This window comes from Sturnira hondurensis, unplaced genomic scaffold (genome assembly GCF_014824575.4).
Source record: "Sturnira hondurensis isolate 20B ecotype Veracruz unplaced genomic scaffold, ASM1482457v3 Scaffold0008640, whole genome shotgun sequence".
Taxonomy (NCBI): Eukaryota; Metazoa; Chordata; class Mammalia; order Chiroptera; family Phyllostomidae; genus Sturnira; species Sturnira hondurensis.
In genome coordinates, this window is record NW_028081271.1 from 17,057,689 (window position 1) to 17,129,777 (window position 72,089).

The following is a 72,089-nucleotide window of genomic DNA, read 5'->3' on the forward strand; positions in this document are numbered from 1 at the left end:
TCAGCCCTCGCCCCCTGGGGCCTGTGTGGTCCGTCTCACTGTGCGTGAATGTGCGACCTTGGTCAGTCTGCCCCACACCCTGGCTGGGGCTGGGCCACTTGCGCGCCCAGGTCTGGGGATCTGCCCTGCCCGACCCTGCTCTGCTGCTGGCTCCGCCCCTCTTACCATCCCGGTTGAATGGTTAGTTGTTGTGGGACTTCTGTATAATTCAATTTTCTGTTCTTTGGCTGTGTCTTTGTTCTCCAAACCTTTGTTGTATTCAAACTTGGTTGTGGAAGAAGGCACAGTGTTTCCACCTATGCCTCCATCTTGGCGGAAGTCACCGGAAAGTATACCTTTACGACTTATTACTTGCCTAAAAAAATAGTACACATAAAATGAATAATCATTCTTAACTTCAGTCCTGACTAATGGGACTGTGAGTACCTTTTGGGCACTGAGTGGCTGCTTAAACCTTGGAATCAGATTACATATTACCACCCTCATTTCCTGTCGCACATCAATTTTCACACCACGTTTGCTTTTTATCACCACTGCCAAAATGAAAGTTATATGATATATGACCCAGAGAGAAAAGGAGCATGATTTGCTGTTGAAATTGTGAACTGCCTGTAGCTGGTCATTAACACAGTGTCCAACAAATGCCAACCATAATTGTGTTTACCTCAAAAGTTTTAAATATCCCATAGTGCCTCTGTGAGTGCACTGTGGTGTCTGCGGAGGACCTCAGGATGAGGTTTTGCTTAGGAGCAAATTGACAATGAAAAATAAAGAAAACAAGCACATCACCATGAATATATTTCTGAAAAGAGTGTGATGTCTCCTCAAAAGGAGCTTCAGGTACGTCCTTGAAGAGAGAGTCTACAAGAACACACTGTTATCCCAGAAGATAATAGCTCCAAGTATGGTGTTGCCCCTGAAGGCCTCCCTGTGGGACAGGATGTGGAGTTGACCACAGTGATGTTAATGAACTTGACACTGCACAGGCCCAGGTGGAAGTGTCTGTGTGTCTTAGCTTTTAACAAAAAAGTTTAAAAGGTAAAACAAATAAAATAATGTAAAAGCTTATAGAATAAGAATATAGAGATAAAATATTTTCATACAGCTGTAAAATGTGTCTCTTAAGCTAAGTGTTATTACAAAGGAGTAATAAATTTAAAAACATGAAAAATTTATACAGTGGAAAAGTTACAATAAGCTAAGTTTAATTTATTACTAAAGAAAATACTTTTTTATTGGTTTAGTGTGGCCTAAGTATACAGGCCACACTGTATATTTAGTGATTTTATAAATTACTGTTTATAAAATCTACAGTAGTGCACACTGATGTGTCAGGTGTGCCATTCACTCACCACACAACTCACTGACTCATGGGAACTTCCAGGCCTTCCAGCTCCATTCACAGTAAGGTCCCCACATAAGTGTAGCATTTTTTAAAAATTTTATTTATCTATCTATCTATCTACATTTATTTATTTAATCTATTTCTTTATTTTAGAGAGAGGGGAAGGGAGGGAGAAACATCCATGTGAAAAAAAACAGCAATCGGTCATCTTTCACACACACTTACTGGGGACGGATCCTGCAGCTCAGGCATGTGCCCTGACCAGGAATCAAAGTGATGATCTTTGGCTTTACAGGATGACACTCGACCAGCTGGGCCAACTGGTCGTGTCAAGTGTAGCATTTTTTATCTTTTATTCCACATTTTTACCGTATCCTTTCTATGTTTAGATATGCTCAGACACCCAAATACGTATGTTGTGTTACAGCTGCCTCCAGCATCCAGTACAGGACCAGGATGCTACACAGGTGTGCAGCCTGGGAGCACTGGGCCCTGGCATATGGCCTACGTGTGCATGGGCTTCACCATCTGTGTCTGTGCAAGTGCACTCTGTGTATGATATTTGCACAAGGACAAACGTAACAAAGCAGTTCTCAGAACATACCTGTCACTAAGTAACACACGACTGTATTCTTATAATAAAATGGTGTGAGGAAGAGAAGGCACCACATGAACTCACATTTTTAGTTAATCAACATAAAAGGGCTTTCAAAGTTATTTTCTGAAGAAAAAGATAAAAGAGACATAGACCTTCAGCTTGGCATGGATTACACAACGATAATAAATGAAAGCTCTAAAGATAAATTCATCCATCCTTCCTTGACTTTCAAAGGAAAAGAGCTTCAAGCTACATAAATAAACAAATAAATAAATAGATGGAAAGATGGAGGATTGATACATTAAATATATATGCGATTTAGAACAAACATTAATGAGACAAAATTGGAGTAAATTTTTAAAAAGAAGTAAAAGGCTTATAAAAGAATAACCAGCATTCTAAAGGAGCTTCGAGTACTAAAATCCCTAAAATATGATCAGGAAACTTTAAGGATCATGAAGATTGGAAAAGGATGTGTCAGCGATTTTCAAGAAGTGCAAGAAGGTAAATTTGTATAAATTAACAAAAGTGAGTTTGAAACAGATTCTGGTCCACAGTTTAGAACAAGTTAAAGGCTGCCCTGTGGGCTTTTAGAAAGAAAACGAGAGGATCTAGGTGGTATAATATTGTATCTTCAAAAGGAAACTGTCTGGGGAAAGTGGGAGAGAGCTGTTCATTTAGGGGGCAGCAATTTCTTCAGAGTGATAACACAGATGCCATTCAAAATAAAGGATTGGAGCAGTGGGCAGGGACAAAGCAACATGTATGAGAAGAAATAGTGGATTAAGTTACAGAAGTGGTGCCGTGTTCAAGATTGTTATTTTTAAAAACACATTTCTGTATAACTTAAATACTTTTATTTTTAATAGATTCAAGTAATTCCTATGTAATTTAACTCACCTGGAAAAAGCATGGTAGTAAATATTTCCAAATGATATATCCAATAAAAGGTTTATCAAGTATATATATAGACAATCTGATTAAAATGGGCATAGTATCTGAAGAGACATTTTCAAGGACATATATTATATTTTATAATATGGCTGTTGAGAAAAGATGCTCAACATCACTAATTATAAGGAAATGCAAATAAAAACCATAGTGAGATATTACTTCAAACCTGTTAGTAGATAAATTGTATCTCCCCTCATCCTGTAAAGTTTTGCTTTATATATTTTGATGCTTTGTTATTAGGTGCACACATATTTATATAATTGTTCTATGTTTCTGATAAATTGTTTTATTATTATAAATTTTATCATTATAAATACCTCTGCTTTATCTCTAGTTACTTCCTTGTTTTAAAGCCTATTTTGTTTCAGATTAGTATAACCACTTCCTCTTTCTGTGGTCACAGTTTGCATATAACTTTTCTATTCTTTTATATTTACTCTACTTTTATCTTTGAGTGTAAAGTATGATCCTGCAGACAGCATCTGAATCTTGGATCTCGCTTTTTATTTTTTAACCCAGACTGACACACTGTGACTTTTGAATGGATTTTGTTTAATCCACTCGTGCTTTGTGTTATTTTTATATAGTTGGATCTGTAGTTGCCATTTCACTTTTTTGTGTCTGTGTGTCATGTCCATTTTGTTCTTCTCTTCTTCCGTATGTTTTCTTTTATATTAAGCAAATGTTTTGTAGTAAAATTTTAAATTTCTTGAATGACAGAATTTTCTTCTTTTTCGTTTAGTTTTGTAGTGGTGACTCTACAGCTTACATCTTAACCAATCATCATCAGCCTTGGTGTTACATACCATAATTCTGGTAAGATATGTAAACATTACTCCTATGTAGTTTTGTTTTCCCCTTTCTGTGGTATAATTATTACACACATTGTGTCCACTAATGTTACAAATCCAAAAATACATTGTTATAATTATTACCATACATTATTGTTTGTCTTTTGAAGGAGCTCAGAGAAAAAAGGAGAGTAAATATATGGCTATAGTTTTTGATATGTTAACCACATTTTTTAACATCTCTGAAGACCCTGGCTGGTGTGGCTCGGTGCATTGAACACTGACCTGGAAACCAAAGGGTCGCTGTTTCCATCCCTGGTCAGGGCATGTACCTGGGTTGCAGGGGAGGTCCCCAAAAAGGGAAACATGAGAGGCAACTGCACATTGATGTTTCTCTCCTCCTCTTTCTAACCTCCTTTCCCCTCTCTAAAATATATAAATAAAACCTTATTTAAACAAATCTCTGATGGATTCACGTTACTATATGAAGTCATTACCTTCGCCCAATCAGTTACAGCTTGGCTTTCACCTACCATACCCTCCTTTACTTCTTTGTTTATGGTTGCCCTTAGTTCTTTAAAGATTTATAGCAGCTAATTTGAAGCCTTTATCTTTTAAACCCAACATATGGTCACTTTACCAGGCAGTTTTGGTTCTTTGTATATGGGTAATACTTTTCTGTTTATTTGTGAATGTCATCATTTTGTTTTTGTTGGAAACCAAACATTTTAGACCAAACCATGCTGGGTATTAGTCCCTTCTCCATGGTGTGTTGTTGTTACTTGTTTGTTTATTTATTTAGTTCCTGCTTAGATGGCATTAGCAACTTAAGCTTCTCTCTTTCAGTGTTAGGTTTCTGATAATGCTGCTCAGGGGAGCACAGCATGGATATGTCCTAGGGCCCCCAGATAAAAGCACATCTTACCCAGCGCTTGCTTGCAGCCTTGTAAGATCCTAAGCTACAAACTCAGCCAAGCCCACTCAGAATTCTCACCTACATACAGAACTAGGAGTTAATAAATAAGTTTTGTTTAAGCCACTACATTTGTGGTAATTTTATGCATTAATAAAAACTAATACAATGTATTACATACATTGTAATGTATTACAATGATGGAATGTATTACATTCTCTCTCTAATGTACTCTCCAGAGAAGTCTTTCTAAATGAGAAATCAGACTGTAAATCTTACTTGATATCCAGGAACTTTCAAAGAAAATTTAACTGGCATAATGTCCAAGGCCTCACCCAAATACATTCAGAAAATCAAATGGTGCATTTGCACTATTGTAATAAGTGAAGTTCTCATTCACCTTTGTGTACTGCATGAAACATTTTACTCTATCCATGCTTTGTTTATTTATTTATTTATTTATTTATTTGTTGTTGTTCAATCACAGTTACCCACATTTCCCCCTATTACTCTCCCCTGCCCTCACTACCCTCTGTCTCCCACAATCAATTCTCTCCCTTTTTATTTTTTGCATGTAGTTGTTCAGATTTCCCAACACCATTTGTTGAAGAGGCCATTTTTATTCCACTTTATGCTTCTGCCCCCTTTGTTGAATATTAATTGACATAGAGACATGGGTTTATTTCTGGGCTCTCTATTCTGTTACATTGGTCTATGTGTCTGTTCTTATGCCAGTACCAGGCTGTTTTGATTACAGTAGCCTTGTAATACAGTTTGGTATCAGGTATTGTGATCCCTCCTACTTTGTTCTCCTTTCTCAAAATTGCTGAGGCTGTTCAGGGTTGTTTATGGTTCCATACACATTTTTGAAATATTTGTTCTATATCTGTGAAATATGTCATCAGTATTTTTAAAGGAAAAGGCTCTTTTAAAAATTTTTTTAGAATGTTTTATTTATCTTTGAAGGGGAAGGGAAGGAGAGAGGGAGAGAAATATCAATGTACGGTTGCCTCTCGTGTGTCCCCTGCTGGGAACTGGCCAGCAACCCAGGCATGTGCCTTGACTGGGAATCAAACCGCAACCCTCTTTTTGCAGGCCCATGCTCAGCCTGCTGAGCTATACCAGCCAGGGCTGTCATTGGTATTTTAATAGGTATTACATTGAGTCTATAAATTGCTTTGGGTAGTATGGATATTTTGATGATGTTAATTCTTCTAATCCATGGACACAGTATATGTTTCCATTTATTTGCATCTTCTTTGATTTCTTCCTTTATTGTTGTGTAGTTTCTGAGTACAGATCTTTTACCTCCTTGGTTAGGTTTATTTTTCTTGTTGCTATAGTAAATAAGAGTTTTTTTCTAATTTCTGTTTCTGGTATTTCATTATCGGTATACAAAAATGCCTTTGATTTCTGAATATTGACTTTTGTATCCCACTGTTTTGCCAAACTTACATACTAGGTCAAGCTATTCTAAAAAATCCAAGAAAAGAGAAGACTCTCAAACTCTTTTGCCATTTATGATAAAGACATTCAGCAAAGTGGGAGTAGAAGGAGCATACCTCAATATAATAAAGGCCATTACAAGAAACCTACAGCCAACATAATACTCAACAGGCAAAAACTAAAAACTTTCCTACTAAGATCAGGAAAAAGATGAGTGTCCACTTTCACCACTTTTATACAACATGGCATTGGAAGTTCTAGCCATAGTGATCAGACAAGAAAAAATAAATAAAAGGCATACAAATTGGAAAGGAGGAAGTAAAACTGTCATTGTTGGCAAATGACATGATGGTGTACATAGAAAACCCAATAGACTGCACCAAAAAAAAACTGCTCAATCTAACAAGTGAATGTGTCCCTGATACATTTAAAATGAAATCTGAACTCTTTACTCTTATCTATTAGCACTTACACAATCTGCTCCTCTCTTGATTTCCTTGAATTTGTTTAGTATCATTTTCCTCTTGCTTAATAATCTCCAAGCAAACATTTGTTTTTCATTTGGTCTTCAGACTTCTTCCCTCTGCCTGAAACGCTCCTTTCCAGGTCAGTGCTTGGCTGGATAATTCTTACTCAGATCTTAGCTTTAATGGTGCCTCTTCATAAATGCCCTACCTCACCGCTTGGTCTAAGAGAGCCCTCAAGTCACTCTCACATTACCCCTTTTATTTTAGTCACACCAAAAAGCTACATCAACCCATCGTGAAAACAGAATGATCATAAACATGTGTGCCCCTAATAACAAAGTATCAAAATACATGAAGTGAAGTCTTATAGAAATGAAGAAAGAAATGGACAATTTAGTATCTTAACAGGAGTGAGGTAATCCCTCATCATAATGTATTTTCTTGCTTAATCATTTACATCTACCCACCATCACACACTAAAGTACTGGTTCTATAACAGACACCTAGGTTGTCTTGTTTAACTACATTCTTATTTTTTAGTAAATAAACACATAATGGGCACTCAATGTTATAATGAAATAATTATCATCAGCAGTGTGGTGCAAGGTCTCTAACTACAGCTGCTCAGTGCCCAGCCTGTTCACTGCAGTCACACAGGAGCTGCCTCTGAGGGGTAAAACATACACACAAAGACAGCTCGTTTTATGACCATGATTTCATCTTCATAAGAGATTTGTAGAGCTATAGGGGTGAGGGGGGAGTTTTATTTAAACCAACTTCCCCCAGTGCTAAAGATTACATGATGTTTTACCTTGGCAAAAGACTTGATTATTCTAATATCAGAACACTAGCAAATATTATGTCTGCAGAAAATCAGGCAGGGGGTAGTGGTTGAATTTTGCAGTGGAATAATATAATTATCCTAATTACTGCTTTATAACAAATCTGTAGCAATCAAATTCTGTAATGAAGGTGTCCTTTGGCTTGGACACTAGAGGGCTGAAATTCATGCACAGTCTATAATATAACCTGGAGAGTCTATTTTCCTAAAAGCTTAACTGCTGGTGATGGCATAGCATTCTTCATTAAAGCCAGTATGAGTCACTGGAATCATGCAATATTAACTCTAAAACAAACAAAATTCCAATAGTCAAAGATACTGATTACCAAGAAAATCCATATTCAGAAAAGGACATATTTAGTAGATTATGAGTTTGAGACTATAGTATAGGAACAAAAAGTTTCTGTGGAAAATATTTTGAATATACATGTCAGGAAAAATGTAACCAGTAACATTTAGTAACATACCTTAGTAACATTTTCCAGAGGAAGGCATCTCTGAATCTGGTATTAAACAATCAATCGCTGCTTGCATGGTTTTACACAAGTTGATTAAATTTCACAACCCTTTATTTTTCCTCCTGTAATGCAGTGACAGAATAACAATAACTTCATCACTGAGCCTTGCATTCACATATGACAGTATGGGGTTCAAAATTTTTTTAAAAAACTATATGATATAATATTGTAAGCTACAATGAAGGTTAAAAGTAAGCTAAGTGGTTTTTGTAATAATGATACACAGATTTTCCCAGCATTGAGTACCCCAAAACACAGTGACCCACTTATTTTTTGTTTTCACAGCACAAATCACTATGAAAATCCAATAAAAATTAAATAGGTGAAGAGATACATTGATAATATGTTTAACCTGCTGACTTCCTCCTTTTACACCCCAGGGTCCCTGAGTCCCTGGGATCAAAGGCCAGTGTGAATTTCTGGAGAGAGGTTATCATGGCAAATCTCAAGGTTATAAACCTTCACACCCCCAATTTTAGATTTCAAGAGTATGTAGAACTTCAGAACTCATCTCTGTTCCTGAATGGGTCTCTAGCCGTCAGCTCTACCTGTCCTGTGGCCTTGTGCTTTTTTTTCTTCGCCTCTCTCTCTCATGTGGCATTTCTGTCACTGCATCTAAGTCCTTAAAGGCCTAAGTATCAGCAGTCACAGCTGGTAGGAGTGATTCCATCAAGCATTTTAGGGTGAAAGATGCTTCATCCACCTACAATGCTATCATTATCAGTCATCTCAGCGAAATCAGAGTTGAGCCTCCTGCCAGTGGGAGAGCAGCTGCAAGCCGCTGATAGCATCTTGGTATGGATTTGCTGATTGTTAACCTAGAACAAAATGTATATTGCTTTGATAAAAAAAAAGCATGTGGAAAAGCTTCTTATTTGAAGGATTAAAAGTTAAATCTGTTTTTGTTCTAATTTCCTTCTGTTCTATTTGAACAGCAAAAGTACAGACTTATTTTTACTATCCTTCTGCTCTGGGCGATGAGATTTTGATATTAAACAAAAGGAAGGATTTACTTCAAATATCCAGGCCTAGGCCAAAGAACTAAGGCTGCAAGTCAGTGACATCAAAATCGGACTTTGTTACATGAGATGCAATTCTATATATTTTTTTCCTTAATTGACTCAGCAAATGCAGAAAAGTTCATTTACTATAATCAATATTACTTTACACTGTGCCTCAATCAAAAACTACTTTCCATGGTCAATAGCAATTAGATAGATGGACAGATGTGGCGGCACCTATGGTGATGAAATTCAAGGTTTATTCTTGCCATTCTCCTAAAAAATAAATAAAAGGCATGCCAGGGAGACAGCTAATCACATGACATTGAATTTGCAACCTTTCCCTCTAGGTCTAGGGAAGACCTAGAATGTGTGTTGGAAAAGTCATAAAGTAAAGTACCACAGGCCAGGAAGTTGAGGTGAGTATCTCTCTGAGCCTTTACCTCTGATATCTTTGTAAGTTAATCAAGAGGAAAAACAGAGAAGAATCACAAAGGATAAGAGTGAGATATAGGTTGATATCTTTTAACAATTTTAAAAGAAATAAAATAACATCACTGGGGAAGGAATTTATGAACAGTTGTCTTTGATGTTCATAAAGAAATGTGTTTGATGAACACTGAAAAAATAACAAAGATGAAAGGAAATCACAGCAGGAAGCATACTAAACAGAAGTGGTGAGAGATGAGTGAGCACCTGTAAGAACTGAATAGTTTTCCTAAATAGATATAGCAAGAAAGTATTTACCTTCTCCTGGGGCATGCCAACCCAACTACACTCATGCATACAGCACCTCAAACACCTGCTGCTTTGTGATTGGTTTTCTAAGTTTTCTTTTAGCTCCATTTCCTAACCCTATATTGGGTGATTTGGACCAATATTTCCGGAAAGACAGAACTGTAGTGATACTGAGGGAAAGGTCACTGATTGTTGTTAGAATCAAGATGGGGTGAGCTAAGTCAAGCTAGGGATGGGACTGGCCAGAGCGGCAGTGGTAGTGGTGCCTGGTGTCTGAGAAAGAAGCCTCATTAGCTCAACGAAAGTAGCCACATTTGGTCAAAGCAAAGGTGAAAAATGAAATTGTGATCAAATTTAACATGTGCATAGAGTGGTTAATAAAGTAGCCAAATCCCAGAATTGGAAATCTACACAAAGACTGCTGAATAGGATCCTTAGAACCCAGGCATCCACGGGACACCAAGACTTGGGGACTATACGAGAGACATCCTTGTGTCAACATAAGATATGTCCAAACCTGTAAGAATTTTTTATGAGTTTATTTGAGCCAAACTGACAACAATTGCTGAGAAGCAAAACCTCAACAGATTGAGAAAGTGCTCCAGAGAATGGTAGGTCTGCATGCTGCTTTATCCATTGCAATCCAAAGAGAGGACATAAAGGGGTTACATGAATCCACTGGAGACAGATTAGAGAGGTGGGAGAAAGCAAAGCGGGGACATTTCTGGGGCTGGATAAGAAGTAAAATGATAGACATAACACATCTATCACATAGCTGGGCACAGGATAGTTTACAGTCAACAATTAACTCAGTAACAATGAGGGGATCTGTGGTCTCCCTCTATTGTGTATTGAGGGTTCAGAAAAAGGAAATGACTTTGACATTCCAAAGGTATGTAATTGATGATGCAAAAAGACAATAGACAGGCTTTATTAAGGTCAAGATTGACTTTTTTCAGGGAAGATTCTAGCCTGGAATATGACTACCAGCCATAGACTGCTTTTAGCTAAGAAGTTTTAATTCAGACCATCATTTGTGGTCACTGTAGGTTTCTGAGTTAGTAAGGCTGCCACACAGGCCTCCCCTGTGTTTGTCAGGTTTAGCATGCGGCCCCCTTTTTTATCACAACGATCACAGCTTGCTGCTTTTTCTGGAGATTCTTTCTTCCAAAAATAGCAGTTTCTACAGAAAAAAAAGTAAGAACACCTGAAAACACCAATCTTGTATTTTTGCTTTCTGGTTTGGAGAAGTTATTGGACTGTGTCACAAATGCTCCCAAATACTAATGAACACAATCTCCTTTCGTCTTATTCAAGCAAGCCTCAACTTTCTTTGACCATCTACCTTCTTGCTGCTATCCTTGTCATCTTTCTACAGCATCCTCCTGACAGAAGAATATTTTGAAAATTAGTGAATTGAGGAATATCATTCTCCCACTTAAAGCCTCCCAATGACTTTACATTATGCCCTGAATACCTTCAAACATCTTCTAGTGGACTGAAGAACCTGACAGATATACTCACCCTGGTATATAGTCTTAATTCATGCTACCCCTCCCACCTTATAGTTTTCAATACTCCAGTACTTCTTCACCTGAGAAACTTAATACCTATATTTTTCTTTCTCTTCTATCGAGAATTTTCCCTAGGGCCTCAGAGATGATAAGACTGTTTTTTTTCCTATCAAATAATTTATGGGTGTTTGTCCTGGAGAAGAATAGAACTAGCCAGAGGCCCTGATGATTCTTCACAATATTTCCTTTATTATATGCAAATAGTTGTTTATGGTCATTCCACCTTCATTCTTAATGGTGTGAACTCACCAGTGAGCATGTGATGGGACTTTAGAAAGCTAGTTATAAAATTAGCATAAAGGTCAGGATCCCATTGATCCAAAATCTGTAGGTACAAATTTCTATTCTTACCATGTTCATCACTATCTGGCCATGTGCATTTAGACAAGTTATTTTTTATTTACCTACATTAGTACTACAATGCCATTTTTATTTATTGTTCTTCAGTTACAGTTCTCCCTCCTTTTTCCCCATTGATCCCCTTTGCCCCATCCTCCCCCACTCCCACAGTCAATCCCCCGCCCATTGTCCATGCTCATGAGTCCTCTATTTCTGTTCCTTGGCTTGCCCCTTCCTTTGCTTTCCCCTAATATCCCCTTCCACCCTCCCCTTTAGTCATTGTCAGTTTGTTCTTTATTTCCAAGTCTCTGGTTCTGTTTTGCTTGTTTGTTCATTTCGTTGATCAGGTTCCACTTATAGGTGAGATCATATGGTATTTGTCTTTTACCACCTGGTTTATTTCACTTAGCATAATGTCCTCCAGTTCTATCCATGCTTTCATGAAGGGTAGAAGTTCCTTCTTTCTTTCTGCTACATAGTATTCCATTGTGTAAACGTAGTATAGTTTTTTGATCCACTTATTTACTGATGGGTACTTAGGTTGCTTCGAGCACTTGGCTATTATAAATAATGCTGCCATGAGCATTGGGGTGCATAGGTTTTTTTGAATTGGTGATTCCATATTCTTATAGTATATTCCCAGCAGTGGGAACACTGTATCAAAGCACAGCTCCATCTTTTGTTTTATGAAGAAATGCCATATTGTTTTCTGCAGTGGCTGCACTAGTCTGCATTCCTACCAACAATACACTAGGGTTCCATTTTCTCCACAATCTCACCAGCACTTGTTGATTTCTGAAATCAATAAACAATGCCAATTTTTAGGTATTATTTTGGATTCATTTTCATTATTGTTCAAGTACAGTTTTCTGTCTTTTACTCCCAACCCAGCTCACCCCCACAGTGCTCTCCATCTCCCTCCCATTTTCATCTCCTTTAGTTTTTGTCCATGTGTTCTTTATACCTGTTCCTGTAAACCCTTCTTCCCTTTCCCCCCTGAAATTCCCTCCTCTCTCTTCTTTGGTCCCTGTCAGCCTATTCTCTATTTCAATGTCTTTTGTGTGCTTGTTTGTTTTGTTGTTTAGGTTTCTGTTAAAGGTGAGATCATATGGTATTTGCCTTTCACAGCCTGGCTTATTTCACTCAGCATAATGCTTTCCAGTTCCATTCATCCTGTTGTAAAGGGTAGGAGCTCCTTCTTTCTTTCTGCTGCATAGAATTCCATTGTGTAAATATACCATAGTTTTTGGATCCATTCATTTACTGATGGGAACCTAGGTTGCTTCCAGCACTTGGCTATGAGAAGATTCTCAATATCACTAGCTATCAGAGAGATGCAAATTAAAACCACAATGAGATACCACTTTACACTGGTCAGAATGGCCATCATAAACAAAGCAACAAATGACAAGTGTTGGAGAGGTTGTGGAGAAAAGGGGACCCTAGTTCACTGTTGGTGGGATTATAGACTGGTACAACTACTATGGAAAACAGTATGTAATTTTCTAAGAAAACTAAAAATGAATTTGCCTTTTGACCCAGCAATTCTATATTGCTAGAATCATACCCTAAGAACCCTAAAACAGCAATCCAAAAGAACCTATGCACCCCAATGTTCATAGCAGCACAATTTACAATGCCAATTTCTAAAGAGCAAATGAAATGCTTTATTTACAGGTTTCTGGTATATAGCAGTTATTCAGAAATTTTAGTAAACACAGAATTAGTACAAGTTTTTTCACTCCCCTTTCTTAACTGGTATATAAAATAAGAAAACAACTAGCATGAATTAAAGACCCAAAAATGCACCAGGCTCTTTAAGAAACTGTTTACATTTTATGTCATTAATTAAAATGTTGTAAAAAAAGAAAAAATGGCTGCCAATTTTTACTCCCCCAAATCAATCTTCAGATAACTAATACCCATGTGGTATATACACACATTTACGCCATTCACGCACAGACACCTGTATGTGTATGTTTAGTAACACATCCTTATTATATGATATCATATGTAATTGGAAGTGGAATGACAATGTTATTCCTTTTTAGAAAGTATATTTATATCTTAATTTTGTTCTAAGTGTGTTATTTCTTTCTTATCTACAACCCATTTTCCATATATGTCTTTAAATGTCATTGTTGTACTCCCAGTTAGCTTCTTCCCTTTCTATTTTCTACCAGCTTTCTAAAATCCCCCCACTTGCCTCCCACAGATGCAGCACCATGAAGAATTGAGGAGGATGCTCATCCAAGTGAATTCAGAGAACGACACCCAGCATAGAAGGCAGAGCCTATGCATCCCATGCCAGGCCACAGACCCACAGACATCAGTGCTCCTTTCTGTGGGAACATTTGGAGGGAACTCACAGATTGCCATTTGCATAAAGAAGCAAAAATATCTTGGCTTTGATATCTGTTCTTCCTTCTATCACAACCCTTCCTGAAAACAATAACAACAACAGCAACAACAAAACCCTAGGTGCCATGGAGGGAATGGATAAACCCATTTGGTTATACAACAGATCTATAGACTCACTCCTCAACAAAGTAATGATGACCAGTAAAAGAATCAACTGCTATAATTATTTTGGAGGTAATTATTCAGTCTTGGGTAATAACTGCAAAGCTGAAAACAAAAACAAAACACTGTCGCTAGTTCGAGGTTGAGTTAGAGACGGAGCAGACGCTGAGAAGTGTCACTGGAGCTCCATGCTCTAGAGCAGCACTGTGCGATCTAAACAAAATTGCATCCTCCCAAAATCCGTATGTCGAAGCCCTAAGTCCAAAGTGATGTTATTGGAAGATGAGGCCTTTGGAAGGCTATTGGGTTTAGATGAGTTCATAACGGTGGGGCCCTCAGTTATAACAGAAGTATAATTGGGCACCGAGGGAGGGGTTGGATACCAGGCTGCTCCTACCAGGGCTCTGATACCAAGGTGGCCCCTCAGACATGCCCTCCCTTGAAATAAGGGGGCTGGGCCTCATGTCTTCTGGTGTTCGCCCATTATACTGACTGAGGTTTAGCCTCAGGGAGGTCCAAGAACTGGCAAAGAAGTTATTTTCCTCCAAGGCCACTTCCTAAAAGGTGACTCAAGTGACCATTGTCATCTGCCAACATTCCCAGCGGTTAGGGGAAATATCTCTCAGCTGGAGAAGGGCCAGCTGGGCTTCACAGCATGGCATCGCCCACACTTGACTTAAATTCTATTACTTATCTCCATGAACAAGCTCTTTCCTGTCAGGTCATGTGCCCGGTTTCCCACTCATAAGATGTAAGAGCCAACCTAAGAGCACCAGGTGTACACTGCTACACAGGGTTACCTCCACAGCAAGCAGCCTGAGAAACACACTACAAAAAAGAAAGAGACCACTTTCTTTTTCAGATGAATTGATTTTAAACTATCAAAGGATAAAAGGGATGATCTTCTTGGAAAGTTTTGCTAAGGGGCTCAGAGTACCAGATTTTAGAATCCCGTGCATTCGTTCTATTCATTAAATGTTGAAAGGGACCAGAATGAATAAAGCATAGTAAGCCTTTCACTTTAAAAATTAGGAAATTAAAGCCTGGGTATATATAGGGAAGCATTCAATTTTTTTTTCATTCATGTAACTTGTTCCATTTGTCATTTATTGAGTTTCAACTATGTGCCAAAGTGCTAACTACCAGTGTACAAAATTAGTAAGACACAAGACTTATTGTACATTTGAGGAGCTCTAGTCTAACAGAAAGATAAAACAACAACTGAATTATAATAAAATACGCTAACTACCCAGCAGTGGATTGAACTGTATGCTTCTCCAGAAAGTAAGAAAGTAACAAAAAAATGCAGCCCTTCAAAGGTACGTCTACTCTGATCCTTAGAATGTGACTTTGTTTGGAATGAAGGTTTATGCAGAAATATTTAAATGTGTGATCTCTATATTAGATCATCTTGAATTCGAGTGCACTCTAAATTCAGTAATGAGTGTCTTTATGAAAGGCAGAAAAAGGGGAGGCACGAAGATGCAGGGGAGAAGTCTGTGTGAAGGCAGAGGCAGAGGCTGACGCTGTGCTGTGTAAACCAAGAAATGCCAGGAGCCTCTGGGGGACCGTGAAGCATCCTTCCCTGCAGACTTCAGGGGTCTGCATCCCTGCCAACACTTTCATGTTGGGCTTCAGGCCTCCAAAACTATGAGAGAACACATTTTCTGATGTTTCATGTTAACAAGATGTCTTAATTTGTTGTGGCACATAGTGGCTGCCCTGGGAAGCTAATAGATGCTCTAACAGACCTATGAGCAAAATATGCGGAAAAATTGTCAGAGCAAACTGCGTCTGGGGTCAGTGTGGTTTTGCAAAGGGGATGTGGTGAGTTACAGCTCAGAACAATGATGTACCATGTCTCAACACTGGAAAAACACGCACACACAAAAATTGGCACTTCTATCCATTATTTTAACAGCTTGAGTGATATAATTGTTTTTTTTCCCCATCAGAAAACCAAAGCATCAACCAGAACACTTTCCACAAAATGGCTCTGTAATAAAGATTAAGAATAGAGCAAAGCTATTTTGCTTTAGGTAAAAGACAAGCCCACATATTTATTGTTGCCACCTCCCTTCTGCTTTACTTCTTGCCTTTAATTAAGGTGCAACTGTAAGTTCCAAGGGTTCCAGTCACATTGCTTTGAAGTCACTTAGGAGAGGGGGAAGATGAAGGGCTGGAAATAGTTGGGGGTGTCCGGATCCCCATGTAAAATAAGCACCAAACAGGAAACAAAGCTTTGTGTCACCTTGGCATTTTCTGTCTCACATTTCAAACAAACAAATACGAATATTCCTAAGCAACGGGGAAAGCAAAACAGGCTGTTGTTTTTTTTTTCTGGGTCCATTTTTCATATCTGAGTGAGTTTCCTAATAGTACCTTTGAAAAGTAACATGCTTTTCCACTTGTGATCAAAATTGCAGAAGAGGCAGCTCTCCTTTCCTTCATTAGCTTGCTCTGTTGATGCTGCCCCAGGAGATTTTTTAATTTTCAAATAATAGCATTGAAGGTGACAACTAAACCGGAGATGTTTTATAATGAAGAATTACACCAAGATCATTTCATTAACCCTTCCCTGCCCTCAAGTCTGATTTAATCTTCCCCCAAAAGAAAGAACATAATTGAAAATATAGGAAATCTATAGCAACAAATGACAAAGCTGGAAGAGACATGCTTGTATATGGTGTGATGGAAAAATGCACCTTGAGGGGCTCTGTTTGACCTTTTCAAGAAATCGGCAGTTGTAGTGATGGACTAGTAGCACAGTGAGTTTCCAAAGAGACCGAAGGAAGAAGAGGCGAGGACAGCAGATCATAGTCAGAGGCATCACCCTCCATTTATGCTGAACATTTTGTGCAGCTCTTAAGAGCAACTCAGGCTACAAGTCTGGATTCAAATTTCTAACTGTGCAAGCTACCTATCTTTGTGATAATGAGGATTATACCAGTTCTCAAGCCATAGAAGACTGTGAAGGTGGAATGTAAAGCTGTATATAAAGCGCTAAGAAGAGGGTCTGGAATATATATATTTCATATATATATTTCTCATATATATATGCACATATATATACACAGCTATATATATATATCTATGTATATGTGTATATGTATATGTATATATAAACATACACACACACAGAGCCCTAAATAGCATTAACTTCACAAGGCAAAGTAGACAAGCCACTTCCTTTGCTCTCAAAACCAACTAAATTGGCAATATAGAGAATAAAGATTGAGATGATAGTACAGTTTTCTTTAACTTGTGTAGTCAATTTTGATTCTAGGTAAATTTGGAAGCATCTTTTCCTCAATTACTATTCATTTTGTTGCAATATCACGCAACTGTTCCTGGCCTCTGTTGTCCTCTAAAGTAGGACTATGTTTTATTGCTGTCCATTACATGCTGGGCCATGAGGAAAAGCAAAGATGATGCTTATCTCACTCAGTTTTAGAATTCATCAACCATGCAAAGATTTAGCAGTTTGGTTTATTGGGAAAACTTGTTCATAATAGTCAAATAGACTTAGGTCTAATATCTCATTTGTTTTCTCATATTAATGTATGTACTTCTCCATTTGGGTCTTGCTTTCTTTATTAAGTGGGTGTAATAATATTTACACAATAGGACTAAGGCACTGGCCAATGTGGATCTGTTGCTTGGAGCCTCATCCTATAAACTGAAGTGTCGCAGGTTCGATTTTTGTCCGGGGCACGTGCCTGAGTTGCAAATTCAGTCCCTGGTCAAGGAGCATATGAAAGGCAATTGATCGATATTCCTCTCTCATATCCATGTTTCCCCCTCCTTCTTCTCTCTCTAAAATCAATAAACATAAAAAACTGAAAAAAAATAAAAGTATGAGGATTAAGTATAGCCATTCAAGTTTTATTTTGAAATATTAGACTTACTAGAGAGTTGTAAGCGTTCCTTCATGCAGCTTTTTTCCCAATGGTGAGAAATATGGCCCTCATTAATCACAATATATATATTTACTTATTGTTCAATTCTTGTACACAAACAAGGTTTTTTCAGAATTGCTAAACCACACTTCTGTGAAACGAAATTTATGGAACAGAGTACAATATTTGCATATATTTATTTTTGCCTTATAGAATATGTAATCAAAAAGCTGTTTCCCTAAGTTATGTAAATTTGTTATGTTCTTCTACTTATTTCAATGTATTTGTGCCATTTATTTGTAATATTGTTGAATATATTTTATTTTACTTTATCTTTGGTTTCCTTGGCAGTTCAGTTGATTTCATTCTCTCATGTGCTCACTCATTTTTAGGTCTATTCTAAAAATCAGAATAGATAACTAAGCTACATTTAGAGAGGCATGATTACCCCTTTCATCTTTGTATTCCAGAAGTTCCACCACATCACTTCATAGAGGTCTTTCTCATTCTTACTGGAATCTTCACAGTTCTTTATCATGAGGATAAATCATAGTTTATTCCATTCATTTCCCATGCACAAACAATTGGAAAATTTCCAATGTCTTGCATTTACAAAGAATGCTACAATGAAAAACCTTTTGTTAAATATTTTTGTATTATTGAAAATATTATAATATTTTAAATGTTTCTGTACATGAAAAAAGTTAATCATTAACCCTCCTAAGAACTAATTTCTAGGATGTGATTATTATTGGTTGTGGATGTCAGTTGTATAAGGAGAAAAAAGAAAGAAAAGAAGTGTCCCATGTCGAAAAGCTTAGATATCAAGAGACCATCCAGAGCTCTGTATATTGGGGAGAAAGAGGATAACTAAATTTGACATAAGAATTTTCAAAGCCATAGAGCCTCAACATAATAAAGATCATACACAAGAAACCTACAGCCAACAACGTACTCAATGGGCAAAAACTAAAGGCTCTCCTGCTAAGATGAGGAAGAAGACAAGGATGTCTGCTTTCACCACTTCTACTCAATGTAGTATTGGAAGTCCTAGCCACAGCAATCAGATAAGTAAAAGTGATAAAACGCATCCAAATTGGAAAGGAGGAAGTAAAACTGTCACTGTTCATAAGTGATATAATAGTGTATCTAGAAAACACTTTAGACTCCACCAAAATTAGTCAACCTAATCAGTGAATTTGGAAAAATAGCAAGACTCAAAAAGTCAGTATTTAGAAATCAAGGGCATTTTTATATACCAACAATGAAATATCAGAATCAGAAATTAGGAAAAAAATCCCATTTGATACAGAAACAAGAAAAATAAAGTACCTAGGAATAAACCTTACCAAGGAGGTAAAAGACCTGTACTCACAAAAGTACACAACACTAAAGAAAGAAATTAAGGAAGACACAAATAAATGGAAGTATATACCGTGTTCATGGATGGGAAGAATTAACATTATCAAACTGTCCATATTATCCTAAGCAATTTATAGATTCAATGCAATTTCTATTAAAATACCAATGACGTATTTCACAAATATAAAACAAACATTTCAAAAATTTGTATGGAACCATAAATGACCCAAATAGCCACAGCAATTTTGAGAAAGAAGAACAAAGTAGGAGGGATTACAATACCTGATATCAAACTGTATTACAAGGCCACTGTAATCAAAACCATAAGAACAGACACATAGATCAATGGAACAGAATAGAGAGCCCAGAAATAAACTCAAGTCTCTATGGCCAATTAATATTCAACAAAGAAGGCAGAAGCATAAAATGGAGTAAAAATAGCCTCTTCAACAAATGGGGTTGGGAGATCTGGACAACTACATGCAAAAAAATGAAACTTGATCACCAACTTACACCGCACACAAAAATAAATCTGAGGTGGCTAAAAAACTTAAATGTAAGTCATGACACCATAAAAGTTCTTCAGGAGAATATAGGCAGGAAAATCTCAGAAATTCCATGTAGCAATATTTTCACCAATGTGTCCCCTAAAGCAAGGGACATAAAGGAAAGAATAAACAAATGAGAATTCATCAAAATAAAAAGCTTCTGCATGGCTAAAGAAAACATCAGCAAAATGAAAAGGGAACCAACCATATGGGAAAACACATTTGCCAATGATATCTCAGACAAGAGTTTGATCTCCAAAATACATAAAGAACTCACAGGACTCTGCTCCAGGAAGACAAACAATCCAATTAAAAAATGGGCAAAGGATCTGAACAGACAATTCTCCAAGAAGGACACACGGAGAGCCCAGAGACATATGAAAGGATGCCCAGCATCACTAGCCGTCAGAGAGATGCAAATTAAAACCACAATGAGATACCACTTCACACCAGTCAGAATGACCATCATAAACAAAACAATAAAGAAAAAGTGTTGGAGAGGTTCTGGAGAAACGGGAATGCTGGTACAATGTTGGTGGGAATGCAGTCTGCTGCAGCCACATGGAAAAGAGTATGGAATTTCCTCAAAAAACTAAAAAGGGAACTACTTTTTGACTCAGCAATTCCACTGCTGGAATTATACCCTAAGAATACTGAAACATTTATTCAAAAGAACCTATGCGCCCTGATGTCTGTAGCAGCACAATTTACAATAGCCAAATGCTGGAAACAGCCCAGGTGCCTGTCGGTAGAGTAGATCAAAAAGCTGTGGTACATTTACACAATTAAATACTATGCAGCAGAAAGAAACAAGGAATTCTTTCCTCTTGTGACAGCATGGATGGAACTGGAGAGCATTATGCTAAGTGAAGTAAGCCAGGTGGTGAAAGACAAATACCACATGATCTCACCAATAAGTGGAACCTAATCAACAAAACAAACAAGCAAGCAAAATAGAACCAGGGACGTTGCAACAAAGAACAACCTGACAGTAACCAGAGGGGAGGTGGGAGGGTATAATGGGGGAAAATAGGAGAAGAGCCATCAAGGAACATGTATAAAGGCCTCATGGACAAAGTCAAAGGGGGTAGGTTGGAGGGCGGGAGGTGGAGATGGGTGGGCAAGGGTCACGGTGGGGTGAAAATGTAGGCAACTGTACTTGAACAACAATTAATTAATTAATTAATTAATTAAGGAATTGCCAAGTCAGTTATGAATCGAGATGTTTTGAGAGAGAAAAGTCGGAGTCAGTGGAGAGAGTCTAAGGCCACAGTGCATGGAGTCCTTCACAGAGAATGGAGAACAAACTTTTGTCACAAAGTTGTCAAGGGGAGCACATGGCTCTGGGAGCAGAAGGCAAGGCAAGTGTGCCTGTTTTGTGAATTTCTCCAAACCGTTATTGATGGAAATGTAATAGACAGCAGCTACTGTAAGTAAAATAACTTTTCTCAGTCTGACATTTCTTGCATTGCATCTAGGGCTTCCTGACCCATGTTGGTCTATTTGAGAATTCTCCCCTAAGACAATTCTCCAATTTTTACTACTTTGAATTGATACATATTAAAGAGAATAATTTCTGAGTGTGTGACTGTTCCTTTTAACTGTATCTTGGTTTGCCGTAAGTCAAAAGATTTTCAGTGTCCACTCATTTAATGAAGGGTAACAGAACATTGTTGAAATAATCTTTACCGTATGCGAGCATTCTTCCTACTAGGTGAATGAGATGTTTCAGGTACCAATAAATGCAATCAGGTTCTATGCCTAAATCCTAAAATAATTAAGAAAAAACCATACATATCAGAGAGCACAAAACAGTGATTATTGTACCAAAAAAAGCAAAACAAAAAAATCTGGATTGGAGAGTGTGTTTGAATGGGATTTCGTATCTGTGATTCAATGACTTTGTTAAGGCTCCATTTCCTTCATAGGAGAAACAAGAAAATCCAATGCTGTTCTTTGGGGGGTCTCTCTAGCAGAAAATAGAAGCTTCCTGCCAACAGGCGCAGTCCCAAAATGGCAATCAGGAGGAGTGGAACTGAGCACACTCAGATGCACCTTCCAAATCCATCAATCAAATAAGTTGTGCTACTTCTGCTCCCCTGTGCAGGCTGATTAAAGAGGGAGGAAGAGGCTAGGGACCTCTGCATGCATAAATTAATAAGGGAAAACATTCTTCTCTAGTATTTCAAATCCACACCTACTATTGGGAAAATAACTTACCATATACACATTCCCAAGTTGAGGTAGCAGAGCTACTTTCATACTCCAGATGTATTTTTTAAAAATACATTTTTTTGTCTGCTGATGTGGCCTTATGTCAGGAGCTTGGGTTTGTTCTGTGTAAGAATACCTGGTGGATCACTGCCACGTGGAACCCAACTTCACGAGAACCCTGGGCAGCAAAGCTCTTAGCAAGGGTCCTTAGGCTCCTTATCCTCCTCGATAATTGAACACTCCAGACTCCTACTGCTTTTCTTTTTTATTTGGTTGTGGTGTTTTATTCTGATGCTGGGTTTCACATGTGGAATTAATTATTCTTCCAAAGCTCCTTGATTTGCCTGTCTCATGCAGGGAAAGACAGGTATGAAAGTTAATTAAATATCCTCTTGTCCATCAGATGATGAAATCCTCAGCGCCACTGGTTCTGGTGTGTGTATATGTGTGCGTGTGTGTATGTCGTTAACTTATTCTTCCGCAGAGAAACCAAAAGGCAATATTAGCTCCTTACTTATTTTAATGGCTGGGTGGACTTTGCTTTGGTAAAGAACAGACTAGAACAGCTCCGAAGCCAGGTGGCAGCAGGGGTCTAACTGAGTGGTTTATCTGGCAGTGCCCACAGGCAATTAGGGCTGTGTCATCGCCAAACTTTCTCTCTGTGGCTCTGCACTAGACGCTGGGCCTGCGGATCTCCTCCATTGCATCCTTTGTGAAGATGAGGATGGACACGGCCCATTGCCTACAAGGATATAAGAGGCTGTTGGAGAGAATTGTGTTGCTACAAGAAGAAAAAGATTATTACAAGAGGAAATTTCTGGGTGAGGGAAAGGGAGTGAGTGATTGGGATACGGGCAAGACTTAAATGGCATCTGGGAGGAGGGAACACTTTTTTTGTTAACTTTTTATGCAACAAAGAATAATTTCCAGGCCTTTTTTAAATCTATGGTTATAGATATTGTTCCTTTATTTTAGTTAGGGGAGGGGATATATGAGAGAAAAGAGTTCAGATTTAGGATTCTTTGAAATTAACTCTAACACTATTTAAGAAATGATCTCTTGTTCCAGGAAGTTAAATGATGGTTTACCACAGGTAGCCAAAAGATACCTGTTTGTATGTAACCTGTGCACATTTATTCTTATCCAAGGACAAAATAATGACTTAAAATAAGTTATTTAGCTATGGTTTTGAAATCTCCAAGAAAAAGTGCCTCACATTTCTTCATCCGAATAATGAGAAAGATTTTTTCCACATCATGAAAAAAGAGTAAGGAAATCCCTGGAAGGGCCATGGGTGCCTCATCCGGTGTTTTTCTCGGATTCATGACATTGCACTTGGACTCATCATCCATGTGTCTTGCAAAATATCTGCCTATGCTTTGCTCCAAGCAGCATTTTCCTCTAAAGCCACCTCCAGATCTCAGCCCTTTCCCTGATTCACCAAAAGACCTCCTGCATCACAAAGGTTTGCTTATTCATTCTAGCCAGAAGCCAGCTTTCCTCAAACTCCTGTGATCTGTCCTCCATCACACTTACAAAAGTTTTTACATATTGCCTGTAATAGCTTTTGGTGTGTTCCCTATTATCTTTTCTACTTAGAGTTCTTACGAGTAAAGAAAATGCTTAATGTGCACTGTCATCTAAATTCAAAATTCACTCGACTAGCTCCTGATCTCATGGAACTTATTTCTAATTAGAGGTGAGGATGGGAACAATAGAAAAATAAAGTCATAAGTCGTAAATATATTAGTACATATATTAGTCGTAAATATATAGTCGTAAATATATTAGTACATATATTAGTACACAGTAATAAAAATACAAATAATAAAAATACAAATAAACAGAGATATGGAAGACAGTAACCTGAGAAGGAGGTTTATGCCAGGGAAAGTGGGAAGTATGTAGGCTGCGTGATCAGACAGACCACTCTGAGGTTCAAGCCGAGGCCTGAATGAAAGGAAAAGACAGAGGTTGCCAATATCTGGGATCAGGCATTTTTAGGGCGAGAAACTAAAAGAGCAAGTCTCATATAATCATGGGCTTGGAACACCCAACAAAGAAAACACAAATGTGTGTGGCTAGGCATCATTAGAGAATGGGTAGGTAGAGTTGCAGGAAGCAGATCACATAAGCCCTTGTGGGCTGTGAAAAGGAGGATGTTAAGCAGAGAAGCTTAAGGTAACACAGCTTGATTTTTATTATTAAAGTTCATTCGGGATGCTATGTAGAAGAGGTCTGTAAGCTAGCCATAATGACAGGGGGAAGATCAGCTATGAAAGTGAAGCACTAGTCTAGGTTTGAGTCAATGGGACTTGGACTAGGGTAGACTATAGCATTTAGCAATCAGTTTTGTTAAGTAGATGAGTGACTAAACATATGTAATAAAGAGGAGGATTCCTGGATCTGTATCCATTTTGGAAACCTCCTTTAATGAATCAGGAAAACCTGAGGCAACACTAACTCCAACCTTACTCTAACCCTAACACAAAATAAAGGGATTAACAGAGCAAAAGCCTTATTTTTGCTTTGGACCTTTGGATATAGGCTTAATAAGTTGTAAATTTTTATTTTTATTTCTTAGATTATTTATTTACTTATTTTTAGACAAAGGGGAAGAGAGGGAGAGAGGGAGAGAAACGCCAATGTGTGGTTTCCTCTTGAGTGCCCTCTGCTGGGGACCTAGCCTGCAACCCAGGCATGTGTGTTGACTGGGAGTAGAACTGGCGACCCTTTGGTTCACAGGCTGGTGCCACACCAGCCAGGGCCATAAGTTGTAAATTTGTAGAGATGGACCAAAGACTCTGGAATTCATCTGAAGCAGAAAACACAGTCTATTTCTCAACTACCATTCCTCCAAATAAGAGGCCGTCCTCCTTCTTTTGGGCTGAACAGAACTGAACCAGTGAATGGGAGTCTAGGAAGATGCAGTGTTAACCAGGGCAAAAAAGTGTAGGAATGGGGAGATTCTATATCTCATTATCTGATGATGCCCTTCATTGTATCCATTGTAGATCCTTGATAAACACTCCCCAGTACTCCAGTACTAAAGGACCTTGTTCTACCTTAACGTCGTGAACTTCTGCGCCACTTTGAAAAATTATTTTTCTCTTTACTTATAAATTTTTCCTTCAAAAATTGAATAAACTATTCAGAGAAAGTGCAGACTGGGTCCTATAATATCGCTACCCTCTCAGTGCCTACAAGTTCATACATACAACTGGTGTTCAATAGTGACAAAATTGTTCACAATCCCTAAAGCGCCCACTCTGTATCTTGACATAGGAGAAAATTACCTGAAAAAGAAATCCTTATTGGGGAATCCCAAGTGGCACCCAGGAGGGGAGTTTTCTCTGCAGGATGGTGCCAGCTGTTCTCCTGCCCGTGAATTCTCACCCTTGCTTGTTGATCTTATTTACACTGAAATTTTTTTGATAATCCCTTCTCTGCCCAAGGGCAGAGACAGGTCGAGATGCTAATAGCTGGTTCTTTTCTTGTGTCTGCATGACTCCTCATTCCAAAGACGAAAGATGCTATGTCAGTAAAATACACTTTTATTTCTTTCGCAGTATCCAGTAAGAATAGGATGAGCTAAACCACTTAACTGTTTTAAAGTGGTGGCATTTGGTGACCCTGCCTGCTCCTTTAGCCTGAGCTGAATCTGCACAGTGACCTGGGGGCCATAATTTCCATCGGCCCTTCCTAAATGCCTAACCCTTGATTCCCCCAGGATCTTGAATGTTTGCTTTGCAAATAGAAATGTCAAAAGGTCTGTATAGAAATTTATATTTCGTGGTCCAGCAGAAGATTTGGGGCTCAGAACTTATTTATTTGGGGAATGGTTCTAAGCTCTGACTCAGCTGGAGAGGTGCGGATAACAAAAGGATGGCCCTGCTTTCATAAAAAGCACTGCCCTTCACCCTCTGTGTCCCCTCGTCAGACATGCTGCGCCCGGCGTTGAGCCTGGAGGATGGGCAGCCCCCTCTACTCTGCTCTGGGACAGCGTGACAAGAATCAACCTAGGGACAGAGATTTTTAAAGATGTTTTATTAATGTGTCCCTTGACTGTTCATTTGCTAAGGGTTTACAAATGCTTCATCAATTATTAACGGTCTTGATACCTAGCTTTAAAAAATCCTTAACGTTGGGAAGGATATGGACATTGAATAATTCACATGCAGTGCCACTTACACTAAACTAATGCCATTTAACAGATAAAGCCAGAGTAATGTGGATTAAATTTGCTTATCTCTGGGTTTGTTTTCTTTTCACACCTCTAAAAATGGGGGCTATGCCTTGAAAAACAAGGCGTATCATCTTGCTGTTCAAACTGAAAATCAGGAGCCAGGACTTCCATGCTTTCAGGCTATTGTTTCTCCTGACCTTGGTTAATGGGTGGAAAGTCATTTAATAAGCCTCTCTTTTTGACATTTTCAGACTTCTCTGCCTTTATTCTGCTACTCATTTCTGAATGAATTATTGAAGATGAGTTTAGCCAGCCACCCATTAGTTTGCACTTTTCTCCCTCTCCATACATCACTTTTGGCTTGGCTTTTTTTTTTCTTACAGACAGTAAAACCACGACTTCTTCTGCATTCTGACTCTCAGTAGACGCTTTTTCTGATTCCTCACTACTTCACACATCCATTTAGTTGTTTTTAACCAAGTGCAGTTAGAAATCAAAGCCATGTATGTATAGATTTTTCAAGGTCAACAGTCACAGTGCATTCTCAGATAGATCAACTTCAAGATAGAAGGCATTTAGCGCAGAAAAGCACTTGGGATGGGCAGCCTGCAGTAAATCTGGGGAAATCTGTTGGTCAGAGTGCCCTTCTCTGAGTTGTGGGATGTAGACCTGGGAGAACTAACTAATCTGGCTGCAGAAATTGTTCTAGGCAAGCACAGCTGAAAAGTCCAAGACAATGGGTTCATTGCAGGGGACCCAATTTGGATAAAGGGCATAGAACAATAAATCTCAGGGAGAGGGCAAGAACTTCCAATACAGGCATTCTTGCATCTTAGTTTTTAGATACAGGAATATGATCAGACACAACTAGTAGTTGGAGATAAAAAGAATTACGATTCAACATGATAAAGTAGGGACCTAGAAGGAGTTATCATAGTACCTGGTGGGTACTGTGGACTGGTCAGGAATTGGATCCAAAGGTCTAGAAGGAATCTCAAGAAGACAGTTCCACCTATGTCTACTTTCCTATGAACTCCAAGGCATGACAGAAGCGCAGACCTGTGGGCAGACCAGCCAAAAGAGACACCAGGCATTGGGTCTGAGCTTCCTGCACCTGTGTCCCAGTACCAAAGTTGTAGTCTTCTCTGTCCACCTGGTTACATTTCTCTTCTTATGGGTGTCTGGCCAAAAACAAGTTGAAGTTGATCTTTCTGAGTTGGCCTTTAATGATCAGTTTTATCTCCAAAGAACTTTGTCTCTGCTCTCCTTTCTCTGCACTTATACCAGGTTTCTGTTAACTTCCTCTCCTTGCTAATCCTTGCAAAATGTTTCCCAACAGGACCAAATGACTCACAGACTTGGACAGTCCCCACTGACTACCCTTCATGAGGAAACTCCAATCCCAGCATGTTGGAACTGAGACCTCTTATGACAGTTCTGCCCCAGTGGGATTGATTCTAGAAGACAGGATCATTGTCAGTTGAGGTGCAAAACAGAAAACTGGTGGTACACTCAAAAGCATAATTCAAGGAGAATTCATTCTCAAGGGCACTACTTCCAAAGGCATTGAGGCAGAGAAAATCAGGAGGTGGAGTTTAGTAATTCAGGTCTTATCTCACATAGGCCCAAAGATAGGAGGTAAACAAATAGTTTCTGAAATCAAAGAGAAACAAGTTGTGATATTGTTGCCAATCTTGAGATGAATAGTACTCCTGTGGAAGAACACAGCTGCCATGGGGGACTGCAGAGAGACAAGTTAAGGGAGTACGCTGATCTCACCATCCTCTCTTCATTGATCCCTAAATGGGATCCCCATTGGCTAAACCCAGTGGAAAGCCACTTCCGTGGTCCCTATAGCCCCACCCACATCCATTTCTGCGACTATAATGGTGACAACGAAACAAGAGCATAGCGTTGTGGGGAGTGGATCTGGGGAGGCAAAAGGAGTAGAGCCAACAGAAATCCAAAGCCGCTGTTGTGATTCATCAAGTAATCAACCATGGAGAGGAAACACACAACTTACCAAAAAGGGAAGAAAGGCAACGACTGATCTCAGTGTCCGTTTGCTCTGCATCGTATCATCACAAGTACACTCAACACAAAAGATGAAAACTAGAACCATTATTTGTGGAATCCATGTGTCCTTAAAATAGAGCCCAGGGGCAGAACCCATCCTATTTTTGTAAAACAACTTTGGAACACAGCCATGACTATTTGTTTACATACTGTTTTGGCTGCTTTCATGATATGTTCCTAAACGAGTACTTGCAACAGCGACACTGTGACCAACAAAGCAAAATATATGTAATTGCTTGATTTATATGGAAAAAATTGCCGAGTCCCTACTGTAAACAGATTTGCAAAAATAGAAAAGGTAAAGGGTCCTATATTGTGTATAGGGATAATGGTGCTGGAAATGGGGGTAGGTGGTGGTCTTTTATCCCTTCTCCCCTGTGTGCCTTTCTCATATGCGCTTCTATGATCCCTATACAAAATCTTCCCTATTTTCAAATAAATCCATTGACAATGCTGGATTGGTCACGATTGATTCCACCACAGGTCTCTACTTTCCCCAACTGGACATGTATTAAGTAATGAGTAGGTTGGAAGATATACAGTAAAACAATATGGCGTCCTTTAGGAGCCTAGAAAAATAGCAATGAAAATAATAATGACAGTAACAAAGAAAGACAGTTTACCTTTGAACAACTAGTGGGACCTGGGGGCACCAACCTTTCAAGCAGTCTGAAAATCTGCTTATAACTTTTGACTCTCCCAAAACGTAATCATCTGTCAGTATGTGCAGGAGATAGATCCCAGTATCCCCACCAGTGCTCAAATCCCCTATGTGAGGTGTAGATCAAGGCATGCAGTTGGCCCTCCACATCTGAAAACTCCCAACCCTGGATTAAAAATGGTACTGGTTATCTATTGAAAAAATTGCATGTAAGTGATTCTGCCCATTTCAAACTCATGTCGTTCAAGGGTTTAACTGTACCTGCAAAGTTTCCTGTGTATTGGGCTCTATTAACTTGGAATACATTGTTCAAGTGTTAAAACAATTTTATGAATAGGTAATTTGATTACTATCATTGCTGCTTAATAGATGAAGAAATAGAAGTTCAAAGTAATGGTGCTGAGTCAAGAACCAGCATTCAGACCCAGACAGCCTGGCTACGTACAAAGCTTCTGCTCACACCCCCCACACAGTGCTTCTTTAGCTTTTGAACTCTGCAGTATCCAGAAAGGTTGTGAAGCTGTATGTTCTCAAAGTGGACATGTTTTAGGTCATTGGAAATTGGAACCTGCCAAATGAGAATTATCAACTACCTCTATAATGGAATTAAGTGCCCACAATGTACCACGTATCTAAATTAATGACTTAAAAGGTATATCTGGTGTTCATAGCTCTGAATTATAAAAGTCAGTTACTAACAGCAAAAAGTGAAGCTTTGGCTAATAGAAATTTCTAGGACAGAAGATAGAGCTTTAAAATAGAAAACATGGTGAATGTTTTTATCATATTCCCTTAATAAAAACATACGGTAGGGTAGAGAGGAGTATATGCAGACAAATGACTAGGATGATTAGTTACTTTAAAAAGACAAAGAAGTTTCTTCTGGAAATTCACAAGTGTACCCCAGGCCAATGCATTCAACTAGTTCATGACACAGTTCATGCAATATTCTTGCCAGGGCTCTTTTTCTCCTTGTCTTTTTTAGGCTGAAACAAATGAAGTGCATGCATCATTTTCCATGAAGCTCTCCCAAAAATGTCTATCACGAAGCAGTTGCCAAAGTTTTCTTTCCAGTATCTGATTTTAATTGGTTCACCTCTTGTCACTGAGGAATCACTTTGTTTAGCATTGTCACAGTGCCTTTTATTCCCGCTCACACGGATATAATTAATATGTTCCATGCTAAGGCAGCAACATAAAATAGAAAATTTTCTTGACGTTACAAAATTACCAGCTTAGTACTGACAATAAATGATGTACATTTTTTAAATGCCTGCAATTAGAAGGAAAATATTTTCCGGATGAAGTAAATTTTTTATTTATTTTCACTCGTATGATCTTTAACATCCCCCACTTTTATTTCATCATGGAAGTATAGCACAGTGTTAAAAATGGTTCCCTACGTAGTGTTCCAGGCTCTGTCCCTGAATTCCAAAGTCATTTCATGAAAACCATCTCAGAGAGCTCTGGTCCTTCTTTCATTCATTTTGTAAATATTCATTGCATGCTTAGCCTATGCCGCCTGGCCCAGGCGACGCAAAGGTGAGAAGACGATGCCTCTTACTGTGATGAGCTCACATTCTGAAACGGAAGAAAGATACAAAGAAAAAAATACATTATGACGAATACTGTAGATAACCAGGGGAACTCAGAGGACACAGTAGTTTATTTTGCCCCAGGGAGTCAGGAGCAGCTTCTAGAGGGAGATGACATTTAAAGATGTCCAAGTAAGGCCATTTTTAAAATTTATTATTATTTTTTCTTTTTTTTAAAAATATATTTTATTGATTATACCTTTACAGTTGTTCTAGTCCCCGCCTTCAATCCCCTCCACCTGCACACTCCCTCCCCCACCATTCTCCCCCCCCTTAGTTTACAACCACGTGTCTCAAGTTCTTTGGATTCTATATTTCCCCCACTATTCTTGCCCAACCCCTATCTATTTTCTACCTACCATCTATGCTATTTTCTGTGCCTTCTCCCCCCTTCTTCCCCTCCCACCCCCCTGTTTCTAACCCTCCATGTGTTCTTCATTTCTATGGTTCCACTCCTGATCTAGCTGTCCTCTTGGTTTGCTTTTGTTTTAGGTGTGGTTGTTAATAACTGTGTGTTTGCTGTCCTTTCACTGTTCATATTTTTCATCTTCTTTTTCTTATATAAGTCCCTTTAGCATTTCATATAATAAGGGCTTGGTGATGATGAACTCCTTGAACTTGACCTTATCTGAGAAGCACTTTATCTGTCCTTCCATTCTAAATGAAAGTTTTGCTGGATAAAGCAATCTTGGCTGTAGGTCTTTGGATTTCATGACTTGGAATACTTCTTTCCAGCCCCTTCTTGCCTGTAAGGTCTCTTTTGAGAAATCCGCTGACAGTCTGATGGGTACTCCTTTGTAGGTGACTGTCCCCTTATCCCTTGATGCTTCTAGGATTCTCTCCTTCATTTTGGTCTTGGCTAATGTAATTATGATGTGCCTTGGTGTGTTCCTTCTTGGGTCCAACTTCTTTGGCACTCTCTGAGCTTCCTGGATTTCCTGGAAGTCTATTTCCTTTGCCAGACTGGGGAAGTTCTCCTTTATTATTTGTTCAAATACGTTTTCCACTCGTGGCTGTTTCTTTCCCCCTTCTGGTACCCCTATAATTCGGATGTTGGAACGTTTAAAGATGTCCTGGAGGTTCCTAAGCCTCTCCTCATTTTTTTGAATTCTCATTTCTTCATTCCTTTCTGGTGGGATGTTTTGTTCTTCCTTCTGGTCCATTCCATTGATTTGAGTCCCCGTTTCCTTTCCATCACTATTGGTTTCCTGTGCATCTCCCTTCATTTCAATTAGTTTAGCCTTCATATGTTCCTCTAATTTGTGACTTTGTTCCTCTAATTTGTGACTATAATCTACCAGTTCTGTGAGCATCCTGATAAATAGTGTCCTGAATTGTGCTTCTGAGAGGCTGGCAATTTCTCGGTCGCTTAGAGTTATTGGCTCTGGGACTTTGAGTTCTTCTTGTGCCATCTTTCAGGTTGTTCGTGCCTGTTCCATAGCAGGATCAGAGCCCTAAAGTGTTCACTAGAACAGGGCAACTAAGTCGCTGGGTTGTGACGTTGTATGTGGGGGCGGGGTCAAAGAGGGACTATGGCGTCCCGTCTGCCGCCTGCCGCCCCGGCCCTCACCGGTGCTGCAGTTGCTGCCATCACCGGGCCCACGCGTTTTGTCCCACTGCACGCGGGACGGAGTGTGCCACCGCCGTCAGCCCTCGCCCCCTGGTGCCTGCATGGCCTGTCTCACTGTGCGCAAATATGCGCCCTCGGTCTGCCCCGCACCCCAACTGGTTCCCGTCTGCCTGCGCACCTGGGTCGGGGGCCCTGTCCTGCCCGACCCTGCTCGCTGCTGGCTCCGCCCCTCTTACCGTCCCGTTGAACGGTTAGATGTAGTCGGACTTCCGTATAATTCAATTTTCTGTCCTTTGGTTGTGTCTTTGTTTCTCCAAACCTTTGTTGTATTCAAACTTCGTGTGGGAGAAGGCACAGTGTTTACACCTATGCCTCCATCTTGACGGAAGTCTCCATTTTTAAAATTTAAAATGATATACCCATATACCCATATTTTACCATGTATAATGTGTGCTTTTTTGCGCAAATTTTTGAGGGAAAAATAATGATGCACATTATACATGTGTATAAGGATTACATACCACAGGTATAATAATGAGTATAATAATGCACACAAAAATCTGGGTGAGCATTATACACAGCAAAATATGGTACTTGAAATCAAATGATGAAATAGAAAAAATTTCTCTCCATTTTAAAAATTAAAATATTCATTCAGAAGATGGTTAGCTAAAGGAATGCCATGTGCATCTGTAGCATTCACTGGAAAGTAAAATTTGTTATGAAGCAGATTCATTTTGGCTACTGAAACGCTTATAACTTCATTATTTCTATTTGAAATTAGAGTTTGGATGTGGACACTGGAAGATGTGGATTGAACTTCATCCCTCTATCCTATTCTTTTGCCCAGTTGTTTACCCTGGATTCACAACCTTTCTTCATTCCCACAGCATCTGGAGAAGCCCTGACATCTGGAAAGGCCTGAACCGCCCTCCACTTCTTCAGAGCTCTTGGCAATTCATGGCCCTTGCTCTTCCAAATAAATGACGCAATCATATTATCTTGTCCATATGCAGTCCATGAAGGACTTTGAGCAACTATTTGGAACTGGATTGAATACATGGATAAACTTGATTACAATTTACATGTTCATAATATTCTCCTCCCTGAAAAAGTATATATCTTTTTTATTTATATCTCTTTGAATACCAATTAAAACAATTTTATTATTCTCTTTTTCCTACTGCATGCCCTACTCTTCTCTTTTCCACTCTTCTCTTTAAAACTTTGAGAGGAACCTTGAGACACCAGAGACTTTGCAGCCACCTCAACACACCTGGTCTCCTAGAGCCCCACTGTCAGTAAATGCTTCAATCCAGTTTAAGTTCAAGGTCCTATTCTTTTCCTCTGAAGCCTTCTCTGGTACTTATCCTACCCCTACAATCACTTTCTCACACTTTTTCCCTGCGGGGAATATTGTTACTTGACTTCAGTATGCAGTTGTTATGAGGCCCTTTCACTGGTCTTTAGTTGCATGTTCTGTAGGTATTTCTTGCAATGCATTTTGTCTTCCCCTAAGAGCCTGTGACAGCTCCCTACTTAGTATTCTCCTGCTGGGCTTAGTAAAGGGCTTGCCCTGTTAGACTGACATTCAAAATTATTTACTAAAGGAACAAAAGACTTCAAAAAATGCTTCTTTCATCCCAAAAGTTTCTCATTTTTAGAGAAATTTTAGAGAAGTTTCTCACTTCCTGAGGGATGGCTCCTGTCTCAACGTGAGCTCCTCTCCTGGCCTGTCAATGTGGCTTTTTTCACATTAAAGACAAATAATCTATCACTTAGTTTCAAACTATTTGCTTTTCAAATTGAATATATCAGAATAATAAATCATGAAAGAAAGGCCATGAATCAAAGACGTCACCTGAACACGCCCTGTATTTTTTCCTCAGTATAGCCCAAAGTGACTGCTACATTAGAATAAATCTTCTAATAATGAACACAAAAGGCCTCATTTAAGTTCATTGTTCATCGAGAAAGGTTGGCTTTAAGTCCTGACACACTTCAGAACTTTGGTTTATAGAGGTAATAAAAATAGAGATATGTCAAATAAACCCGAGTGTTCCCATCTCTGTACAAATGACAAGATTCCTCCCTAAACTGGCCTCGGCCTCAGAAGGCAGCCTCCTCCTCAGCGCACATCCCCGCAGCAGCTTCCTTTCCCAGCTGGGCCACCATTTAGGGGGGCCACCCCGTGCCTTCATTAAGCAACACTGCTTCCTACTGAGATGGTCTTCCATCCCCTCTGCAAAGGTAAATGATACACTTTTAAAAATGATTCCATCCCCACCTTACCTGAAGAAAGGGAACGCATTCGTTTAGCTTATTACTCATCTAGCAAACATTATTGAACCTTCACTCTCTCTGCAAGTGTGCTTGGTGCTGAGGGAAGACAGCGGTGGCCAAAATCAGATGAAGCACTGAGAGGAAGGGCAACTTTGTGTATGTGGATGATTAAATAAACACAACAGAGCCCTGGCTGGTGTAGCTCAGTGGATTGAGCATGGGCCTGTGAACAAGACGATCGCGGTTCGATTCCCAGTCAGGGCACATGCTTGGGTTGCAGGCCAGTTTCCTGCAGGGGCCAGTTCCCTGCAGGGGATGCACAAGAAGCAACCATACATTGATGTTTCTTTCCTCTCCCCTTCCCCTCTAAAAAGATAAATAAATAAAATATTTTAAAAAAATAAAATAAACACAACAGATATTACAAAACAGCACAGAAGGTTGCTGCCTCCCCTTTTCCTGAACAGGCCCCGGGAACAGTACCCACTCAGAGGGTAACGGGCGCTGTGGAAGCGAGAGAGCAGGGAAGGGCATTGGCTTAGTAGACCAAGGACCCCCACTCCAGTTGTATTTGCACCACAGACTAGCCCTGTGGCAGGGTGACATACTCCTCTCTGCAACCATTTCCTCATCCCTAGAGTGAGAGAAATTTAGGCAATGATTTCTAACTTTACCTTCAGCATTGTCTTTTTGTGGCTCTGAAGCTGCCTCATAAAGTCAGCCACTGCAAAGAAAATGGAACCATCCATGTTGCACTCCTCACCATTAGTTCTACATTAAATAAATTATGGCTACGATGAGCCACCTGGCAAGGGCCAACTCTAAATCTTGGTAATCATTTAAGAAAGTAATATTTTATTTGGAATCCAGGAACTGAAGTTGAAAATGTACAATATTCACAGACTATACAAGCGATCCAAAAATAATGTAAAAGTTATAGACTTGGAAAAAACTTAATTATCCCTATACAAAAGGTTAATTTCAACATGTTTTTAAAATAAAGCAGTTTTCTTTATTCTTTCAATTAGAAGAGATTTGTTCAGAAAAATGAAACTACTGGTTATTTAAAATTTCTTATTGATGTGTGTATATATTTTATCAGTAACTATATATTACTCTAGTCATGAGACAAAACATTTACAATTCAATTTATTTTTAAAATCAGTATTTTTGTGAGGCATTTTTGACAAGCCTAATATCAGTAAACTGATTGTGAGTAATCCAAGTTTCTGGAACTACCAGAATCCAAACCAAGCAACCAGTGAGCCTTCAGTTGCGAATGCACCCTCATTCAGTCTATGGTGCATACGGCCGAGTCTCTGACTTCTGGATCCGTCATCACCCTGCCAGAGTGAAAAGTCCACTGGTCACTGTGCCCGGTGCCCATTCACATCAAGGTGACTGTGAAAATAGCAGGCGCCTTTTCTCCTCCCTGTTTAAATAGAATAACCCCATCAGTCCTCCCCCAACGCTCATCTCCAAATTTCTTTGCAACCTGCAGCAATCCTGACCTCCACCCCCCTAATCTCCCAACCTCTCCCTGTGTAAAGTTGCAGCTTGTTGATGAACAAACTTTTCTCAAACTTTAAACTTCTTTTCTCAGTATCTTAACTGACACCCGCCGATATTTTGAGGATTCTACTTCTGCTCTTCCTCTGAGACGGCGGCAGCTTATTTTCTCACATCTCCTACCTTCAAACTATAGATGGATCTTGAGTCATCTGTGATGTCATTCCTGCTTTCAGATCGTTATTTTACCGATATAATTGTAAAAGCCTATCTCTCTGAGACTCGTGACACTCAGTTATATGATCCTCTCCTTCTCCCTACTGTTATCATTTATCATGCCTCTGATAATTCCTTCTCATTCATCAAAAACTTGGATACCTGGGACAAGCTTCTTCCCCATTCCAAGCACTGTGCTCATTAGTGCTCATTAGCATCTATTTCCCTGACTCATCCCAACTTGCCTCTCTGTTCTCCACCTCATTTCCAAGGACGTTCTTCCCTGTGCCTTGGCGATCTCATTACTCATAACTGCTCCGCCTTCCAAACTTCAATTTAAACAGGTCATTTGAACCATAGCCTTACTCTTTATCCAATTTGCTTCTTTCACAACCTCCACTATCACTCACTTTGAAAATTCTCTTCCTGGTTTGCTTTAACCCTGAGCAGGATTTCTGGGGTTCCCCTCTTCCTCAGTAATAGAACACACAAATATTGTGTTGGTACCTGGTGTCTGAATAAATATCAAATTTCTCAACTTCCCCTTCAGCTGATGAGTGCCTACTCAGTGCAGTTTCAGGGATTGGCTTTAGAGAAAGAGGATGTGGCTTCCTTGTTCTTTTCTCTTTCCAACTTGCTGAAAAGTAGAAATGTGGCTGAAAATGCAAAACCCGTTATGCCTCTTACCATGACTTTGGGAAAGGAAGCCACACACAGTTGATGGATCAGACAGGATCCTGAGGAGCACAGTAACATTCATACATAGACGGGCCCTCAACTTATTGAATGTTGAGAGAAAGAATATTTCTCTCTGTTAAGTTACGACTATTGTTATTCTGGGTTTGCTCTTGTTTTGTTTTGGTTTGGGTTACCCATGGTCGGACCTACATCTGAGCTAATATACCCATTATCCACTCTCTCCAGGACTGTGTCTGGAGAGCTAAGCACTCTTAGGGAGCACTGGCAAAAGGCAAATTTCGTAGAGGATGACTTCCGTTGTCAACGGACGATACAGCATCACGTGACCTGTCAACCCTCCTGAAAAGTCATGCCATTCCCTCTCCTGTCAACTCACTCTGCCACCCTCCAAGACTGTATCACACCTTCCCTACCCTCTTCACCCTGTTCATTTACTTTCATCAGCTACCTCTTTTATTAATAAAATATAATCCTGTAGATAGGAGGTTTCATTTTTTAAGCTATCAGACAAGTAAACTTACCTTATCCATCATTTTTCTATAGAAGGCTAATCCTCCCAATAAACGTCTCAAGAAAAATTGCACTGTCGATATGGCTTCTCTGTTGTACACGCAGCCTCTCAACCTCTAAGAGCGTCTCAGGTGCAGAGTTTTGTTGATATGGGTGCTGTTGCTATTGTCTGAAGCATTTAAGCCTTTCGCCTTTTGAAAAAGAAAGCATGCCCACTCCTGTCCTTGTCAATGTAAGCTGCCACTTTTTCCCCCTTCTTCTCTACCTATCTCTTCCAGTTTGAGGTCAAATTTCTCAAAGGAGCTGTCTGTTCTTTACATTCTCTTGCTGCTCACCTTCCTCTTTCACCTCCGCACGCAAGAAGATGAGATCGAATCCATCATCCCACTGGAGAGCTCCGTCTAATGACGTGGTTGGCTGCCATGCCACTGTGGTCACCTGATATTTTCCAATCCGCATCCTCCTTGACCTCCTAGCAGCACTAGGTATTGATGTTCACGTTGCCCTTCGTGAAACGTGACTTTCCCTTAAAGGCTTTCCTGAGCCGACAGTATCCTGTTTTTCCTTCTACGTTTTTGGCAGCTGGTATTCCCTTATTTTTTTAAATTCCTCTGTGAGTCATTCAACACTGGAGTTTTAGACGACTCTTTCCTAGCATGTCTTCTCTTTTTCTTACTAGAGGATTTGATTCAAAACCATAGCTAAATTCACCACCTAAACGCAAAGAGTTCATTAATTTATATATCTAGCAAAGCCTTCTCTTTAGATCAGAACCATTTGAGTTGGTATATTTCAACTCCTTATAAGTATATTTTCTACACATTAAATGCTATGTAAGTATCAGCAGTCACTTTTGTTGTCTGTCCAAGTGTGTGCTTGATATCTTGTCCAGGATATAACAGAGGCACCTGGAGCCTGGGATGTTCAAAGTAAAACCCATGTACTTCTTGTGCCAGCATACACGCTCTTCTTTCAGTGTTTCTCCTCCAGTAAAACCCACCACCTACTATCCAGTTGTACAAGTCAGAAACATAGTAGTCTTCTTCTATATTTTATGCTTATTAATTTATCCACCAAAAATATCACAAATCTCTTTACTTATCTCCAACTCAATATTTACCCCTTTTAACCCATCACTATTTTTCTCTTACCTAAACTGTTGCAATGGTTTTCTAATAATTACCTGAATTCTCTCCCTTTACTTGTCATTCTGAAGAGGATGTGGTATTTTGAGAATAAACGACAATTGGCGTTACTCTCCTCTATGGCATATATACTTAGCAATGGTTCAATGATCTTAGGATAAGAGCAAATGCCTCCTGTGGCCAGAAAGTCTCTTCATAGGCATTGATTTCTTCAGCTTTATCTTGTTAATCCCTCTTTCTTATGATCAATCTTACTCCTGCCACTTACTTTCTTTCAGTTCCTCATAGTTTTCATGTTCTATCCTATCATAGATCTTTGCACTCGTCATTTCTTCTGCCTAGGAAAATCTTCACTTTCTCACCTAGCTATGCCTCCTTGCTTGAGAAAATTTTCTGGATGCTCCTTTACTAGGACTAAGTTCCCCTGGTAAGTCTCCCAGAGACTGTGTGCCTTTCCTCCATAGCTCTTGTCATTATCTCAGTTTCACACTTGTGCTACAACTTGATTAATGTGTACTTTCCCCAATACACATAAAGGGAAAGAGTTTCTCCATCTTGGTACCTACACTAGAGCAAAGCTCTTTGGCACCTCATTAATGATTAATAAATAGGCACTGAATGGACGAATAAAGTAACTTATCTCCTATGAAGACTGTTCAGAAAGATTTCACCTACTTGCTTTCTTTCTTTTGATTCTTTCCCTCCATGGTATCTCTTACACCACAAAAAAGTTTTCATGATCATTTTACTAATTTTATAGCTGAAATCAAAAATGGATAACACTTTTAAAGGAATAAAGGTATGGAAATAATTGATGATTCATTACTTGAATTAAGTGTGTGTGGAAAGAAGTATCTTCTCTTTTTCTTTGTTCCTTTACCCCCTCTTCCTCCTTAACATCAAAAGCATTTTCCTTGAAGGGAAACGACTCCCGAGAGGAGAGTCTAAGAATGTATGTTTTAGGAGTGTTAGAAAAGTCACAATAATCTTTCATACCTGAGATGGTGGCCAGATAGATACCTGTGGGATTCCATGGATAGAATCTTCATGTGCTTTAAGTGAATAAATGAAGCATTGCAAGAGGTGGAGCCCTGTCTAGTGTCTTAGCCAGGCCCGGTCCTACAAAGCACAGTACTGTATGAAGTCTAGCAAAGGAGAATGGCATTCTTAGTTATCCAGCACAGAATGAGGTAAGAAACAACACTGTTGGAAAGAATAGCAAATAGGGTCTCCTATGCATGGTTAAAAGCTTAGGGAAATCATGTGGTTTGTGGATATAGAGCACTACAGCTGAGCATTGACAAACAGAGCTTTAGTAGGTTGAGAAAATTGGGAAGAAATTCTAGGCAGAAAAAGCAGTGGGAAACAGGTCTGAAAGAATGGTATTTTTAAGAAGCAATGAATAGATAAATCTAACTAGCTGAATTTGAGAATTAATGAGAGAGATCATGGGAGATCCAAAGTTAGGAATTGCCTTATTGACAAAGAGGATTTGCTAAATGTTTGATTATGGATATTTTAAGGATATGAACTTATTCAGAAAAGAAGGAAGCAAAGAACACAGACAGAACAGAAGAAATTCACCATTTATTCCATTAATATGTGCTGAATCAATTGTCAAAGAAGGAAGAAACTAATGTTTACTGAGTGTGTAGTATGTATTATTATAGTATATATTTTACACACAATAAGTCATTTTATTTTTAGAAAACATTTACAATGTATCAATTATTATCACTATTTCAGATGATGGATGTTTAGATTTAAGTTGTAAAAAGATCACCAATGTGGGAAATGGTGAGGTGAAGATTTGAACTTGGTTGTGTAAGATTATAAAACGTTCATTTTTCTACATTTCAGCACATCTTTGGTTATGGAAATACAAAAGGAAAGAAGAAAACTAAAATTTATATTGTAAATGTAACAAAAAATCTTTAGTAAATGTTTGAAAGTTAATCTAAAAGGTAAGTAGAGTTGATAGATAATTGTAAGTGATATTTTGAGCCTTGATAATCGAGAGAAAAAGAGAAATGGGAAAATCTTTTTTTTAATTAGGAAAAGATGAGCTAGGTTTTAAATATATGACATGTGATGTGATGGTAGGACATCTCATTAAGTAAGTGGAAGCCACATAAGAGGACAGATAAAGAAGTGAAGATATTAAATTAGGAGTTATAGCTAATGACAGCCATTATGATGCTACCCCTATGTCCCACCAGTGCCCAAGTTTCTGATAATGCATTAAATCGCCAGCTATTGACCTAGCCCTGCCTTGGACTATAAGTCTCTTAAATAGCCTCCTAACCAAAAATCATGATTAATAGCCCCAAAAGTTTAACATTGAGCTTAATGAACTTTATCTGATTTAGTTCTGATCTGCTGCCTCTGAAATTTTCCTTTGCTTCTTAAAACAAAACTCTGCTCTGCATCCTAGTCCTAGTAACTGGGAATGGTCCCTATGTCATTGCTCCAGTTTGTCACAGGACTCCCATATTTTCCTAGACCAAGGATTTTAACCTTCTTTCCTGTACTTTCAGGATCAGACATTCTGCATTAAATTCAGATAAACAGACTGCAACCTTGACATCCGGGGCCAGCCCTTGCTACCTACCTCACTCAGCAATTTTGTGTTCCTGTGAAGGACCATATATTGGACCATTCCCATCAGCATCTAATATGCGACACTAGCTCCATCTTTAAAAACAAAACATAGTAAAGAAATAAATGGAAAAGCTGCTCTTGACTCCACTCTAGCTTTCACCCTTTTTAGCAAATTGTTTTCATATACAATAAAAACTTAAAATGACACAAATTTCTAGATAAGATTTTTAATCTTCTTTTCTGACCGAGAACTGCAAGAGGGAGTGGACTAAAGTTCTTCACTTTGAAACGAAGACTGGGAAAAGTGTCCAGGGTGGGAAAATCATAGGATCCTAATTATGACAGTGGAGTGCGGACACCAAATCTCCAGTCTTCTCCCAGCACCATTTCAATCAGTCTAAGATGAGAAGACATCACAATCACCACAGATGTCCCGGGAGTCCCAGACAGACATAGGATCCGGAATCTGTCTAGATTGAAACAGGAGCACACAACTGTTATGTGGTGAAAAACTGTAGTCAGGACCTGGATGAATGGGGATCACACAGACGGACACTTGAACTACCAGAATGGCAGTTACACAGGTCATTTCATTAACCTTGAAATAATGGCACTCCACATTTTATACAGTGGAAAATTTTGGACTCTACACATTGGATTACGGTAGTTTTCTGAAAACATGTTCTGTTTCCATTACTCTTTGACCTCATGCGATCTGGTTTTGCTCTCTCCCACTTCACTGAAACTGCTTTTGTCAAGGTCACTGATGATAACCATAGAGTTAAATTGACTGTGCAAATTATTTGCCTTTATTTTACTTGACCTGCATTCAATATACTTGACCACGTTTTTTTTTTTTTTTCTAACACACTTCTGTCTTGGCTTCCATGACAACATCCTCCTTTTTATTTTCCTTATCTCTAGGGCCAGTCTTTCTGAAATCTCTCTGATGCTTTAGCTTCTTCAAACTGACCTCTTCATGCTGGAGTCCCTTAGGGCTCCATTCTGAACACTCTTCTGTGTCTACACGGTCTTATTCACTCCATGGACTTAAACAATATTTATATTGATTTTTCTCAAATTTATATTTCTAGTATAGAATTCCCTTTTGCATGTTAATTGCATACTCAATGGCCATTTGCACTTGATTTCCTCATAAATACCTAAAATTTTATTAAAATAAAATTTGATTGTAATCATTCTCTTTAACCCACTCTTTACACCTGCCCCCAGAAATATCTCCTGATTCTAAGATGCTACACTCAGAAACTAAGGAGTCATCCTTGATTCTTTCTCTCACTTTGCCTTCTATGAAATCTATTCTATTGTTCTGTTGCTGTTGAATTTTGGGGGGTGACACTGGTTCACAAAACCACATAAGGTTCAAGGGCACAACTCAATAAAGCATCATCTGTACACTGTGTCACACACCCATTGCCCCAAGCAAAGCCTTTTTCTGTCCCCATTCTCTCCCCTTTTGCCCACCTCCACCTACCCCACCGGCCTTTCCCTCTGGTTATCACTGCATTGTTGTTTGTGTCTATATTTATGTGTCTACATTGTTGGTTAATCCCTTCGCTTTCTTTCATCCAGTCCCTCAAGCCCCTTCCCTGTGACAGCTGTGTTCTTGTCCTGTTAATTGTGTGTGTGAGTTGTATTTGAGTCATCCACTCCCTTTTTCCCCCCCAAATCATCCCCTTAGACCACTGGTCATCTCTTATCTGAACTATCATAATAGACTGACTGGCCTCTCAGGGACTCTCACTCCCCTGTATCTCTTCTCCACATTTTAGCAAAAGTGATCCTTTTAAGCGGCAAATTAAGTAATGTCACTCTTCTACGCAAAGCCCTCAGTAGCTTCCCTTTCAACTCAGAAAGAAACCCAGTTTCTTTATCCATCCATGTAAAATACTACCTCAGTACCAAACGATTATCCCCATTTCTCATTGAATGCCAGCACCACAGGTCTTTTCTAAGGTACTCTGACATGCAAGGTCTTTGCCATTTCAGAATTTTTGAACTTACTTTCCTTTTTGAGATCATTTCCCTCTGTTTCCCTTTCTTTGGGTCTCAGAACAAATGCCGCCTCTTCAAAGAAGACTTCCTTAATCTTCCTAATTAAAACTGGTCCCTCCAGGGATTATTTTTATCTCAGCCTTGATTATGATTCCTTAGTAGCACTTAGCATCACATGGTAGAATTTGTACTTGTTTATTTACTTGAGCATATGGACTAAAACTGTTGTCCTTCACTATCCTTAATGTTACCATAGCTCCTGGTACACAGTGGACATTCACTAAAGGTCATTTACGTAGACCCTTTCTATGAATGTATCGTCAAAAGGAAGTATCACAGAGGCAAAAAAACTAGGAAGAATACTAGCACAGAGAAAGAAAATGATACTTTTAAGCAAGAAACATTTAATCTATGGTATTTTCTTTAGAGCAATTAAGAATCAGACCTAGGGCCAAATCTTCTGTTTGACTCAAATAAATTCATAAAAATTCTGGGGGAAAAAAGATGATCTAGAATGATAGTAGTAAGCTACAACTATCATCAGAAGTGTCAATTCTGCCTTTTGTACATGATTTAACAAGGGCTGGGATCATGTGGTCTTTCTAGTCTCTATAGGACTTGACTGATAGATACTAAACACTTCCTTATTTCGTTTGCATAGGCAGTACAGTGAAATAGTTACAGAAAAAAAAGTTTTAGGAGTTATATTTCAGTATTTGTGTGACTTCACTCATGTAACATCTTCCACCCTGAAAGTGTTCTCATTTTTCAAGTAGGCATGATAATAACATCTGTCTCATAGCCGTGTTATAAAGAATAAATGAAATAAAACACGTGTAAGTATATCTAAGAGTGTCTGGCATATGTTAAGCACTCAGTAAATGCTGTTAGCCACTGTTACTATATTTTTAATCGAAGCCTCACACATGACTAATGTAGCTCTTCCCCATGTGACAGACCCAGGCCTCGGCCAAGGCCCAGCTTATCTCGTCTCCCATTGCCAACTCCAGCATTCTCAGGCAGCAGCGACAGAATCACATGGGGGTGGTTGAGAGTGCACACTCCTGGGATGTATCCCCAGAGATTCTTTCCCATTAAGTCTGGGGTAAGACCTAGGAATAAGTGCTTAGAATAAACACCACGGGCTATTATTTATGAAGAACGGGATGTTAGGACCTCAGTTGGGTATGGGTCATCATGAGGTCCATCTAGGTCCTCTTTGCAGATGGCTAATGTGCAGTTGAGAAGAATTTTGTTTTTGCCGGGTGAAGTTGAGATCAAATAGGGAAGAGGTTTATGAAAGGGGAACTTTTTAAAAATGTATTAAAGAGGGCTTGTTTGAGAGGGGTCATGAGCTAGCGAAACCCACTGGGCAGAGTCACTGAGCATCAGAGCCTCAGAGCTTTGGCAGAGCAAACTTTCTCCCTTGCTTTCTCCGTCTCTCTCTCTCCCACACACACACATGCACCATCTCCATCTCTGTCTCTCTTTTTCACACAGTTGTTAGCTACCCATTGGTCTTTTTATTTATATTTGTGTGGGTGGAAAATAACTGCATCGGTAGCACCATCACCAAATACAGCAAAAAATCTATCCATGTTTGAAAGACAGCTGAAAGGACCCTTAGCTCTTTTGTTGAGTTTAAATCAGCTACATAGGCTTCTTAGTCCTGGTGTGAGCAGCAGTTAACAAAATCATAACTACATTGCGTGGAAAATTGATCTTGATAACATCCAAGATGCCTATATAATTGTTCTATTGATGCATTATATGCAGTATATTTTCCAAGCTTTCTCTACTCTGTAGGTAACCAGAGCCTAGTAAGTAACAATGGGGAAAAATAAAACTCGTAATAGAGCAAATATTTATGTGCGTTTTTTAAATGTAAAACATTTCTTACCAAAAATACTATATAAGTCATGCCTTTTGTTATAAGAATCAGTGCATTTTCTCAAGGTCGTTTTCTTCTATTTATCCACAGGCATTTTTCTAGATGACATTTTTTTGGATCCACTTTATTTATTTATTTTCTATTGTTAACACTACTACAGATGTTCCCCATTTCCCCGCATGTGCCCCCGCTCCACCCAGCCCCATCCCCCCCAGCCTTCACCACATTGTTGTCTGTGTCCATGAGCTATGCACATAGGCATATATGTTCTTCGGCTGATCGGCTTTATTTTTTAAGAAAAGCTTGGGTTTTGTGAGCACTTATCGGTGTTTCAGTGTCAAAATACTATACACTTAATTTGAAACCATAATGATACAGGCAACTCTCTGCTCTCCACCGCTTTCCTAAGAAAGGAGATGTACATGTTGGTGCTCCTTTGCTACTCATATTGCCTATTATCACCAAGGTGTTTGTGGCTGACATTAGCAGCCCATAATAACATTCCAACCTTCCACTTTCAACATGAATTTCTGCCGTCTCTTTTGAGTTTGATAGTAATGAATGCTTTCATTTAAAGTGCTACAGAATACGCAACCCCAGGAAAGATCAGAGTTTCTTTGTTCTATTTACATCAAATCTTCCCTCAATTGTTGCTATTTAGCTGCCAGTATAATTGCAGATGACACCCTGTGTCTGGATGCCGCGGAATCAAAGCTAGTTTAGCAGAAACAATTGCTAGTTATCCTTACTTACCTTGCAAGAAAGTCACTAATAAATGGAGAAGAGCGCACACAGGTGAAAGTACTTCAAAACAATATACTCTGAGGGGTATCACCTTTATTGCCTGTAGTCGCTACTATAGGAATCAAGCACCTCAACAATTTATCTTCCTGACTTCCTCACTATTTTTTTAAGTATTTTATTTATTTATTTTCAGAGAGAAGGGAAGGGAAGGAGAGAGGGAGAGAAATATCAATGTGTGGCTGCCTCTCGAGTGTCCCCCACTGGGAACTGGCCCGCAACCCAGGCATGTGCCCTGACTGGGCATCGAACCGCGATCCTTTGCTTCACAGGCCCGCGCTCAATCCACTGAGCTACACCAGCCAGGGCTCGACTTCCTCACTATTAACATGTCTATAGACCCTATGACTCAGAGTGGGTCAGCCTAACCTGCCCTAGATGGCACTGAGCCACCGGGTCAGCCGCACTGCAACTAACCAAGGCTAGAATAGTGTCATTGTTCATTTGATGAGTATGTATTTGTTCCATCATGTTCCAAGTATTACGCTAAGCACTGGAGATGCAGGGCTGAATTGAACATCTGCAATCGCTGTTGTGTAGCTTTCAGTCTGGTAGAATTGAGACACAATTAATTGTCATAAATTCAGATAAATGCTGTTCAGTGAGTAGATAAAGAATGGTTAGACAGATTAAAAAGGCAACCTTGAACCAGGAACTAAATTCTTAAGGGCTGAGACAGCAAATGATAACAATGAGGGGTAGCACAGGCGACTGTGTAGGAATCAAAGGAATGGGACTTTCTGAGAGGAGACAGAGAAGCAACCGAACAAGGACTCAGGATTAGAAGGCCCACATGTCTGGTCTTAAAATAGGTGCTGAGTGGAAGAAGGAAAACTTCCTAAGTAGAAGACTTCGAAAAATTCAAAAACCTTAAAGGAGAACCAGGTTTCTTTTGAAGCCAGAAATTCCTGGAAATGTTTTAAAAACATAGGAAATGATGCTAGGAAATGTTTCAACCCCTGAATCCCATTTCCACAGCAGTCGAGCTGGGCTCCCGCGCCTGTCTTCTGCCAGATTCTATGTATAGCGCGCCTGGTGGTTTCCTGCCAGGCAAGGCCACCAAATACGTTGTAAGGGTTCTATGAAGCTCAGAGACTACTCAAAGATGCTCCCCTTTTTGCTTTCACTTGCTTTTCCTGGATACCCTTATTACAGTCACATCACTTGCTCAAGTTGTGTATTTTTCCCTCTCATTTTGTTCTATTCAACAGCTTTTAAACTTTAAGTGTCTCAGAGGCAGGGGTTGTCTAGTATGTACTTTTTCTCTCATTCGGTGTTTGGCAAGTAGAGGTTCTTGATAGATGTTCATTAATTTTTAATTAGTCAATTAACCCTGTCCAGGTGAGGCATCTTGCTCTATTATAAAAGAAATAGTGTTCCCTTTCTGGCAAAATGAATGCCATCTCATATCTATGGGTGACATAAAATATTTTGCTATCAACTTTCCTTAGAATATTTGCTTTTAAAGGGAAGGAATTAATATCTCTCAAAAGATTTTCTGCCAGGATGAAGCAAGGCACAGATCTGAGCTCATGTGTCAACTCTGCTTAGTCGGCTGTCACTGCTTCTAGTACCACTTTGACAAGGATTTTGAGACTTTTCCTAGGCACTGCAGGAATGAGTATCATAATTGATTAGGGGTCCATGTCATCGTTTCAAGATTTGGAAATGATGGCAATTTTGCCACATATTTACACATCCCCAATCTAGAGCTGCTTACCATATCTACAGTTTTAAATGTTATGTTTATATTTGAACTCTCATTGATCTTTCCTCTGGAAATTATAAGAGATCATATGGTTTAAACTGTGCAGTATAGGTTGTCAAGCACTGTTTATCGACCTGAGGTTTTTTTCTTTTTCTAACTATATTATTCTAAGCCAAATGAAAGGAAGAATCTTCCCTGCTCCCCTCCTCCCCCCCCCCACCAATTATTAACTATCTAACTTTGGATAAAGGAATTTGTACCAGTCAGGTCTTGCTGCGTGACAAACCACCCCAAAACTCAATGGCACCGAACAGTAAAAATTTATCACTATGTTCACATTTCTTTGGGTGAACTGGGGTGGCTATGCTTCAAGCTGCAGGTCTATAGATTGGTGGGGTTGACTCAGTCATCCGTGTTTCATGGGACAGTCACCCATGGGAGCCCTGCTGAACATAGGAAAGGAATTCATCTGCGACATACAAGCTGCTGAATGAGATCAAGGTCAGAAACACAAGACAGCTGTCTCTAGTGCAGAAGCACATTTTAAGACTTTACTTGGATTGTGTCTTACACCAGCCTTTGTCAAATCCAATCCATGGCCAAAGCTACCATTGGATAAAAGTAGACTTCATCCACCGGGAGGGTTAGGAGAGTGACGGTTCGCTGAATCCACACTCCCGCAGGGTTCATTTCCCTCCAATGAAATGTGGTAATCACCTGCAAGACTGAGACTGCCTTCCGATCATTGGGAAGGAAAACGTCTGGCACAGGAAATATGTGTTGAGTTATTCATTTATTTTCCATCCTCATAGTACACACAATCTACGAGACCAAGTTGCATGTTAGAGTTGCCCTAACTTTTGATCAAGATGGGTTTCCAGATCTTGTCCTGCTTTACTTTTTGACCTTACACAGACTCACAAATGCTTCTGCTCAATTTATCTTACGTCACAGATCTCAGGCACACTATTCATTAGAGAGTATTTGGGGATTCTGCAATGTATATTATGTAAGCTGTTTCAAATAGTCAAAGTCTTAGCGTCTAATGATATCTCAGCAATAATTGTATGGACGATATTACCTGTTAAATTACAAATTTGTTGGTTTTAAGTAAAAACTGCTTCCACTTAAAAAAAAGTACAATTAACTTTCTAGCCTTTCAGGTATCAACGGTTGTAACACCTGAGTCCAAAATCAAGATCTTTGGATTTAAAGCTTCATTTTTTTGAAACTTTATAAATATAAATAAGTTCTTACAAAGTGTTAATGCATTGTCTCCAGGCCACAAGAAAAGCCATAACAAATAAAGGCACTCACAATATCTTTGAATCCATAATGAAAGAATACATTTAAAAAACAAAACCCAAAAACTAAGTTACTAATAATACACCATTTACTATCCCCACCCTAATAGAAAAAAATGCACTTGACATCAAACTCACACAGATGACAGGCACAGGAGTGTGTAATCTGACAGTGATAAGTGTTTCTGAGTAAAGAATACTCTATAAGAGACTTTATTTTCTTTCTTGAACTATTATTTCCTTAATGTCATTAATACTTTAAAGGAATGTTTCAGGAAGGTTGCAATTTCACTCTGTGGAATATTGTTTTGAACAGAGATTATATCAAAAATATTTTTTTCATATTCTGTTTCCCTAAACACTTGGCACAGCTGTATAAATATATTGATAGTAATAGATATCTGTTTATTGATTCAGTTGTACTTTTTATTGTATATAGCTATAATTTTGTGACAGAGAAAATAATATTAAAATTAATATTAATATTGTAATTACTATGCATCAAATGGTCTGGTCTTCTACATGGGTTACTTGTATTACATAACAGCATTAAGAAGGAGATACTACTGTTATCCCCACTTTGCAGATGAAAACAAGGCACCGAGTACAGTTAGTTTGCCGAAAGTCACAAAGCTAGTTAATGTCAATAAGTTTAAGGGATTTAAACTCTGGCTCTCTGGCTCCCAGTCTACACAGTGACCAAGCTAACTAGAAAGGTGCACACTTCTTTGGAAGGCAGGATAGCACAACGATGAAAGACTTTTCGAACAAGCACGTCTCAGTTGAAATCCCACCTCTGCTCCTTATTAGCTTGGCAACCCTTGGGCACTTTCCTTCAGCTCCTAACTTCAGTTTCTTCTCTATGTCAGTGGAGAGGCTATTTACTTAGAGGGGTTATTCATGAGATAAGCAAGTATATTGAGCAGAATATTGGCATATAATAAATTGGAGACATGAATATTGTTTAGTCTAAGTGCCCAGGGGAATTCAACGGCTTGCTCAAGGTCATAGGCCTAGTTATGGAAAAGTGAAGTCTACACTATGGATTTCTTGGTGCGAAGTCCAATACCTTACACTCTAGTAATGGCCAGCCCCCAGGGGTTTCTTACATTACTTTATGAGGTGAGATGATTCAGAAAGGAAACATATTGCCTAACAATGTGGTTACAAACCGCACAGGGAGGCTAGGCGTTGCAAATGTGTTAGAACACTTCAATCGGCTTGCAAACAATAGTCTGTGTTTTCTTTAATAGATCAGAACACAAAACTGCATTTTCTTTAATAGATCAGAAACAGCAAGTAACAGATTATTCACAGTAGAGCCAGATTTCTTCATGAGAGTTTCTCAAATAAAATGTGAGGGCTCAATTAAGTTTATATCACATCATCAATATCATCATTCCCCATAGTAAATGCTTCTTTACCGCCAGTTCTACACCCTAACATTTATCATCAATCACCTAAGAATTTCATGCAGTTATAAATGTCCATACCTCAGCATTCATCTGCTAGTTTCTTGCTTCATACATGGGGTGCTGCAAAGCCATTAAAACAGAGGTTTACAGTTGTGAGTATGCAAAAACTCAGAGTTAACGAAGCTATTATAATAATCATAATCTGCATGTGTTTTTCCACATGAACAATTGTCAACCTACTTTTGCCCACCCCTGTAGAATGTTATATCAGGTCATTTATAAAATCTACTTGTTTCCAAGCCATCAACTTATCTTTTATTCTCCCAAGTTTCAAAGTTGATGCAAGTGTAAGAAATATTCTACTTCCTTGGTGTTTGAGATTTTTTAAGTTATTCATAGCCATTGTAGTACATAACCTATTTTGTGCCCTTCTTACATATTTTATTACTAAAATTATTTATTTTGCATTTTATTTCCATGGAATGAAATGAATGCCAATGTGCTCAAATTGCTTTCAAACATCTTTGAGGTCTGTACAGTATTATTTCAGAAAGGCCCGAAACGTTCTTTTAAGCCATATTTTTGAGGACTCCCTGATGCTTTCTGCAAATATTTTCTCTACGTTCTCCCAGTCTGATTTGATTTAGCCCTACAGGTTTATAAATGTCCCTGAAACACATGGGGTATAACAATAATCGACGATTCAGCACATTTCCATCACATAAAAATCAAATTTCCGCTGGCACCACTTACTCTTTATTGTGCTGAGATCAATAGTTGAAGGAACCCTTAACCCGTCGCATGGCCGTCTACCCAACATTTATTCATAATATCAGTCTATAAATTCAATAGAAATACTAGGTTACAGGGGAATTCATGCTCAGCATAGCAAGATTTCTTGAGTTTTTGGAGTATGCTTCAGACAAATTGCGCTTTCACCAAGCAGGACTCTGAGCCACCACAACTGTGGGTGGTGAGGAGATGGGTTGGTAACTTCTAGGGTATTTGGGGGACATAAAAAACTCAAACTTTTGCATCTACTTGGTAGCCTATAAGAAACTGACATCCTTGGATGTGTCCACATTCCCTATTAGCCAAAACTTTTCCAGTACCTGGTTGAGGTCACTCTGTTTCTGGGTCAGAACGGGCATTTGTAGAGTCTTTCCATAGGAGGTTGTATCTCAGTGAATGCATACGCAGAGCTACTTACTAACCTGGGCCCTGCTTTCCTTCTTATGCATGCATCTCATATATTTATAGAAAATACAGCTCCATATCTTTTTAATGTCACATCTAAACTCTAAGAAAATTGGAACTTGCACAAAAGGCATTTAACACCAGTTTTCAAAAATACACAACAGTTGGAAGACTCTTTGAAGCTTTGGTTCTTAGAACAATAGTAAAGCTCTTTTGTTTATTTTGTTTTAGTTTATTTTTAGATTTGTACATGTTGATTTGAGGGTGAGAGAGAGAGAGAGAGAGAGAGAGACATCAACTTGTTTCACTTATTTGTGCTTTCACTGGGTGATTCTTGCCTGTGCCCTGACTGGGGATTGAACCCACAACCTTGGCATATACGGATGATGCCCTAACCTGGCCAAGGCAAGAGTGAACTACTTTTAAATAGGTTTCCCTAATCGATTTTAATGCTCTCTGATTTATATTGTATTTTGAACAACAAAACAGTAATATTTTCTTATGTTTTGCTTAAACTGGCTCATTGTTGACTGATCTAAATGTAATGCGTTATTTCCTTCCCTATCCCCTAAAATAGGCTGTGAATGTTACCGAAAGATTTTGCTATTTTAAGACAGGAAAATTAGTTTGAGAAAAGAGCTACCTTTTTTAGATTTCAGGGAAGTGAACAGGAGGAGAAACAAAGAGAAAGCTAAATTGCTATGCATAATAAAATAATGGAAACAATAGCTCCTGGGAGTGGCCTGGACTAAGAAGACCAGAGGGCACAGGGATGGGGAGAAAAGAATACAGGCCTGAAAATCAGTGACTAGAGGCCAGGGATGGTCCTACAATAGGACACTTGGTGTCTGAAGGGATGAAGCTGCCTGGAAATGGTGGTTAGGACGCTTGAGGACTTTGTAAGATGCATGAGAATGTTTGAATCCTGCATAGACCCATTCAGTACCCCTGATCTTCAGCAACACAGTCTGCTACACATGGCTGCCTTATGTGAGTGGTATCTTCAAGGTTAAAGCAAAACAAAATAGTATTGTTCCCTAAAGCCTGGCTTCAAGAACTATGGGTGTGAAAGTGATGGAGTCAGTCAAACTTGAACAAGGATTTTTCAGAAACAGGTGCTAAAGGAACAGACAAGAAAAGGAATATGAGCTCCCAAAGACTGAGTTCCCAGAGGAAAAGCAGAACTTGAGTTGCCTACCACAGATGGCAAGAGAGGCCGAACAAACTCATCTGAAAATCTAGTTGCTTACAGATAATGGGCTGGCAGGAACATAGGCTAATGTATGAGGGGGGTATTTCATTAAAAAATGGAATGTATTTATAAAAAAATGTGTATGTAGTCTTACACGTTTAAACTTCAGTTACCTTCAAAGTACTCTCTGTCTGATGCAATACACCTGCTCAAAAGAGTGGATGAACTAACTCATTGATTCTGATGCCTTTCAGTGCTTCTGCCATTTTTTGTTTCACTTCTTCCACAATGAGAAAACATTTCCTTTCTAGAACTGATTCATCCAGGGAGACAAAAGAAAATTTGCTTGGGGAGAGATGAGGTGAATAGGGAGTGTGGGGAATGGGGTCATGACATTTTTTGATCAAAAACCTGCTGAATGTTCAGCATGGTATGGGCAGATTGTTAGTAAATTACTCATTATGAAATAGACAAACTCATTGAAAGAATCTTCAAAAAAACCTCACTGAAGCTGAACACAGCCTCTCACCACAATGCCAGCTGGTACACTGATACAGACAGGTTCCTAGAATACTCACCTGGTGGGGGAAACCTGTACTAGGAGGGCATGCTCTCTAGAAGATTATTCTGGGGTTTTCTGGCTCCCCCCTTCCTATGGTTACATGAGGATGTTATTAGACCAGAGTTGGAATTTAAGGTTGAAAAGATAAGTAAAGCAGAGTAAACTTCTTTTTTCCCTTATCGCTCCTTGCTTCTCCCCAACCCACCAGATCGCTGGCTTCTCTCAACCCCGGTGTGTCTGAGCTCCTGGCCCTGGAAAGGAGAGGAAGAACAAGCATCTAAAGTGGGAGCTGGCGAAGCGGATCAGGGCACGCCGTTCCACACTGCTTTTCACTGACCCCTGCATGTCCTGGTCACCTGCCTACGTATAATATACCTGAAAAACCTACTAGATTATGCCACGTCTTCTAATATATTTTTTGAATAATTAGAAAATTTTAGGTATGAAGCATTGAAAGTGTGTCTTGCCAATGGGATTAAAAGAAGTCAAAGCAAATGTAAGGATCCCTGAAATGGAAGAGAGATAATTCAAGAGTGGCAGCAGGAACATGGAGATACCACTAGTTCGAGTGTGTAAGTGCCATCCTCTCTCCTCAGCAGTCGCTGAGTGATAATGAGAGAGAAGAATGGGACTGTTAACTTCATTTATATGAGCCCGTGGCTTCCTTTGTTTCTTCAAATTGCGAAGTGATCAATAGCTTAATGAATTTTTCAGGAGCAATGTACACATCAACAGAATAATGCTTCTGTGAGGACATCCCTAAAGCAATGTCAGAGTTAACAATTTAAATAAATATTATAACAAGGAAGGAGGAGTAAGGCACTTCCGTTTTCCTGTGTTTGGAAAACCTACTGTTTAACCTTTCTCATGATCTTAGCTCTCTGCCCACCACCTCAAAGGCCTCAGACACACACTTTCCGTGTAGCAAGGTGTTTTAAAATGTGTACAAAAGTGCGTGGATACCAAAAGCAGCTCCACCATTTCCTTAGGAGAACTTTGGGGAAGCCAGTTAACATATCTGAAACCGCTTTTTCTAATCTGAAAAGCAATAGAATAATAACAATCAAGACTGTTGTGTGAGAGTAAAATATATTATTTTTAAAGCTCTTTTTATTTTATTTTTGGCTTAATTCCTTCACCGATTTCACCCAGCCCTCCTACTCCTTCCCCTCTGACAGTTGTCAGTCTGTTCACTGTGTCCATAAATCTGTTTCTCACTTGTTTATTTTGTTCTTTAGATTCCACACCACATGTAAGTAAAATTTTATAGCATGTGTCCTTCTCTGTCTGGGCTTATTTCACCTAGCATAACACTCTCCAGCTCCTCCACACTGTGGACAACAGAATGGTGATTATGAGAGGAGGGAAGGGGTGAGGACAGGTGGAAGAGGATAAAGAGGGGTAAATGGTGACAGAAGGTGACCTGAGTTCAGGTGGTGAGCACACAACATAGTAAACATGATGTATTATAGAACTGTGCACTTGAGACCTATATAATTTTATTAACCAATGCCACCACAATAAATTCAATAATATTTTTTAAAATGCTCTTTAACCCACAAATAAGTAAATGGCTTAGAATGCCTGTTAGTTTTATTCTAAGTGGCCTTCCGGGCTAGCGTCTCCACACTATTGCCTCCATCCCCTACCGAGCACACCACAGCTTCTGCCATTTCTAGTCATCTGCAAAGCCAAACAGCCTCACAGACTAAATACATTTTTAATGCTCAGAGTCAGGAGTCTTGCTAGTGACTTCAATGAGAGAAATTTTGGGCCCCACTCAATTGAAGCAATTACATGCAAAAGAATGTAAGGGCTGAAAGCCAGTGTACTGGGCAAGCAAATGCCACAAATGCCTGCTTCTTTTAAAAACAGTCGAAAACTGCCTTTTCACCCACATGTGCACACACAACACTGCCCCGACCACTCCCACCTCCACCAAGCCATGAATCATTTGTTTCTCAAAGCCAAAGTAAACTATTTACATTTTACTGGGAATTCGAATTTCTTAGGATTTTTAAAAAGGAGGTGAATGTATCTCATTTTCTCCCTAACCTGTACAAACTCCAGGACTCTCACCTCCCCTTTGATGGCTCTAAGAGAACAGACGACTTCACTGAGTACTTGCTCCGTGACAGGGACTTGAATAACTGGTTTGCGTCTTGGCTCTAGTACCTCACAATTACTGTCTTCAAGGTACAGATCCAGAGAAGCAACGCAACTCCCTCAACGATCTGAGTGGTGAGTGCTACACACTGCCTAGTCTGTCCCCCTGACTCGAGTCCGAGCGGCTAATCGCCATTTCGCATTGCCTTCCAAGTTCACTAACATTTATAGAGGGGTGGGGAAAAGGAGGTTCACAGTTGTTCATAAGGAAAAAGACACGCAGGTTGTGGTTATTACAATAGCTTTATTAACTTGGAAGAATGCCACTTGCCCCTGTATACATTAATACATTAGTTATGCATATTGACATTTATTCATATTAATATACTATTAACATTATTTAGCACACTTCTATGTGACAAGCACTGTTCTAAGTTCTTTATATATGTTTTTAAATTTGATCCTTAAAACCATACCGTGAGGTTTGAAACATTTTTATGATTCCCAATTTACAGATGAGCAAAAGAGGTACCTATAGGGTGGCAACTTTTCAAAGATCACACTATCATTAAATTGGAGAGACAGGATGCAGATCCAAATCCTGTAACTACATCGCCTCTGTCCCCTATCCTGCCCGCAGTGCCACACTAGGGTTTGAGAACCGCTGAACCCTGGCGTCAGGCTCTCTTTTTGGCACCGTGCAGGCCGGCCACATTGTCACTGCCCTCCATGGCGCGCTATTCGGGATGTGCACACACTCTGTGCTTCCCTGGGCCCTGGTCCTCAGGCCGGGATTTTCCTTTCCCTCCCTATTTGCTGTGCTCACCTGGAGAACGAACCCCTTCATCGACCAAGGCCTTCAGCGTGGACTTCACCCTGCCCACTTCCCTTCCTGAGACAATGTGTTATTGTTTCCAGAGCACTGTGGGCAGTCTTTGATTGTGCCAGTTTCTATATTACAGGCACACCTCGGAGATACTGCAGGGTCGGGTCCAGACCACAGCCATAATGATTACCACAGTGAGTCCTAATCTTTTTGCAATTACGGGAGTATCGCAATGCAGCGACTCTTTTTTTTTTTTTTTTTTTACTTTTTTAATTGTTGTTCAAGTACAATTATCTCCATTCCCGCCCAACACTCCTCCCCCCCAGCTACTCCCAGTTCTCTCCCCTGATTCCAACACCCGTTCGTTGGTTTTGTCCATGTGGCCTTTATAGTTGTTCCTGAAAACCCTTCCCCTTTTCTCCCCATTATCCCCTCCCACCTCCCCTCTGGTTACTGTCAGTTTGTTCTTAATTTCAACGTGTCTGGTTGTATTTTGCTTGCTTGTTTGTTTTGTTGATTAGGTACCACTTATAGGTGAGTTCACATGGTATTTGTCTTTATCCCGTTGCAGTTATGCGAGTATCGCAGTGCAGCGAGTCCTAATTGTATTGCCCGTGGAGAGTCCAGCCTTCAGGTTCTGAAAAGCGCAACACCTGGGAAGGGTGATTAAGGGCCCTAAAACGTGGTCTGCGGGTTTGTTTACTCTTCTTTCCAGACCGGGAGCTCCTGCAAGCACGGAGAGTGTTAGGGGAGGTCATCGAGAGGCCCTGACTTCCGGCTGACCCTCCAGCTGGACCTGGGCGGTCACCGGCTCCGCACCCCTTTCGGTGCATGGGGTGTAGGCCCCTACCGCTCCCCAGCCGCAGGTATTCTCAAGGACGCCGCCCTCAGGGACCAGAAAGTGGCTGAACCCCTTAAAGCCTCTGTGTGAACGTTAGGATTCGAGCAGCGGCTGTGGAAATCTCATCTGGCCACGTCCAGGACAAGCCTTGTCTGTAGGTAAGGAAGTTCCCTTGCTCGTTAAACCTGCCACGCACCGGTCGGGGTGGCCTGCCTCTTTCCCAGGTCTCTCCTTGTCCTTCGTGTAGAGCACGGGTGTCAAAGTCATTTTCACCAGGGGCCACAGCAGCCTCACGGTTGTGTTTAAAGGGCAGAAATAATTTTAGGACCATATGAGTGTAACGACTCCCTCACTGTTAAGGAGTTGAAATTACGTTTGGCCCTTTGAAGGCCCAGGTGAAAACAAGTTTGGCAACCCTGGTGTAGAGGGACCACGTTCAGAGCTCACGGCTCCTGAGGCTGTGAACCAATAGAGGGCCTTATAGTTTTCTGTGTTCTCTAATGTCTCATAGAGCGACTGGCATATAGTAGGTGTGCATTTCATTGTACGTGTATATTGAATTGAATTTGGTGCAATGGCGTTAGCTGTCTTTTTAATTCTGTACCCACTAAGGATTGCAAGAATATAAAATCAGAGACTCTTTCACATAGTTTGGCTCTAATTAGAAATTTTAGTAAATTAATCACAGGTTTTGTCCCTAATCAGAGTGGTTGAGTTCGTGAATTTTGTTTCTGTGAAGTAATTTTGGTGCAATAAAATAGCTGTTGGGTATGTCAGGTCACTATTACTGGCACTGATACTGGGCTTGAGTCTGCAGTTTGGTTTGGTATTTCTCTCTGATCTCTCTCTCTCCCTCTCTCTGTCTCCCTCTCTCTCTCTGTCTCCCTCTCTCTCTTTCTCATTTTCTTTCTATTAATGTTTGATTTCCTAATCTTTGATAAAATACCCTTGGCTATTAGTGAAGTTTATCAAAGTCCAAGTATTCAAATTAAGTCACCAATCTTAGAACCATCTCACAAAAATCTTATGTTATATATTCTCATAAGAAGCTAATATTAGTTTCTTCATGCATTCCCTCTTAATATTAAGTTTCATTATGAGATGTAAAGAGAGATCAAATGTGTGACTACCTAGTCCTGAAATAGTCCTCACGTCAAGGTCAGGAGCTGTCCCAGTCCCCCCAACAGAAGAGGGGTGGGCATGGGAAATGGGAGTCTGTCCTGGCGGACAAGCACACACAAAGGCCACGTGGAGGAATGATGCCTGTTTAGCGGGATTTGAGCATGAGGACATTGCTTGAAGATTTTAGTTTTCTAAACTCTTTGGTGGTCTCCACAGCATTTTGTGTCTCTCTGTCGGCTTGGCCTTCACATCGGTGTCTACTCTCCCTGGGTGTTCCCCATCTGATCACTCAGTGGCCCTGCGATGATACTTGGGACTGGAACAACACTCTTCCCAAATCTTTCCCCATTTCTGTGACTCTGAATTTTGCCACTCCTACTATGTCACCTCTAGTTCTGTTCTTTTCCAGACCCACTCAATTCACCGATAACCATGGATTGTGTCAATTAGAGCTTTTTACTCCCCAAACTGCCCAAATCTATGTTGTCCCGCCTGGCGTGTTGGTTGGTTGGTTGGTTGGTGCCCTGACTTAGTGTCTCATTCTCAGGGTGTGACCACACAGGAGAAATGACTATAGTCTGTTTTTTTTTTATTTTGCCTAGATAGCATAATAGAAATATCACTGAAATATATTATAACTTGCTTTGGTGCAGATTCTGTTCTATTGACTGTGTAACCTTAGGCAAACAGTCAATGAGGCATGTGCATCAGATTAACTTGTATAACCTTTTTAAAAAATATTTTATTTATTCTCTTTTAGAGAAAGGGGAAGAAAAGAAGAAATAGAGGGACAGAAATACCAGTGTGTGGTTGCCTCTGGTGTGCCCAATACTGGGGACCTGGCCCACAACCCAGGCATGTTCCCTGATTTGGAATCAAACTGGCAACCCTTTGGTTCACAGCCCACACTCAATCCATTGAGCTACACCAGCCAGGGCTGGTATAACCATTTTAATATGCAAATTATTATGCTCAACCCTGGACCTGTTGAATTGGAATGTCTATTGGAATCTCAGGAATGTATAATTTTTCAGATACTAGGTGGTACCAATGTGTACAACTCAGTTTTGATATCTTATATTTCCCTTCCAGGAATAGAATGTTTCCCTGTCAGAACTGTTTGTCTTTTAAGAATTCTGGAGAATCAACCCTGGCTGGTGTAGCTCAGTGGATTGAGCGCGGGCCTGCGAACCACACGACCGCGGTTCTATTCCCAATCAGGGCACATGCTTGGGTTGTAGGCCAGTTAGCAGCAGGGGACTCACAAGAGGCAACCATACATTGACATTTATCTCTTTCCCTTCCTCTCTAAAGATAAATAAATAAAATATATTTTAAAAAAGAATTCTGGGGAATTAGTCACAAATATTAAAAAAAACTTGACTTTACATTTATCTATTATAGAAGAGATCAATTACTTTTGTAATGTCTGTGCTCATAAGCCTTGTTTTAGCATATTATTTCAAGAGATTATTATGACCCAGGCTGCATTTTTTATTTTTAAATAAGAAACACAGATTTTGAGTCATCTGGAAAAGTAACCACAAATAATACATTTTAAATTCTGAGTAATTGTTGCACATAGTTCTCAAAATCTCCAGGACTCATTGTTAATTTCCTTTAATGGTAATTAATACCACATTTTACGATTTCTGAGTAACTTACTTCCCCTTAAAAGACCGATAGGATTGCACATAACCATGCATTACACATGTAATAACTATTGTCCCATGAGAATACAGCCCTTATTTGGGGCATGAATATTCCACACAGCAGTAATCAGTACACCCAGCAGAGCTTCTGGCTGGAGGTGAAGAGGAAACATTAAAGGGGGAGGGAGAAGAATTACTTTATAATATAGCAGGCGAAGTTGCATAAAGTCGTTGGCTTCTCTTAATGGGGTAGATTTTTTCACCTAACAATCAAGTTGAACATTATTTCTTCCTACAAAAAGGGAAATTTACATAATCTCTTCAACCACCACATTAGAAGGTAAGACAGAGAAAGTTGTCATTTGAGGGCAACTAGTAACAATCATTTTGTAGTTAATGCCCTGAAATAAATGAGGCTTCTAATGTAAAGTAGGAAATCAGAAGAGAGATAAATAGGGTTATTATGAACTTACAATTGACGATGACTCTCTATCTTGAAGTTCCGAATGTTTTGCAATTACTGAAAGAGAGACTGAGAATCATTTTCGTGTATTTTAAAAGCCACATCATAGAAATAGCCCATTTTGGCAAAGACCAAGGAGCAAAAATAATTAACAGATGGTATGGAACCAGACTGAGATCTGGATTTCTCTCACACAGAGAACTCTCTGCAGACGCCCCTGACTGTACATTCCTCATGTTCTTTGTAGGCGAGATTCCACATCAACATGGCTCGCTATACGTACTTGGCATTTACTTTCACTTTATCCAGGTTTAAGTTGATTGTTCCGTAACTGTGTGTCACTAATTCCGTGATGTTTTTCCTGTCACTTTTTTTCTAATCGATTTTGTTGTTAGCTATAGACATTTAGAATAAAAGAAACACATAAAAGATAGTAACATGAAACTGGGTGGACCTAATTTATAATTAAATACAACATAGGACACAAGAGTTACGACATTACGGATGGGTGGCTGGGTATTGTCAAGGCTTGTTTTGCATTCTTTCTGGAAAGGTAAATCCCACAAAGAGTTGATGTCTTAATTGAAGAATAAAATCTCTCTCTGCAGATGTGTTCTATCTTCTCTCCTTTTATCTTCTTCACTCCACTTCCCTCACTCCCTTCGTCCCTCATTTTTGTTTCCTTCTTCTCTTCCTCTTTTCAACACTTTCTGTAACTTTCCATTTCCTACCACAGACCTATCTGGAGTAGCAGAGTGCCTATTTTACTTCATTTCTTTATTTTCCTCTTTGACTAATGAAAATGCCCCCCAAAAGATCATTGCCAGTGAGTTCCTGCTACCGAGTCCAGTCTCCCAGCCCTGAAACGATGTTTGGCTGTGCATGACTTTGCTGAGTTGGACACACCCAGCGGCACTAAGATAAAAGAATAACTCAGACGATGCTGTCTTGTGAACTGAAGTGAGGCAGCTGTAAGTAAGAAGGGTGAAAAAAAAAGCACTTCAAAACTTACTGAAGCGTGGAGGTGAGCAACCTAGCAGAACAGGAACTCCTAGTTAATGCCTGGAGCAGACAGAGAGAATGAATGGCCATGTGAAGGACAGCTAATGAAGGACAGCTTTGTAAGAATAAGAAAGTAACGGAACCAAGGAACAGCCAGTGAACTCCTGTTCTATCTGAGGACAGAGCAGAAGGCGCAGCTTGGCACATGATAGCATAGGATATATGTGGACTAGCTCTCTATAGAAAACGTGGAGGAGTTTGAGTAACTTCCTTACAGCCTCTCCATCTCTTAAGAGATGTGCCATATTAGGCTTCCTTGTGAAAATTTGATAGAGATAGTGTTCTATTCTATCTCTTATGTGTTCAAGTAGGTGATAGATACCTAGAATTCCTGTTTTTTTAAACCCTTCTTTAAAATGTATTTCTCATATAGCTTCAATAACATGGTCATAGTGAACACAAGTTAATAATCCCTCAATATCATCTCTATCCGGGATCCAGCATCACATATACAGCCAGCCATTCTCTTTGCTCTAGAAAAGTGTTCTGTTTGTGGATTGGTTAGGTTTTAGCAACAGAGACTTATTTTTATAAAAGCATAACAAACAAAGCCATACTCTGTTATCTTGCAGGATATCTTACTTTCTGGATTTGTCTGTTTCCTCATAGTGTCATTTTTTAATTCTCTGGGGTTTTTTTTGTTTGTTTTTCTAGTACTTTAGAAACAGCTGTAAAGTCTTGAGTTAACATTAAGCATTTAAAATTAGAGTGTGTTAGAAGCGATATTGTATCTACCACATATGGCATCATATCAGAAGACACAGAGTAAACTCTCATCATTAGCAATGTTGATTTTGAGAACTGTATTCCTCCATCAGTCTTATAATTTCCCTCCTCTAATCAGAGAGTAATTGGTGTTATTTTATCCACCCCTCTTCCATACAGCTGTACAATTCTACATCAAAAAGTCATCTAGTGGCTCTGGCTGGGTGGCTCAGTAGGGTGGAATGTTGTACTACACACCAAAAGGTTGAGGGTTTGATTCCCAGTCAGGACCCATACCTAGGTTGTGGGTTTGATCCCCAGTCAGGGTGCTTACAGAGGCAACCAATTGCTGTTTCCCTTCACATCAATGTTTCTTTTTCTTTCTCTCTCCCTTCCTCTCTCATTGAAATCAGTGAAAATATATCCTTGGTGAGGATTTAAAAAAAAAAACACAGCTAATGGTTTTATTACCAAATGATAATCCTTGCCCAAATCAAAATTTTGTTAATAGTTGAAAATGATTTTCTGTTTCTACTGTGCTTTTTTTGGACATGAATGTACTTTTTAAGTTTAACAAAATATTTATATATACTGTGTGAGTCACTGAGGATGCATGCATGTGTATAACAGATGTAATTTCTGTGTTTTAGAAACTTTTCAGCTGACCATTGAGCAACACCATCTTGAACTGCATGAGTGCACTCACACACAATTGTTTTACAATACTGCAAATGTATTTTCCTTATGACTTTCTTTTTTCGAAGATTTTATTTTTGTTCATTTTTAGAGAGAGGGAAGGGAGGGAGAAAGAGAGGGAGAGAACCATTGATATGAGAAACATTCATCTGTTGCCTCTCACACCCCCCCAACCAGGGACCTAGCCTGCAACCCAGGCATGTGCCCTGACTGAGAATCGAACTGATAAACTTAAGATTTGTAGGATAAGACCCAACCAACTGAGCCACAGTGGTCCAGGTTCTTTATGATTTTAGTAACATTTCTTTTTCTACCTTAGTTGGTTGTAAGAATAAATACAGCATATAATATATATAACATGCAAGATATGTGTTAATTGATTATTTATGTTATCAGAAGACGTCTTGTTCAATAGTAGGTTATTAGTGCTTAGGTTTTTGGGGAGTCAAAAGTTATGCTTGGGTTTGCTACAGAGTTGGCCTTTGGCACCCCTGCTCTCGGCATTGTTTTAAGGTCACCTATATTTAGTTGGGGAGTTAGTTTATTATCTTTGTAGACACAGAGATAGATACAGATCATCATTGCTAAAGGATTTCATTAGCAAGGAATTTCACCTATGTCACTGCTTGCTAGAAATACCGTTTTGAGACTGGAGACCACATTCAACAGTGAAGGATCTGATGAGAAACACAGAGAAGAGGGAGGAGGGTCTGGGGGCAGGAGGAATGGCTGGGAGCCACATGGAGAAACCGGTGATGTGCTGCTTTGTTGATACCAACAGTGATGGGCGGGGCTTGGGTTTCTGCCATGCTTTCCGCATGATTAGCTATCCTTCTTTTTTTAAAGTAGAATTTCCCCCCCAACAGCTGAGGTTTAATTCTTTGAAATATAGTGCCAGGTGAAAATACAGGATAAATATCTAATTATTGCCCTCTAATTGGCAATTTTAAGGTAAATAGTTGATTTAATGCCTCTGCACATTACTCCAAATGTTGATTCATTGTTGCATAGAAATCAAACTTTGGACACATGTAATTGTTGATTACCAAAAATCGTGATGTTTGTAAGGAGGATTTTAAAGTCCTGGCCAGAGATCACAGTGAGGTTGAGATATAGAAACAGTGTAGATACAGAATACAAAATTCAGATAATTATTCAGTCTCACACTGACAACTATATTTCAGTTTTCAGATTACAAATACAAGATACCTAAGCAGAAAAAGAAGTCAATATATGCCAATAACTATAGAATAAATACTTTAAAGAAATTTATATATAGTGATTGTAAGTCCTAGCTTGCCTAGTCTGAGTTTATCCCTGATGCTCATAAATAATTATTAATAGCACCACCTTTTAATCTCTGAAAAGGTCCTTGGCTGGATTATAAATGATATTGCCACCAAGTGTTCACATATGTTTTTGCCAACTAAATCACTTACGTGAAGTACAGCCCTTTAGACTTAGTTTAGGGTTTGTAGAGAGTTTTGGGCTGGGGTGAAAAAATTATAGATATCATAGTGGTGTGTGATCCTTAATAGAGAGTGTGGGACTAGAGGAGAAAATTGGAAAAAATTCACAAAGCTTCTTTAGGGAGACCACAATAGAGAAAAAGAGGATTGAAAATTCCAGAGTCCTACCGCTTTGTCTCATATGAAATACTTTTAATTCACCCATTGTTTGTGAATTGTATAATCTTTCAACTCAGGTTCACTCTTTAGTCTATGTCACCAAAAAGACCGTTCTCAGGAAGGGGAAAGTCTTTTCTCAGTGATTATCAATAGAGGGAAAAGAAGAAGTAGAATTTATATAGCATTATTTCATATCTATAACATTACATAAATAACATTTTGTATCTTCCCAACAACACTATGGGGAGAATCATTATTGTCCCCATTTTTACCTGAGAAAAGTGTGGCACAGATAAGTAACTTGGAAAATTGTTTATGATTAAAAATAGGAGTGTCCTGGTTCGTGTATTTTACTTTGCACCTACTCATGACTGTGGTCATTTTGAATGATTTTTTTTTAGAAATCTTTAAGTTGTTCCCAAGGTCTGGTCTCTCTTGTTCTCACCCTTCCTTCCCTCTCCTTTTCCTCCTCCTCCTCCTTCTTATTTCAACAATTTTAGTGTTGTATAATGGAAACACAATAAAATAAAAAGTGTACGACAGGAAGAGTTTTAACATGTATGCACCCGTGAAACCTTCACCACAAACAAAATAAACATTTTTATGACCTCTGAAAGTTTCCTCCTTCCATTTTATAACTCCGCCCATGCCCACCAGAGGCTCCAGGTAAATCACTGACCTTTTTTTCATTATGAAGCCATTTTAATTTTAAAGACTATTATATAAATGAAAAATATAGTAAATACTTTTCTTACTATTTTTTAAAATTCAGCCTAAATATTGAGAGCCATCCATTTTTTATTACTCCATAGTTTGTTCCTTTTTATTGCTGATTCGTATCCCACTGTATGAATAGACCACATTTGGTCTATTCAAGTTTTTTGGCTACAAATAAAGCTGCTAAAAGCATTTGTATACACTTTTTTCTGGGTGTGTTTGAATACATGCTTTCATTTCTCTTCAGTGAATACATAAGAGTGAACTATATGGGTCGTATGCTCAGCATAGGTGTAACCTTTAAAGAAGAAGTCAAACCATGCCCTGAAAGTGGTTAACCATTTAACTTTCTCACCAGTAACAGTTGAGTTCCAGTTGTGTCCCCTCTTTGTCCTCACTTGATGTTCTCAGTCTTTTTAATTTTAGCAATTCTAATGGGTGTATAGTGGGATATCATGTGTTCAATTTACATTTTCTTAATGACTAAAGGTGTTGAGCACCTTTTTATGTGTTTTTTCGTTATTTGTACATCTTATTTGCTTAATACCTACTCAAATATTTTGCTTATTTTTTAAATTGAGCTACTTGTCTTATTGAATTTAAAAGGCTTTTAATTATAACCTATATACACGTGCATACTTTTCTCCTTTATCTGACATATGCATGTCAAATGTTTTCTCCCAGTTTATATCTCTTCTTGTGATTTTTTAAAATGGTGTTTTTTAAAACAGCAAACATTTTAAATTTTGGTTTTGATCCAACTATGATCCAAAATGCCAAGTTTTTCTTTTTATGATTTAATTTTTTTTGTATTTTAAGAAGCCTCTTCTACCACAAGGTTGTAAGTATTTTCTAGTTCTGTTTTCTTCTAGTCATTTTAGCTTTCTCTTTTATGCCTATAATCCATTTCAAATTAACCTTTGTGTGTGATGTAGTATAAGGATTGGGGTTTTTGTATGAATATTCGATTGATCCAGTACCACTTGTTGCTAAGACTTCCCTTTCTCCCACTGAATTGTCTTTACAATTTATTAAAAATTATGTTGTATGTTTCTGAGCTATTATTCTATGGTTCTATACATCTGTCTTCTTACTAAAACCAAACCATTTTTGGTTATTCATTGTAACTACTTAGTAATTATTGATATCAAATAGAATAAGAGCTTCAACTTTGTTATTTGGTATAAAGATCCCTTTAGTAGTTTAGGTTTTTTTTGCATTTTCATTGAAATATTAAACTGGTCAGTTTCTACAGAAGTACTAAGTAGCATTTGTTTGGGACTTGCCTTGAAAAGTCCTGGCCTCTTGGCAGCCATATACATTCCTACAACTTGTGTTGACCCCCCTGCTTTGAAAACCTCTGGCAAGTGCTCACCCTAGCAGGTAAGAGATACAAGCTTTAGCTGTTAGTTTTCAACTGCAGGCTTATTAAAGCACATTTTCAACTACTTTGGAGCTGTGGCGGTCGAAATAACTTCTTTAAAGGAAAGAAGTGATACATTGGAAGTAAAGATCATTATCCCTGCACATCAATTTTTTTTGGTATAAATCCATTTCTTCAAGACTTTAAGAACTCAGTTTTCATAATTATTCGATAAATATAAGTGGAAAGAAAAAACTCCACCAGAATCCCAGCAGTGGAAATAACATTACAATGCTAATGCATTCAGTAGGAGGCCACAGTAATCCAGATTATCATACATAACTGTCTCATGGAAACTAATTTGACTTTTATTGTGCTGCTAAATGAAATTATTACATGATCTATAGATTATTGAGCCCTGCAGCAATGCTGGGGAATGAGGCACGGTGCTGCATCTTTTACTCTGATGGCTGCGAGGTTTTTAAAGCACTTTACACATTAAGAGTGAGTAAAGAAGACTATAATACTCAGAAACAACACAGTGACGCAATAAATTACTTACTGGAAACCGTAAGGATGGCAGGAATGATGCAACAAACAAAGCGTTTCTTCATTATCCATGTGCATCCAATACAGACCAGACAGCGAAAAGAGCAGGCCCGTGAGAGCGGGGTAATTACAAAGAGTTCTTCCTCGTACAGGCGTGCCTCGGTCAGTGACCCCAGCTGATTCCTAAGCAATCCCGTAGAGGGCTTTGGGTATTCGGAAGAACTTGTCATCTTTCTTGATGGCTTTGGAAACAATGCACGGACTGTGGAAATTTTAAGCCTTTGAAACCAGTGGAAATGGTGCGATCTGATTGACAATATTGTTTATTTAAGACATAGTCTAAGGCAAAAGAGAGGACAAGTATTTGGAGATAGAAAGCCTTCGTGTTACAGGATTTGCATGTAAATATTACAGGGAATATACTTCTGGGTACAGGAATGGGCATGTGAATCATAATTAAGATGTTGACAGCAAGCGTTCAATTTAGTACTAACAGCTAAGATTTTGTGTCATAGGAGACCTTTGGGCACACCTTCCACATAGCTAGTGCCCTCTGTTTCATTGGGGACCACTGCATTGAAAATATTCACTCTGAAATTCTCAGTGAGGTCCCTGTTATTTGACATCTCGGCAGCATTGGATGGTGGGCCACTCCCTCCTTGAAGTGCTTTCCCATCGGCCTCTGAAACTCTGTACCCTAGTTGTCTTCCTGCCTCTCTGGCCACTCGCTCTAAGAAGCTTAGAAAGTTATTTCTCCTCTAACCAGGCATTAAATCATTTGTTGTCCTAAAATTCAGAATCTCACCTTCCTTTCACTCTGTAATACCACTTAAGGGATTTTATTCAATCCCATGCTTTTAAATAGTGTTAACATGTTGCCCTGGCTGGTGTGGTTCAGTGGATTGAGCACCAGCCTTTGAACCAAAGCATCGCTGGTTCGATTCCCAGTCAGGGCACATGCCTGGGTGGTGGGTCAGATCCCCAGTGGGGGCCACGTGAGAGGCAACCACACATTGATGTCTCTCTCCCTCTCTTCCTCCCTCCCTCCCTCCCCGTCTCTCTAAAAATAAGTAAGTAAAATCTTTAAAAAATAGTGTTAACGTGCCAATGACCTTTAACCTTGCTCTCCCTTCTGAGCTCCAGACCCAGGGATGTAACTGCCGCCCAGTCAGAAACCCTGTCTGGATCTCTCAAATCCACTCTAAGTACCACACAATCAAAATGGTTTCATGACTCACTGACCATGTCCGGGGGAAATATCGGGTTCTTTTTCAGTGCCTTTTATCGTTGTTCAACCGGTTACATAATCCAGAAAGCTTGGGGCACCCTTGGCTCGCTCTCTTCATCAACCTGCATTTCTCATTCATTGCCAAGGTCCATTCAAAGCCTTTCTAAAGCGAATATTTTCCCAATTCTATCCCTTCCTTCCATCTTCATGGTCACTAGCCCAGCTCAAGCTGCCATCCTCGCTCAGCTGGAGTCCTATGATGGAATATTCCTAACCATTGAAAACTGGAATTTATTTTTCAGAATAAAGCTAAATTCATTTCCTCAATTTACAATTATGAGTCTGTTGCCCCAATCCCACCCCGTCTGGAACCTTCAGTGTTTCCTTGCTCTAAGAGAAACAGAAAGTCCGTATGGGGCTATTGGTCAAGGCCCTGACCTCTGAAAACCTCTTTCTACATATTCTTTGTCTCACTCTCTGGAACCTTCCACACTAGCTCTCCTAAAAGTCCTCCAATGTGCCATGTTCCCTCCTGTGACAGGAACTTGACACATGCCGTTTTCTGTGTCTGTACACCCATCGTCTCCTCATTACTGTAAATATATTCACAACCCCCCTGATCACTTTCTGAGCCGAGATTTCTCGCATCCACAGGCGGGGCCAGATTCCTTTTCTTCCAAACACCGACATCATGTTCACACGTACACGCGAGCTTTAGTCACTTTGGTTTGCTGCCTGTCTAATGCGTACTGCCACACAGGCTCCGTGCACCACGAGCCTTGGGCAGTCTGTGGAGGACTTGCCTTTAGGAAGAACTCAAAATGTATTTTTTTGTTGAACAGACAGATGGTTAGATAAATAGGACCATACAAAGGGCACACAATAGCATGTTCAAAATATGTTCAATAAACTACACGGCAGTATTTTCTGTCTTTTTTTTATTGCTCATGTTTTTTATATTTCAACCAAGCAACAGCTATTAGTGACTTTTTCAGCTCTTATTTTTTCTAATTGAGAAAAATTGTTTTTTTGAATTATTTTTACCTTCGTCATTGGGGTTTTTATATTCGTCGGGTATTCTGAAATAACCTTTCATCTCCCAAATTACCTACTTAGGTTTCAACAGAAGCAGCATAAATCATTTATTCCTAGGGAGTGGGGCTCATAATTAAGGAAGAAGCAGAAAAGTTCAGTTATTAATTTAATTCAATTCTAAACTACTTGCTTTAAATTAAAGAGGTTATGCTTTTCTAACATGTGTGATATGATTCTTGGGTTTATGAAATGATGTGATATAATTTAAACTCTATATTATTATATAAACATTAAAATACAGTAACAGGAGACAGGCAATGGATCGTCATGAAAGCTGAGTATGGAAACCGCTTTCATGGGTCAACATCACAAATCCAGCACATCTGGAAAAGCAGACACAACATACAGAAAGTTTTGCTTATTCCTTGTGAAATGGTTTGCCCAAGTTTCTTTACAAAGCTTTCTTGAAATATAAATGAACAAACACATGAAAACTAATGCCAAATACTCTCGCATGCACAATGGTATCAAGTTCTCGAATCTAGGACTTTGTATGAAACGTGCCAACACAATAAGGTGGGCTGAGGAGTGGTTAGGGGCTGGGTTGGTGGCTAGTACTAGGCAATGTAAGAGTAAAAGCCTAGGTGGAGTGTTGGCTTGTTCACCCTCTTATCCTATCAACTTCTTTGTGTATTTGAGCTTTTCCATTAGTGAAATGTTAAACGAGTTTTCACGGAATACAAATAAAATAAAAAACAAAATCGGTGCATTTCCCTGCCCTTCCTCTTGAGAGATTCTTAACGCATCTCAGCCACGGAGCCCCTTATCAACAAAAGCTTCCCAAACCACCCCGCTTAGTGTTGTCCAAGGAGCAATTCCAGTTCCGAGCAGAGATCCAAGACAAAGATCTGGCCAGGCTGGCTCCCTTTCCCAGAGGTAGGTTTTTAACATTTCCATTTTAGACACTGGCCTTCGAGGTTCTTATAATTTGTCATCAAAATTGATTCTTAGTGTAAACACTGCATAAAGTTCTTTGGCCTCAGGGAATAAATACTCAATTTTCCTATAACATTTGAACCTACCTATTTGACCTTGTTGTTATTGTTTTGTGAGAAACTTGGAAATTTCAGACCTGTTTATGAGTCGATTACCAAGACCTCTCAGAATCTCAGGACTCGGGGTAGAGGAGCAGGGGGAGGTTTTAACATGAAGAGAATGTGGTGTCTTCAAGAAAAATAATAGATTATTCAGCAACGCTCAAGGTCATGGCATAGATTCACCTCATGATATCCCCACTGGTTTCAATTTCTGATTTTCACTATTAGTGCTGAAGGACCTTGGGCAAAACATTTCACCACAAATAAATAAAACTTCTGTGCGTGTGGTGTCTAATTTTCCAGAAATACTAAATAAGGAGAAGGGAACTGTAATGATTTCCAAGTATCTTTCATCTGTTGGGCTCACACATTCAGTGATTCTTCCTTAGCTCTATATCTGGGTAAGGACTTATTTTTTTCTTCCATCCTACCTACTCCTCATTCTATAAAAATGAGGGGAGAAATGTGGGTACCAGATGTGCCAGAGTTTTGGTAAAGCCGGCATTCCTTCCAACCACTAGGCAAGACCACAGTAAAAAAAACTTGTAACACTTCAGCTTTATTACCGCCTCATTCAGAGAACTGGGCACCGGGAGACTTTTTGTTGCTTTTGTTCCTCAAGAGATATAAAGTTACAAAACAGCTCAATAGCTCTTCAGCTTTGTCTTGAGTATTCTCTACTTAGAAGTGGAGACTTACAAGTTTTATGTTAAGATGAAAATCAAAATTTAGGAAATGCAAGGGCAGGTAAAGCAGCAGGAACGTGCCAAATGGCAAGTTTGGCTTCCTTGAGTCGTGTTAAAATGTGAAATACAGATTTCTAGTGACAGAAGAGAGTCCCTTTGCAAACTTTCCACTCCACATATTGTGGTGTTGAAGTGTCAGGACTGAAGGACCTCAGAAGCTAAGAGCTTGCCAGTACTCGAAGCTCCTTCCAACTCTTTGCAAATCTCCTCAATGAACCTCCATTTCAAAAGCCAAACAGTAAACAGATAAGTCAATAAAAATAACCAACTGAACAGCATCTCCAGGACATTAAGGAAACAAATGCAACATATTATTTTTGTTTTGTGAGAACAAAGGGGAGAGAAGTTTCATACAGGGTATGGGAAGAGAGGGGTTGAAAGTGTTGAGTCAATAATGCTGTCAACTCACCTTGAGAACCGTATTTAGGTTTCTAATACAGATCCCGTGGCTTAATCATCCAAGGTCACCCCAGCCCTGTTGCAGGTGTAATGTCTGGTGTTTATTTTCACCCTTGCTACAGAATAGACTAGATTGAGTATTCAGTGAACAGAGAAATTCCTTACAGATTTTGTCTTATTTTCTAATTGAGATCATATCACTTTTCACAGTTTCTCAGTTTGGGTATCTACCAATGGGAAGGAGTCAGGTTCTCTGAGGGATGATGCAGGGTTCCAACGCGTGCTGAAGGTACTTGGAACAGCCCATGGACATGGACTCAGAAGACCCAGGGTTGAGACTTGCCTGTGACACTAATTATCCCATTTGTCTTTTTTTTAAAGATTTTATTTATTTATCTTTAGAGGGGAAGGGAAGGAGAGAAGGGGAGAAATATCAATGTATGGTTGCCTCTCGTGCACCCCCTGCTGGGAACTGGCCTGCAACCCAGGCATGTTCCCTGACTGGGAATCAAACAGCGATCGTGTGGTTCGCAGGCCCATGCTCAGTGGACTGAGCTACACCAGCCAGGGCCCATTTGTCTTGAGTAGAGTTTTTACCTTCCTAGAATCAGAGTTCTAATATCGGTAAGATATGAAGATCAATAGT

The 72,089-nt window shown here is 39.3% G+C and overlaps 1 long non-coding RNA gene across 1 annotated transcript; it reads right to left on the reverse strand.

Moving 5' to 3' along the window:
• Positions 1 to 30,068: 30,068 nt before the first annotated feature.
• On the reverse strand, positions 30,069 to 34,659 carry LOC118993005 (uncharacterized). Its single transcript, XR_005067761.1, has 2 exons — positions 34,452 to 34,659; positions 30,069 to 30,575 (listed from the first exon to the last, which is right to left on the reverse strand). It is a non-coding gene; the product is annotated as an uncharacterized LOC118993005 (long non-coding RNA).
• Between the last annotated feature and the right edge of the window lie 37,430 nt (positions 34,660 to 72,089).